We start from the raw sequence: 66,411 nt of genomic DNA, 5'->3' as shown, positions 1-66,411 counted from the left end.
TGGGCAGCTACTCATATCTTGGGGTGCCCACCACCTGACTCATCACCCTTCAGCCACTGGATATAATCACTACCCTGAATCACGCCGCTGCTCTTCATCAATTCACCATCTATTATTTATGACTAAGCAGGGTTTGGTTTAATTCTGTCTCTTCTGGGGGCGCCTGGCTGGCTCAGTCATTAGAGCTGGCGACTCGTGATCTCAGGGTCGTGGGTTCAGGCCTGATGTTGGGCATAGAGCTTATTTAAAAAAAAAAAAGAAAATCAGTCCTGGCTGTTTTGGAATGTAGGTTTTATTATTGTTCAGGTCTGATGAGGCCAGCAGGTTAGGAGACGAAGGGCACTGAAAAGGCTGTTTGAGGCACAATTGACATAGGACATTGTATTACCTAAGATTTAATAGCCGTGAACCCCGAGAAACCATCACCACGCCGTCTGCTCGCATCCGCCGCCACACAACGTTGTCATGGAAAGATAATCTGTTACTCACAGCCCCAGAAGAGAGGGCATGCCACTCTGTGCCACGCAGGGCCACTCGGAGAAGAAACACCAAACACCATGAGGAGAGGGATAAAGGGGGAAATGTAGCCAAATGTTTATTGTGGTTCCATTGGGCGGAAATAGGCGAGGCAGGGATGCAGGCTCGGGACAGGCTAGCTTGAGTGCAGCTACTCTGGGGTGTAGAGGCTACCCCTTCCTGCTTGGTACCCGGCCCTGGGGTGATTAGGGCAGGGGGACAGTGGCCTGAGAGTGAAAGCCCCATAGAGGAGGGGATGGGGAGGTGGACTCTGAATTGGCTGATTTGCATATAAAAGGTGTGCTGTGGGCAAGCTGTTTCCTGTCTCTAGCCATTGGCAGCCTCTGTGGGGCCGTCCCTCCAGGGTCAGTGAGGCCCCAGATGTGACAGCATCAGAATACAAAAAAGGGGGGCCGGTCACGATCTCATGGGTCATCAGTTGGAGCCCTGCATCAGGCTCTGCACTATCAGTGAGGAGCCTGCTCGGGATTCTCTCGCGCGCTCTTTTTCTGTCCCTTCCCCCTTCAAAGTAAACAAAGTTTTAGAAAATATAGAAAGCAAAAAGGCACCAATGATTGGTGAGGATGTGGAGAAATTGGGGGTTCTTGTGCACGGCTGGTGGGAACAAAAACAGTGCAGCCGCTTTGGAAATGTTTGGTGGTGCCTCAAAAAGTTAAACATAGGGCCGCCTGGGTGGCTCAGTCGGTTAAGCGTCCGACTTGGGCTCAGGTCACGATCTCGCGGTCCGTGGGTTCAAGCCCCGCGTCGGGCTCTGTGCTGACTGCTCAGAGCCTGGAGCCTGTTTCAGATTCTGTGTCTCCCTCTCTCTCTGACCCTCCCCCGTTCATGCTCTGTCTCTGTCTCAAAAATAAAATAAAATGTTAAAAAAAAAAATTAAAAAAAAAAAGTTAAACATAAAATGACCATGTGACCCAGGAATTCCACTCATTGGTATATACCCACAGGATCTGGACACCGGTGTTCAAACAGATGCTTGCACATCTGTGTTAATTGCAGTGTAATCCACAAGCTTAAGATCAATGGAGGGACAAATGCAGGGTCTCCCTCCACGCAGGCGCACGTCCACAGATGAACGTGTCCACCGCGCACGCGCACATCCATCAGGTGCATCCACCGCGCACGCGCACGTCCGCAGAGGCCCGTGCCCACCGCGCACGTGCACATCCGCGGAGGAACGTGTCCACCGCGCACGCGCACGTCCCTCAGCCGGAGCGGGAGCGAGGCGCCCACACACGCCTCCCCGCCGCCGGCCCCGAACCCACGTCGCTCAGAGAGGGAACCAGACACGAGAGGCCACACGGGGTGTGAGTCCACGTGTGTGAAACGTCCAGAACAGGCCCATCCACGGACAGGAAGGGGTTTCGTGGGGGCCGGGAAGGGGGCAAAGGTGATGGCTGATGGGAACAGGGCTTCCTTTTGGTGTGATGGAATGTTCTGGAATTGATTGTGGCGATGGTTGTACGCACACCGTGTGAATGTGCTGGAAACTACACGTTGAGTGGGTGGAATACATGATATGTGATTTGTAGCTTAATAAAGCAGTTATTTAAGGAACAAAATGAGTCGGTGGTTCTCTCAGTGCAATGTGGAAGTTTATATCCTAGGATGGTGGGGTGTCGGGCCCCAGATTAGGGCTCAATATTATGTTCTGCCTTCATGCGGTAAAATCGGGCCTTGAATGGCCTGAGCACAAGTCCCCAGCCCCCAACTCTGCTCCCACCGATAAAGGACTCCAAAGCCCCCCTCCGGGGGGCCGACCATGGCTGTCACTAACCCCCCACCCCCACCCCCGCAGCCTCGGAATCAGTCCAACAAGACAATCACGTCCTCCCCCAGGACCAGGAGCACCACCGCCCCGCATCCCTGCAAAGCCTGCCTCCCGCAGCCCCTGTGCCTCACTCTGTCCCTGAGTGTGCCCCCTGAGTGGCCCTGCGTGGCCTGTGGCGTCCTCCCCCAGGCTGTGAGCCATCTGACCGATAAACCTCCTGGGGTCACATCTGCTCAGTGTTGCGTGTCACGTGTTGGTTGTCCCTGTAACCTTGAGGTGGGGGTCCCTCACTCACCAATGGGTCAAAGGGAGATGATTAAAACAGATAGCGTCAGGGCGCCTGGGTGGCGCAGTCAGTTAAGCGTCCGACTTCAGCCAGGTCACGATCTCGCGGTCCGTGAGTTCGAGCCCCGCGTCAGGCTCTGGGCTGATGGCTCGGAGCCTGGAGCCTGTTTCTGATTCTGTGTCTCCCTCTCTCTCTGCCCCTCCCCCGTTCATGCTCTGTCTCTCTCTGTCCCAAAAATAAATAAAAACGTTGAAAAAAAAATAAAAAAAAAAAAACAACAGGTAGTGTCTCGGGGTGTCTAGGTGGCTCAGTCAGTCGAACATCTGACTCTATTTCAACTCAGGTCATGGGCTCAGGGTGTGTGGGATCGAGCCCCAGGTCTGGCTCTGCGCTGACAGGGTGCAGCCTGTTTGGAATTCTCTCTGCCCCTCCCCTCCCTGAAATAAATCAACATTAAAAAAAGAAAAGAAAAAACAGATGGTGTCTCACATGGCGAGGTATGTGATGTCTGTTTATTCCCTTGGACCAGCTGACTCTGTCCACAAGAATGGATGAGACGATTCTTGGTCACCACTGTGCCCTCAGCACAGAGTGGATTCAATGCACGAGAGGGAGAGAAAGTGGAAAACATTGTGGGGCGCCTGGTGGCTCAGCCAGTTAAGTGTATGACTCCAGCTCAGGTCATGATCTTGTGGTTTACAAGTTCCAGCCCCGTGTCAGGCTCTGTGCTGACAGCTCGGAGCCTGGAGCCTGCTTCGGATTCTGTGTCTCCCTCTCTCTCTTTGTCCCTCCCCTGCCTGTGCATTCTCTCTCTCAAAAATAAATAAACAGAAAAAAAACAAACAAACAAACAAACCATGAATCTTGTCTTCCCTGGACGAAGGCCAAATTCTAAGCCATAAAGCATTTCCTAAAGTGACTCAAGATCACCAGAGGTTTGGTGAAGGATTTAACAATAGTTCTTCAAACTCACCAACCTGGTTTCTCAGACTGATATCAACTAGTCCACAAGCGTGCTGGTGAGGGCCAGGCTGCACACAGGATGAGGCAGGCCCACCAGACACTCCCCGAGATGGATTTAAATATTCGAACTCCTAAATTGGGCAAACGTTAGAACACTTGCTGGAAATCTCCAAGAAATCAAAGTAGCTTCTCCTAAGCCTGCTGATGGGAACAAAGCCCAGGCTTGCCCAGAACCTGCTCAAGATTATTACGAGCAACTCCAAATTGTCATCAAAGGGAATTCTGGCCTTTCCGTAGACACCGAGGCCAGCCGGGTAGCGTTCAAATCTATGTTTATTAAGGAGCTCAACTGGTATCTTTTTCTTTAGTTAAAAGGACCTCAGTGGGAAACTGTGTCCACTGCAGATTTAGTTAATCTGCAAACCAGCTTGCTTGCGCCATAGATGAGTCATCTAAGAATGCTAATTTCTTAATTTCCAACTCCAAAACTCTAAACAAAATGAGTTATCTCCTAGTTTCTGCTGTTATCCTAGCATCTCCTATTCTGCTATTGCAAAGAGCCAAAGCCGTTAAAAAAAAAAAAAAAAGGTCACAAATGTAAGCACTCAGCAAACCTGCGTCCTTCCAGCTGGCCTTTCCAGAGTCCTTCCAATTCCCAAGTCCTCTCTGGTAAGCAGCTCAGAGAAACCACTCTCCACCCTGGGAACGAATCTCTCTCTGTCCTTGTGGACCCTGGAACTACACTCATGGTGCCCAGCCCCCTGCTGTAATGCAGCCCCTGCCTGGAAGGACTGAAATAGTTCCAATAGCAGGGGGCCTCTAAAATATCACAACAGGGGGCGCCTGGGTGGCGCAGTCGGTTAAGGGTCCGACTTCAGCCAGGTCACGTTAAGGGTCCGACTTCAGCCAGGTCACGATCTCGCGGTCCATGAGTTCGAGCCCCGCGTCGGGCTCTGGGCTGATGGCTCAGAGCCTGGAGCCTGTTTCCGATTCTGTGTCTCCCTCTCTCTCTGCCCCTCCCCCGTTCATGCTCTGTCTCTCTCTGTCCCAAAAATAAATAAACGTTGAAAAAAAAAATTTAAAATATCACAACAGGTTCCTGTCTGTCAGCCTATTCCTTTTGTCTATGTACTTTGAGAGATACTGTCTTCTCTTTCCTTCCTCCTCCTCTAGTCGCGTATTAGGCTGAGATTTCTTAGAACAGGATCATGACAGATTTCTTTCCTCCAAAAGGGGGACATAATTCTAAAATTTGACAGTAGTGGGGCGCCTGGGTGGCTCAGTCGGTTGAGCGTCCGACCTCGGCTCAGGACATGATCTCACGGTCCATGAGTTCGAGCCCCGTGTCGGGCTCTGTGCTGACAGCTCGGAGCCTGGAGCCTGTTTCCGATTCTGTGTCTGCTTCTGTCTCTGACCCTCCCCCGTTCATGCTCTGTCTCTCTCTGTCTCAAAAATAAATAAACATTAAAAAAAAAATTAAAATTTGACACTAGTAACCAGATTAACCAGGGGCATGAAATGATCCTTGAACATCTTTTATCTACTTCATCTCTGACATACTAGAGTGGCATCTGGGGACACTGATCATTTGTCTCGATGGGATCACCTGCCATCCTCTTTCTGAGCAAAATCCTCAACTGATATTGGCAGAAGCCACAGGGTACCTGCCATGAAGATTCATATAAATCCCTCAGAGCGCTGCCAGGAATTAGTTCCCTTTAAATAAAGAAGCCCTTAAAGGCACCAAGCCCACAGAAGATTACAAACCTGAGGCTGTGATCCCATTACACCCTGCACCCATCCTCTTTTACCCGTGCCCAGATGACGGAGGACTGTCCAGGACACGGTGATCACTGGCACCCGCTGTTCCCAACTCCCACACGCTGACATCCCTTCCCACTGAGAGCAAACTTTCAAGGAAATGAAACTGCACAGTGCATTTTTCGTATCGCAGTTTGTGAGGATGAACGCAGTTATCTCTGCTTTCACTTGAAAGGAACCGAAACAGGCCAGGGCACTCACGCCCAGGGCGGCACAGGCTTTCTTGCTCTTCTTGAATCTCAAAAGCTGGTCTGGATGATGGAAAATTGCTGAAGGCTCTGCTCTCTGATGATATGGAGACGGTTTCGGTCTCTGCCCTCCTTCTCAGACCTCTTCCCAGGAAGCCCGAATCCACCTCTTACACCTTTTGGCCTTGAAAGGACAAAATGATCGATAGGTAGGGCGTCTGATCCGGGAATGAGCATGACACGTGGACCCACGTGAAACCCCTCGTGACTGCTGAGCAGGAACACAGCACCTTCCGACTCCCCGTGCGAAGGGACAGGAAGTGCCTCTCACTGAGTTTCCATGGTTTACTGATGGTTCCTATTTACGCATTGAAAATGGTAGGGGCACCTGGGTGGCTCCGTTGGTTAAGCATCTGAGTTCAGCTCAGGTCAGGATCTCCCAGTTCATGAGTTCGAGCCCCGCCTTGGGTGAGCTCGAGCCCTGCTTCTCTCTCTCTCCCTCTTTCTCTGCCCCTCACTCACTCACTTGCAAGCAAGCAATAGATAGATAGATCGATAGATAGATAAAATGGCTCCCCTGTCCCAAATTTATTAGATGCCGTACTTGAACTGACTGCTCCGGCATCATGAAGGGTCCTGGTTCCAGATTTGACTCCCCGGAAGCCAACAGAAACCACCTCACTGACATTTCTAAAACACACACAAAAAAATGAAACGCAGCTCAAGGAAACCAAGAGGCAAACTTCCGTCATAGTTCAAAGGGATGTTCTCCCAAATAATAACATGGAGAAATTGACCAGCGGTGCCCCCCAAATGGGCCCCAGAAATGCGAAAACATTATTGGAAATCTAATCACTGTGACTTCAATGAAGAGGGAGAACTTGGGACACCTGGCGGGGGGGAGGGGGCTCAGTTGGTTGAGCGTCTGACTCTTCAGGTCACTGATCTCACGGTTCGTGAGTTCGAGCCCCACGTCGGGCTCTGCACTGACAGTATGGAGTCTGCTTGGGATTCTCTCTCCCCCTCTCCCTGCTCCTCCCCTGCTCATGCTCCGTCTCTCAAAATAAATAAATAAACTTAAACATTAAAAAAAAAAAAGGTGGGAGAAGAACTCTGGTTTGGACCAAAAACCAATCTGGCCCTACCAGACATGCAACAATATCCACTACTCACCATTGAACATGCAATAAACCACTGGCCCAAAACAACACGATATGTTCAATAACAAATACTAGTGGGGAAATATTAACAAAGCCACAGAAAGTGCCTGCTCCCTGGTCCTCCCGCCCCACCGTCCAGGTCCAACCCAGGGAATCCTGCTTAGCACGAACGGATTTCACACAGCTCCCTCCCCCATGGACACGAATCCTCTCAGAGCCTGCACGCCCCACAGGAAGGCCAGCAACATCCCCATTTTGCAGATTAGAAACCAGCTCAGAGAGATCTGGCTGTTGGCCGGGCCAGGGTGGCAAATGAACTCACGACTGGGGTTCCGGAACCGCCTCCCCAGAAAACTCCCTCCCCATCTCAGACACCAGCCGGCTGGTGCCCGGGCCTTCGTCCGGCCGGCCTCTGTCTTGACCACGAGGCATGCCCCATGATGTGATGAGGTGGTGCCCACCAGCCGGCATCACCGGGACTGGGGGCTCACCAAGGTTCCAATCAGCAGCTGCCACCTGGCGAGGTCACAGCCGGCTCACTGCTGGGCTGATCGGCCCATGGCCCCTCTGGGAAGCGTGGTTTCTGGAGTCCTGTCTGGACCACTAACACCGATCAGCGGCCATCAGCCGGACACCAGCCTCGGCTCCTTCCCCATCCCAGGGAAGTAGGTTTAATGTGAAAGCCACTCACCCTTGGAAACAGGGCACAGCCTTGGTAATGATTAGACACCACGGCGGAGCAGCGGTGACGAGGCCACGGGCGCGGGAGGGCTCGGTACATTTTCATAATAAGCCGATGCAATTAGTCGGTTTCCACCACCAAAACAAAATACCAGGGGCAGAGCAGCTGAAACAACAGACACGTCCCGTCACGGCTCTGGAGGCCGGGAATCTGAGATCAAGGTGCGGGCAGGCCTGGTTTTCCGGAGGCTTCCCCCGGGGCTTCCAGTCACCCCTCTTGCCGTCTCTTCACGTGGTCCCCGTCTGTGCACGCGTGCCCGAGAGCCACGGCGTACCCTGATCTCTTTTTCTTACGAGGACACTGGCCAGACTGGATTACAGCCTACACCAACAGCCTCGCCTTAACCTTAATCACCTCCTCAGAGACCCTTTCTCCAAATAAGGCCGCTTTCTGAGGTCCCGGGGGTCACAGTTCAGCCAGTAAGTCCTGCAAAGGGGGAAACTATGATTTTGACTCAAGATGGGGGGGGGGGGGTTGCTGGTAGGAGCGGCTGGCACAGCCCAGCAGGGACATGTGAATCCAGGCTGTGCCTCCTGGAGCCTCAGGTGCTGCTGGGTGGGAAACTGGCAGGTAGATTTTCCCCATCTGAGAAATGGGTACGGTCTCGGTCCTTTCTGGCAGCTGTAAGAGAATAAACAACAGACTCCGGGCTTGTAAAACAACAGGCCTATCCCATGGTTCTGGGTGCTGGAAGTCCAAGATCAAGGCCCTGGTGGATTCGGTGTCTGGTGAGGGCCCAGTTCCTCGGTGCCCATCACATTGTGGCAGGAGGTGGGAGGGAGCCTTCCGGGGTCTCTCCTCAAGTGGTAATCCCACTCCTGGGGGCGCCAGCTCCTGACGCCATCACACGGGGGGGTTAAGTTTCAACATAAGGGTGTGGGGAGACACAGACTTTCAGACCCCAGCAGATACTAAGCGTGGATTTAAAAGAATCAAAGCGATAGAGTTCATTTTTTTTTTTTTTTAATTTGAGGAGAAAAGAGAAGGCAATGGGGAAAAACGATGGAGTTTAAAGTTGTGCAAACACTGCACTAAAGGACCAGAGAGTAGAATAAATCTCATCCCAGGGCGCCTGGCGGGGGGCTCAGTCGGTTAAGCGTCCAACTTTGGCTCAGGTCATGATTCCACGGTTCGCGGGTTCGAGTCCTGCATGGGGCTCTGCGCTGACAGCTCGGAGCCTGGAGCCTGCTTCCGATTCTGTGTCTCCCCCTCTCTCTGCCCCTCCCCTGCATGTGTGCTCTCTCTCTCTCAAAAGTAAATATACATACATACATAAATAGAGAAATGAGTTTCTCTGAGTTCTGTGTAAATTAACGGAATGTAAGGAAGAGGCCGTGGCCCCAGCTGGTGTCTGAGGATTGCTTGGGCTTACGGGTGGGGGCCAGTCCCCCGCACACACGTGGGCACTGGGCCCAGGAACCCTCAATGAATGTGGAAATGTGGCCAGACGGGAGAACAAAGGGAAGAAGGGGGAGAACTCCAGCAAAACCAGGAGGCCCCCCCGGCCGCCCTCCCACAGCCGCCCCTGCCCTGCAGCCTCTGTTCCCCGAGACCTTCTCCTATCTCAGGTCTCGGGCCTGTTTGCAGTGAGGACGGTGGCTGCTGCCCAGTCCCTCCACGAGCAGGAGGCTTTGTCCCCCTCCTTCCCCAAAGGCTCACCCTCCCCGTTTCTGCTGCTCTCCTCGGGTGCCCCCCACCCACCCAGCGGCCATCACCTACTTCCTCCCTGGTCTTTGTCACATGCCCTCCTCTGCCTCCCCACCCCCCCCCCACCCTCCCTGACTCCCACCCTCAAACCTGCAACATCCAGGGTCCCAAAGTCCCGGACAGGGAGGACCCAGTGTTCTGTCCTCCAGGCACACCCTCACTGCCCGACCTTGTCACCAACTCCCAGGGGCCCTGCGCCACCCTGGCGTCACCCGCAGGGGTTTCTGCTGCACTGTGTGAAATGTGTCCCCCAAAAAAGATCTGTTTGACTCCTAACCCTCCGGTACCTGAGGCTGTGACCTTACTTGGAAACAGGGTCTCTGCACACTTGACCAGTTAGGATGAGATCATACTGGAGAGTAAGCGGCTGGGGTCCTCTCAGACGGGAAAACTAGAAGGGGACGCACAGAGAGAAACGCCAAGGCCTGAGGCAGCCGGCAGCAGGGGGGAAGGGGGGAAGGGAGGACCCCTAGAGCCTGCAGAGGGAGCACCGCCCTGCCACACCCTGATCTCAGACCCAGATCCGGGACGGGCTCTGTCCCTCTGGTTTGGCACCGTGCGAGCCAGTGGCCCTTGCCCTCGGCCTTCACCCGTGCTCACCCCAGGTGGGTCTCAAACCCAAACCCTCGGCTGCCTCCGTTTCCCCTCCAGCTGTGCCGACCCCTCCTCCTGGCACACACAGACCACGAGCGGCCCTGACCACTTCGGAGCGCCCCCTGGTGCGAGCCCACCCACCCACCCACCCAGCGGCTCCCCCGGGTCCACGCGAGGGAGCGCTGACTTCACTCACGTTAATGAAGCCTTCGGGTCTGGGTGGCGGACACCGCTCGGAGGGGAACCAGGCGGCCCGAAGACTGGAGAACGCACCTGCGAAACCTGTACGCTCATAAAGAACGTGTCCTGAAAATGCACAAAGAATCTTTAAAGCTCAACAATAAAATAAGAGCCCAATTAAAAACGGGCCACGGATCCGAAGAGACTCCTCGCCAAAGGTGCAGAGATGGCAAGGAAGCACGCGGACGGATGCCCCCTTTCGCGTGCGGTCGGGGACGCGAGCTAAAGCTGCACACGCCCGTTGGAACGCCCCCACCCGGGGACCCAGCAGCAGGTGTCGGGGACACAGCAGGAGCGCGCACTCACCCCTGGCGCTATCGCAAACGGGCCATAGCCACACTCGCTCGAGTCCCGGGGCGGCTTCTCACAAAACCGACCATAGGCTCGGAGAGCTTCCAGAACACAAGGACCTGCGCGTGGATGCGTGTGGCAGCTTTATCCCTAATTGCCGAAACCGGGAACAATCAAGATGTCTTTCTGGAGGGAAATGGATTCGCGGAGCGTGGGGCAATCAGACAAGGGGACGTTATCCGGCACCAAAGGGCAAGAAACTATCGCGCCGGGAAAGACATGGAGGAGTCTTTTTTTTTTTTTTTTTTAATTTTTAAAAATGTTTATTTTTGAGAAAGAGACACAGACAGAGCGTGAGCAGGGGAGGGGCAGAGAGAGAGGGAGACACAGAGTCCCAAGCAGGCCCCCAGGTTCTGAGCTGTCGGCCCAGAGCCAGAGGCAGGGCTCCAACCGGGGAAGGTGGGATCATGACCTGAGCCAAAGTCCAATGCTTAACGGATTGAGCCCCCCAGGCGGCCCTTGTTTTATTTTTTTAATGTTTATTTATTTTGAGAGAGAGAAGCCCATGCAGGCTGCACGCTACCGGTGCAGAGCCTGATGCAGGGTTCGATACCACCATCCTGGGATCATGACCTGAGCCGCCATCAAGAATCGAATGCTGAACTGCCTGAGCCACCCAGCCCCACCCCCGGGTAGATTTTATTTCTTTAGAAGTGGTTTTAGATTTATAGAAAATTTGAGCAGAAAGTAGTTTTCCCATATGCCCTACCTGGTCTTTCTTCTATTTATTAACATCTTGCATTCTTGGAACGTTTGTTATAGGGGATGAGCCAGTATTGGTAGACTATTAATTAGAGTCCACAGTTGGCATTAGGGTTGATATTAGTGCTGTATGTACTCCATGGGTCTGGACAGATGTATAATCACATGTATGCGTCCTTGTGTCAGAGTAGTTTCACTGCCCCCCCCAAATCCCTGTCTCCCCCTGTTCGTGCATCCCCTCCTTCCCACGAACCCCCACAACCACCCATCTGTGTACTGTCCACAGCTTTGCCTTTTCCAGAATGTCGTAGAGTTGGAATTATGTAGGACTTGCCTTTTGGGCTGGCTTCTTTCACTGAGGGAGATGCATTTAAGATCCCTCCATGTCTGGGGGCCCCTGGGTCTTTCTGTCTCTCAAAAACAAATAAACTTAAAAAAAAATTTTTTTTAATCTAAAAAAATACCACGAGATATCACTTCACAGCCACTAGGATGGTTAGAATCAAAAAGACAGGCAGGAACAGTATCGGCAATGATGTGGAGAATTCAGAATCCTCATTCACTGTTCGTGGGAGTGTGAAACAGTATAGCTGCTGTGGAAAAGTCTGGTAGTCACTCAAATGATTAAACATAGAGTTTCTGTATGACCCAGCAATTCTACTCCTAGGTATTGTTAACACACACACACACACACACACACACACACACACAATTTATCTGAGTAAATTTTTTTAACGTTTACTTTTATTTATTTTGAGACAGAGAGTAAGCAGGGGAGGGGCAGAGAGAGGGAGACAGAATCCCAAGCAGATGCCACGCTGTCGGCACAGAGCCCGATGTGGAGCTCGAACTCACAAACCATAAGGTCATGACCCAAGCCAAAATCAAGAATCAGACAACTAACCGACTGAGCCACCCAGGTGCCCGTCTGAGTACACTTTAAAGATCTTATTGGCTTGGGGCGCCTGGGTGGCTCAGCTGGTTAAGCATCGACTTCGGCTCAGGTCATGATCCCGCGGTCCATGAGTTCGAGCCCCATGTCCAGCTCTGTGCTGACAGCTCGGAGCCTGGAGCCTGCTTCCGATTCTGTGCCTCCCTCTCTCTCTGCCCTTTCCCCCTCTCAAAAATAAATGAACATTAAAAAAATAAAAAAGGCCACAAATCGTACGATTCTCTTCATACAAAATACCCAAAGAGAGACATGTATAGACAGAAAATACATCAGCGGTTGCTTAGGGCTGGGGTGGGAGATTAGGGAGACAGGGCGGTGGTAAAAAGAAGGGTATGGACTTTTATTCCGTTTGGAGGTGATGAAAATATTCTAAAATTGTGGCAACGGTTGTGCAGCTCGGTGGGTACTAAAGGCCATTGCCTTTTACACTTTCTCTTTCAGTAAAGTGATGCCAAAAAAAAAAAAATGCACACTAAACTCTTTAAATAAAAATACAAGTTTTGGGAACGGCCACATGTAGCTACCACATGGGATAGCACACGCTGAAAGGAAAACCAGCACAGAAATCACAGCTCGTAGGGAACATGGAATTGCAAGAATTAATTCTGAGAAGTGACAGGGGGGGAACCTGCATAAAAGTGACCGAAGAATCAAATATTCTTGACAAAAGGGAGGTCTGTGAAACCTGGCCGGAGAGTCTTGCCACGGAAGGCAGCTTCTAAAAAGACAGAAGCTGGGGCACCGTGGGGGCTCAGCTAGTTGGGCATCGGACTTCGGCTCAGGTCATCACCTCACAGTTCGTGGGTTCAAGCCCTGCGTCGGGCTCTGTGCTGACAGCCTGGAGCTTGCTGCCGATTCTGTGTCTCCCTGTCTCTCTGCTCCCCTGTTCATGCTCTCTCTCTCTCTCGAAAACAAACATTAAAAAAAAACTTTTTAAAATAAACAAACATAAAAAAAAAAAAAAGACAGAAGCCTGGTGAATAATTTGAACAGCCATACAGGTGATGGCTGACTCAACCCTTCAGGTGACCATGAACTTGAGAGTGATGGTGCTTTCAAGTATTGGCCAAACTGGGTAAAAACGGCTCTTCAGGCCCTGCAGGCCGCTCCAAGGACAATTGGGCAGTTTTTATCACAATTTGAAAGGTACACACTAATTGTCTCCTGGGGCTTAAAGAAAACACATTTGTACGGGCAGAGACGGGACGATCCATACAAGCGATTGGAGGTTTCGGGGGCTTTCAAGGGGCTCAACCAAGTGGTTAGGGGATTGGTGTGGAAGGAGACCCACTTTTCAGCGTATAATTTTGGGGGGCCATACTTTGCCCCATTTTCTCAAGGAGAATACGCTCACACAGCTGCAACAAGTCATGGAGGTGTCCCACAGGAACTGAAATTTGCAAACACGGAGCTCCCCAAAAGTGGAGTGGCCACACTGGGCAGTTCCTCTCCTGGACGGCTCCCGCAGCTGCCCGCAGGATTCAGGAGCAAGGAAGGGCGGTGTGTATAAAAGTAAAAACAAAAAACAAAAAAAAAAAAAACAAAAAACAAAAAAACCAGACTAAAACGCCACCAACAAAATAGTTCAATAAGTCCTGTATACACCAGGCAGGTCTAAGGAACTAATTTCAGCTTCGCATACAGCTGGTGCTCGACCAAGTGCGATTTTTGCCCTCCAGGGCGACACTGGCGATGCCTGGAGGCAATGTGGGTGTCAAAAGCAGGTCTATTACTGGCATCTGGTGGGTGGGGGCCAGGGAGGTCCTGAGTTTGAGAAACCTTGATGTATAATCCACACTAAATCTGAAAACTCGCGTTGAAGTTCTAGACGCAAGGCTGACAATGAACGTGCGCAGGACTCCATTATGGCAGCTTTTAAAATCACACACAAAATATTTCCGTGTATTGTCTAAGGGCACAGACACACACGTTGAAAAACAAAACCAAACCCCATATAAACATGGACGACAAGGTTACATGTCAATTAGAAACGGCTCCCTCTGGGGAGAGAGGATAGCTGTACTGTTTTTATTTTTTGTGTACTGTTTTTCTGTACAAATATTTGCAGCAAATACGGGTACCTGTTAAAATTGCGTATTACTTTTGTGCTTTTGTTTAAATTACTTCGTGAAAAAGGAAACATACAAATGGTCTAACTGCTTCGTTGCGATTAAGGGAATAACCTGGATCTGGATAAACCATCTCTCCATGAAAATTCATCAGGCACAAAATAACGTTAACGTTAATAACGATACATGCCTGGTAAATGCCTACTCTATGCCAGGCACTCTTCTCCCATAAGCAGAGCATTTCAAGGCGGCACTATTAAAACACGTGGGGCGAGCAGCATCACCGCCCCCCCCCCAATGCCAGTAACAACCCCCTGTAACCCAGTTGTGACGACCACAGTATCTCCCTACATTGTCAAGTGTCTCCTGGGGATAAACTAGTTCTTAAGGGTGGAAATCACTAGTCTCATTTGACCCTTTATTCGATCCTGGAGTGTTTTTGCCGAAGTCCACGGTCATAACCACTTGCCATTCTGCCACCTGCACGTCAGTGGTCTAAGCCTTTAATATTGAGAATGAGGACCAAGACGATGAGCGCGCGTTAACAATCCACACTTTACATAGCAGTCATTACTTCCCCAAAATGCAGGTCCGGTTATGTACTCTCATTTTACAGATGTGGAAACTGAGGCTCTGAAAGGCTCCGCAAATTGTGTAATATCCCCAGAGAACGGATTAAGGCTATGGGGCCAGGATTGCAGCCCAAGGCCGGCGCCCTGCTGGGCAGAAAGTCTCGGTGCACTGGACGTGAGAGATACTAAAAATCAGCTGAGGAAGTAAGTACTTGCCCTGACATTCATCAGGCCGGGAGGACAGGGGCAAAACTAACAGGAAGCATTTCCTCCCTGCAGCGTCAAGTGTCAAAACAAACCCCTTTTGAGCCATTCCCATTTTCTAACTCGCTGCAAGCTCTGTCCATTCGGTGAAGAAGAAAACATTCCTGTCCTGCCTGGAACATCTGACACTCGAGAATCAGGCTCCATTTCCAGCACCGGCGCGGAGGCTCGGATAAGGGGCTTCCGGACACAACCACCTCCCGCTTCTCCCATCTTTGCGGTTCCCAAGGAAACAGGACCGGGGTCCACCTCGCGTTCCAGGCGCGGCGCTGACCCCTTGCACGCGGCCCTGCTTTGTTCTGACCCCGTGGGAACCAGGCTGCATTTATGTTGCAACCACACCCACCCACCTTGCGTGGGTTCGGCCCGGACCCCAAGGTCCAAAGGGTCGGAAGACACCCCAGTCCAGACCTCGGAAGCCCAGCCCCGTCCCCGCGGCCTCCGCCCGTGCTGGGCCCCGCCCCCTGCCCCAGCCCCGGCACCGCCCCCCCCGCCTCTGCCCCGGCGGGGAGCACACGCAGTGTCCTGCAGTGGACATACAAAAAACCACGCCCAGAAAAGACTAGCATCCCGGGACAGGTATCGCCGCCGCCGCCCACGGCCGAATCATCGCTTCCGCTTCCGGGGCTGCCTGGAGCGGAAAAGGAGGCAAGCCTGGGGCTCGGGATTGGTGGAGCCTCGACGGTGGGAGGGGCTAGCCGCGTCCTCCAATCGGTGAGCAGAGAGGCACTAGTCTCCCCGCCCTTTGGAACGCGATTGGGCCCAGTCTCCGGATCCGCCCTGGGGCGGATCTGAAGTCACATGGTACTGTGGGCGTAGTTGAGACTGGATCCGCCCTGGGGCGTGGCTAGGGGCAGGAAGAGGCCCGGGGTGCGACTGGGGGCGTGGCTGCCGAGCTCTCCCCCTGCGCCCCGTTACGTTAGCAACAAATGCTTATTTCCACAACACTTTCCACCTGCCAAACACTCCTGTGAAAAGATAGTCCCAGATTGGAATGATTCTCCCTGGAATGTCTCTTATTTCTTCCAGAAATGGGGTCCTATTTTGGGCATTTCTCTACATGTGTTTGTTTTTTTTTTTCCTTCCTGATGGGTGTAGTATCCTGTCTTGGCCACTCGATGGCGACCTAGTTCACATTTTCACGTTTGTGACTATTCTGTTTGTTGCAATGGGTGGGCTCAGGAAAAGTGCGTGTGGATTCCTTCCGTACATACTCACTGGGCAACTTTTATATCCCGGACTCTGTTCTCTGCACTGGGGTATACGGCAGTAAATGGACACAAAAATTCTTGCCCTCCTCCTTCTTAGATTGCAGCTGGGAGGGGCAAAAAAATTAACCATGTTAATAAATGATATATATATAATAAATATAATATAGCCCAGTGTAGATGGGGAGTGATGGCGAGCACCCGTCCTTTCTGCTGCGTCCTCCAGGCCCTGCACAGCTGTTTGAGACCCATCACTCTCAGGGAAGCCCCTACCCTGCCCCCCAGGCTCCCCAAATTCCCCACTCCCCCTTCTGGAAACCAGCCCCAGACTTTCCACGTTCTAGGCAGGGCGCTTCTGGGGGGTGGGGAGCTGGCCCAGGGTGCCTGAGAAAGGGCTGGGGCAGGCCTGGGGACTCTGTGAGCAGCTGCTGGCTGTGAGCTGCTATCTCAGGGACCCGGAGAAGCCCAGATGTGCTGGGACAGCTGGCTACAATTTCGTTAAATGAACAGGCTCAGTTTAAGGCAAACTGAAAATTCTTACAGGTTTTCCTTTTCTTTTTTAATGTTTTCTTTATTTTTGAACGAGCACAAGCGGGGGAGAGGCAGAGAGAGGGGAGACAGGGGATCTAAATTAGGCTCTGTGCTGACAGTAGTGAGCCTGATGTGGAGCTGGAACTCACCAACTGCGAGATCATGACTTGAGCCCAAGTCGGCTGCTCAACCCATTGAGCCACCCAGGCGCCCCTCAGGCATTCCTTTTAAGGACATGCCTGTCTATTCAGAATCAATAAGTTCATCATAACATCGTGTGCACAAATCAGTTGTGAGTCAGTGGTGGACCCGAGCGCAGGAGCTGCAACTCTCAACATCTGGAAGAACACAGGAGAACAATCTTCATGATCTTGGGTCAGGCAAAGATTTCTTAGCATGCAAAATGTGAGAAACACAAAGAAAAGGTTAAGTGAGTTGTGAAAAGTTTAAATACTTGCTCTTTGAAAGACTTTTTAAAAATTTTTAACGTTTATTCATTTTTGAGAGAGAGAGAGAGACAGAGCATGAGCGGGGCAGGGGCAGCAAGAGAGGGAGACACAGAATCCGAAGCAGGCTCCAGGCTCTGAGCTGTTAGCACAGAGCCAGATGCGGGGCTTGACCTTCTGGACCACGAGATCATGACCTGAACCGAAGTCAGGTGCTTAACTGACTAAGCCACCCAGGCGCCCCTGAAAGCCACTTTAAAGCAAACCAGGAGGCAAGTGACAAGAGAAAATATTTGCAAAGCATACTGACAAAGTGGTTATTTCTAGAATATATATGGAATTCTTCCAGTGGAGTGGAGTGTGACCACAAGAGTGCCTCTTTCACCCTCAAAACCTCCTCATTCACTGAAGTATTTTGGGAGCAAAGGGGCACAGACCGCAATTCACTCTCAGAGTTAAGAAGAGAAATATACATAATTTGTATATGTGTATACACACACATACATACATGTACACACACGTACACGATACACATACATGTGCACACACGTACACACACATATACACGAAATCTTGGTACTATTCTTGCAACTTTTCCGTAAGTTTGAAATGATATCAAAATGGAAATTTACCCAAAAGTAGTTTCCTATTCTGGACTATCCTGTATATAGAAAGCCAGCTAATGATCAGGGAGTAAAGAGTGAGCGATTTTAATTGTTTGCAACCATTTCCTTTCATTCTTTTGCCTACAGCTCTGGTTTCATTGCTGCATTTGCCGAGAATATAACTGGTCTTATTACTCCTTCCAGAATCGTAGAATAGCTTATGTGCAGTTGAAAACAGTGGGTCCTGGGGCGCCTGGGTGGCGCAGTCGGTTAAGCGTCCGACTTCAGCCAGGTCACGATCTCGCGGTCCGTGAGTTCGAGCCCCGCGTCGGGCTCTGGGCTGATGGCTCGGAGCCTGGAGCCTGTTTCCGATTCTGTGTCTCCCTCTCTCTCTGCCCCTCCCCCGTTCATGCTCTGTCTCTCTCTGTCCCAAAAATAAATAAAAACGTTGAAAAAAAATTAAAAAAAAAAAAAAAGAAATATACAGAGAGACCCCAGTTTACATTTCCTTCGCCTTTGTCTAGTGGCAACATTTTGCAAAACTGGAGTTCAATGGATATTGACATTGATACAGTCCGTTCATCTCAGGCAGACATTCCCTTTCACGTGTGTGTGTGCGCGTGCGCGCGCGTGTGTATCACGTGGGTAGGTTCATGTAGCCACAGCCAAGATACACAACATTTGTGACAGCACGAGGATATCCTGTGTCCTTTTTATACTCATACCCACCTCACTCTCAGGCCACCCTATTCCAGCAGGAAGCTTTTTAATTTATTTTTATTTTTTTAAATTGTTTTTTTCAACGTTTATTTATTTTTGGGACAGAGAGAGACAGAGCATGAACGGGGGAGGGGCAGAGAGAGAGGGAGACACAGAATCGGAAACAGGCTCCAGGCTCTGAGCCATCAGCCCAGAGCCCGACGCGGGGCTCGAACTCACGGACCGCGAGATCGTGACCTGGCTGAAGTCGGACGCTCAACCGACTGCGCCACCCAGGCGCCCCTATTTTTATTTTTTTTAATGTTTATTTATTTTTGAGACAGAGAGAGACAGAGCATGAATGGGGGGAGGGGTCAGAGAGAGAGGGAGACACAGAATCTGAAGCAGGCTCCAGGCTCCGAGCTGTCAGCACAGAGCCCAACGCGGGGCTCGAACTCACCGACCGTGAGATCATGACCAGAACCCAAGTCAGACGCTCAACCAACTGAGCCACCCAGGCGCCCCTAGCAGGAAGCTTTTTAAAAAGAGGCTCAGTCTCCTAGGAGCCCCTAATTTCCACTCCCTCTCCTACTGTGCTTGGGCTCAGAAATCTGCATGTTTGCAAGGATGATCTCAAGTGCTGGGGCAGGAGAGGGGCAGGAGCCTGGGCCATCTAGTTACACCTGAAAGCCAGGAGGCACTCAAAACAAAGATGGGGCGTGTCACCAAAGTACGGAAGCCAGCTTGAAGTCTGGCCAAATCTCAGACCATGGGGCCATCGAAATAATTACAGAGAATAATGAATAGATAAGCCATTTTAAAAATGGGGCTCTGAAATAAACAGATTCACAGGGGGAAAGGAAGGCTCTGGCTTACGGTAGAACACTAAGAGCCCACTGGCAAATGCGGGGAGTGCTCGGGGTACAAGGTGATGGATCCTGGCAGAGCCTGCTCCAGGCAAGAAGCACCCATCGTAAGGGCCTCTGGAATGGTTTCCAATGATCCTCGCCTCCTAGTTTCCAAACTAATATACGGCTGTCCAATGGCGAAAAGCGGTGTGAAACAAAAGAAAACACGGTAAAAGGACTGGGAAGCGCCTTGGGCAGAGGTAGGGTGCGGTTTCATGTAGGTGGGGGTCAGGGAAGGCCTCTCCGAAGAGGTGACCTGGAGCTAAGACCCGGAAGTACTAGAGGGAATGAGTCACAACACAGTCACGGAGAAGACTGTTCCAGGTGGGCAGACAGCCGGTGCAAAAGTCCTGTGGTCGTCTGTGAGGAATGGCAGGAAGGTCTGTGGGGCTGAGTAAAGGGGCTGTGGTCCGGGATTAATCAGAAGGGATTGCAATCCGGTAAAGGCCCTGCAGCACTTTCGGAAGCCACCTGAAGACTTTGGCTTTGCATCGGCGGGAGGGCGGGGGGGGGGGGGGGGGGGGGGAAGAGTTTGAGCAGGGGAGGGACAGGAGTCCACTCAATGTTTGAACCATTTTCCGCCTGCTGGTTAAGAATATATTGTAAGGGGAGGAAGAACAGGATGAAAAAGGCAACTAAATACTAATGTGAACAACTTAAGTGTACGCGAAATAGCGAACGCGGAAACACAATACGTCCATCGCGCGCGCGCACACCCACAGACGACCGTGTCCAGCGCGCACGCGCACGCCCCTCGGGTGCATCCACCGCGCAGGCGCACGTCCACAGAGGACCGTGTCCACCGCGCAGGCGCACGTCCACAGAGGACCGTGTCCACCGCGCACGCGCACGTCCACAGAGGACCGTGTCCACCGCGCACGCGCACGTCCCTCGGCCGGAGCAGGAGCGAGGCACCCACGCCCGCCGCCCCCGCGGACAAACCCCAAACACGCGACGCGCAGGGAGGGAACCAGACGCGAGAGGCCACGCGGGATATGAGGCCACGCGAGTGGAACGTCCACAACAGCCCCATCCACGGACGGGAAGGGGGCTCGTGGGGGCCGGGGGCCGGGGGAGGAGGTGGGGGTGACCGCTGATGGAGACTGGGTTTCTTTTTGGGGTGACAGAATGTTCTACAATTAGTTGTGCTAATGATTGCACAACCCTGTGAACATACGTCAAACGAACACACACGGAATTCTACACTTGAAATAGGTCAGTTGCGTGGCATGGGAATTACAGCTCAAAAAAGTCGTTACCAAATAAACGATGAGCCAGAAAACGAAGAAGGAGCAGGTTGATAACAGGGTCATCCAGAGGGCAGTGACGGCCAAGGAAAATCAGGGGTGAGCTGCGTATGCGGTTGAAATTTTTCTAGCCACGTTTTTTAAAAAGGAAGAAAAAAGAAGTAAAATTACCTCTAACAGTATATTTACCCCAATTTGTCTGAAGTCGTATCCTTTCAAATGTAATCGGTATGAAAAACATTCAGGAGCATCCCACCTTTTTTCCGGTACAGACTCTTCAAATTCCCGAGTGCTTGACACCCTCAGTTCGGCCACGTGGTTGTCACTGCAAATCCTTGACCCCCACTGAGATGTCATAAAATTTGCCGTGAGAAAATTAGATTTGCACACCCAGATCGTCCCCAGTTGTCCCAAACAGAAACACTTTCTCTTATCATCCTGGTTGGACCAGCACCGTCCACTTTCGGTCCCTTACATCCTGCCAGACACACCGGGAGGCTTAGTCACCCCTAATCAAGCATCGTTTTTAAAATCTAAACTTTAATTAATTTAATTTAAAGAAAATTAGGCATCCATTTCCTCGGTTCCATGAGCACATGTTTCCTTTTTTTTTTTTTTTAAACGTTTATGTATTTATTTATTTTGAGAGAGAGAGAGACAGTGAGCAGGGGAGGGGCAGAGACACAGAAGGGAGAGAATCCCAAGCAGGCTCTGAGCTGTCAGCGCAGAGCCCCACGCAGGGCTTGAACTCACGAACCACCGTGAGGTCATGACCTGAACGGAAATCAGTCAGTCGGGTTCCTTCACTGGCTGAACCCCCCAGTTGCCCCCAACCACTAGCCCGTTTCTGTCGCCACGTGTACCAAAGAGGTCAGAAGACAGCAGCACTTACCATCACAGTAACAGCGAGGCCCCTAGTCGATCTAACTGAACTTGACGGTGGGGAAGGGAAGCAGATGGGGAGACAGGGCTGGGTGCGACGGGCTAAGCCCTGCGTCGTCACATGGAGCCACCACGTCCAGCACTGCAAAAGCCATGGAGAGTTTCGGTTCCCAGCAGGGCTCCGCGCCAGCTGTAACGAGGTCCCTTGGGAGCTTAAACTACAGACCCTCAGACCCCCACCCACAGATCTCCTGCATTGGAAACTGAGGCTGGGGTGCAGTGATCTGTGTTTCCACGACCCCTCCCCCGCAGATGCTCGTGCCCAGCAGCTTGAGAACCACCGACTTAAAGATATGTAGGCAAACACCCGAGGAAAAGGGTAAAAGTAACATGTGGCTGATGCCTGGGAATCCCACCGAGGACCCAGCAGGTGATGATAATTCTTCATTTGAAACCTTTGAGGTCTGTTTTGTGTTTAGAAGCAATGCACCAGTGTAGTTCTTTGGTGGGACACTTTTATTTTACTTTATTTTAGAGGTTATTTTATTTATTTTGAGAGAGAGAGAGAGGGCGCACTCATGGGAGGGGCAGAGAGAGGGAGAGAGAGGATCTCAAGCAGGCTCCACGCTGTCAGCGCAGAGCCCGAACCCAAGAACCGCGAGATCATGACCTGAGCCAAAGCCAAGAGTCAGACGCTTCAACCAACCGAGCTACTCGGGCGCCCCCAGTGGGACATTTTTTAAAAGCATCCATAGGCAGTAAATAATAGAAAGATGGATAAACAGAGACAAACTGAAGGCACAGGTCCTCACCCACAAGGACCCACCGTGCGTGGGCATCCCAGACCCACCTGACTCTGAGTCTGGCGTCCAATCTCAGAGGATGGGGGCAGAAATGGAGCTCACGATCAGGCCCGCAGCCAGATGAGGGCAAGCTGGGCCTGGCCGCCAGGAGACCCTTCTGAGAAGGAAGAAGTCCCTGGTCCGGGAATCCCCTAATTGAAAAGTTTCCCCACTGTGAGAATGGGGAGCCTCTGGGGCCTCACACACAGCTGGTGGAAATGCAGAATGGTGCAGCCACTTTGGGAAGAAAGCCTCTGGAAGCTTCCAGAAAAGTTAAAGAGACACATTATCATATACCTACCGATTCAACTCAGAGGATCCACCCGAGAGAGATGAAATCAAATCCCAACACAGACATACACGGATGTTCGTAGTAGCCGGATTCGTGATCACCCAAACTGGAAACCACCATCAAGGGCGCGTGGGTAAACACAATGGGGTCCGTCCACGCAGCGGAATGCTCGTGGGCAACGACAAGGCACACGACGTGCTGATCCACGCGGAAACGTAGATGAACCTCAAAAAACTTACCTCCAGTGAAGGGAGCCAGATACAAAAGACACACATTTATAAGCCCATTTATATGACATTTCTAGGAAAGGAGATACCCCTGGAGGACAGAAAGCTAGGGAATGGGGGGGGGGGTTAAAATGGACCAGAAAGACCCTTCTGAGGTGACGGAAACGTGCTAAGGTTCGGTTGTGGTGATGGTTGTGCGCCGGGACAAATTTACTAAATTTACGTGCGCGGCTGCAAGCTGGCGGCCTCACGGTGCAGAAACGCTGCGGCAACAGCGCTGTAATAAAATATCTCGCCAGCAGAGGGAGCCAGAGACCACAAGTTCAACTATGAATGACCTTATAGGGCCTAGTAGGATCCACCTTCCCCTGTCCCCACCTCCTAAAGGCAAGGAACTGGCCCCTCCGGAAGGCGAATGCAGCCTCTCCCTGCCTTGGGGGGGGGTCTCTCCGGGACATGGCTGCTGCCTTCACTGGGAGGACGTCACTGGTATTCACAACTGGCCACGTGCGGATCTGCTGGGAAGCCCTCAGCAGCCCAGCGCTCAATTAACCAGCCTGGGTTACACTTCATCTTAAATCTCCCAAGAGCTGGCTGGATGCGCGAGTCTCTGCCCTACGTCACAGGAAGCGGTGATATGGGGGCCTCATTCGGGTCACATCTCCTCCCCAAGTCCTCTGACAGCCTCAGCACGAGCCCCAATGGGGGAGCATGTCCAGGGCGGGGGAGGTGAAGTCACCTTGGACCCCACAACTGAGACACCGACATCCGAGGGAGAAGAACACGAAAAAGGTATGTGGACGGATGCAGGTGTTATCCACTCAGTCACCCTTAGGGCCGCCCATGAACAGGACAAAGAAGAATTAACTTAACAACAAAGCACTGGGTCGGGAGTAGGATTAGGGACGCAGGAAAGTGATGGGGCCTCACTGAGATTTTCAAATGACTTCTGGATGGCAGACCATGTTCACTGGGGAGGGGGGCAGGGAAGCTGGAACAGCTATTTTTTTTTTTAATGTTTTTATTTATTTTTGAGACAGAGACAGAGCGTGAGCAGGGGAGGGGCAGAGAGAGAGGGAGACACAGAATCCAAAGCAGGCTCCAGGCTCCGAGCCGTCAGCACAGAGCCCGACGCGGGGCTCGAACTCACAGACTGCGTGATCGTGACCTGAGCTGAAGTTGGACGCCTAACCGACTGAGCCACCCAGGCGCCCTGGAACAGCTATGTATCAGCCACCCAATGATGACCCAGCAAAGCCACCTCCAGATTCCTGACTACCGGAGCCTGTGTGAGACGATACATGTTTATTGTTTAAGCCACTAACTTTGGGGACAGTTTGTTATGCAGCAGTAGCTAACACATCTGTATTTCATTGGAAGTGAGAGCCAGGTCCAGGTGATCCCAAATCCACTCCTAGAATGGACACACCTTCCTCCATGTCCGGGTCCAGTTCAATGACAGGAACCTACCTTAGACCTGAGCATAATGGTGTCAGGGTTACAAGGATACTTCTCACAGCAAGGTGACCCGGGTTCAAATCCTGGATTAGTCATTTAATAACTGTGTGACCCTGGGGAGGTCAGTTAACCTCTCTGGATTCACGGAGGATTGAATGGGTTGATTTATCCACTTAATTTCTCTTTGAGCTCAGAGAGAATATAACTGTGCCCTTCAAACAGTTGCTTTCACATCCTCATCTCTCGTCTCTGGGAATGCGACCTTATCTGGAAACAGAATGACTTCGGGTGTAACTATTTAAGATGAGGTCCTACTGGAGCAGAGTGGCCCTAAATCCAATGACCGGTGTCCTTATAAGAGGGGGATTTGGACACAGACACACACAGGGAGGACATGTGGAACGGGAGGCCGGACAAGTGAGGACAGACACAAAGATTGGAGAGATGTGTCTACACGCCAAGGGACACCAAGGCACAGTGGCCACGCTAGAAACAGGAAGGGCAGGAAGCATCCTCCCCGAGGGCCGCTGCAGGGAGCACAGCACTGCTGACACGTTGATTTTGGACTTCTGGCCTCCAGAACGTGATAGAGTAGATTTCTGTTGTGTCAGGCCCCTGGGCATGTGGGGACTGTTAGAGCAGCCCCGGAAATGAATACAAGGCTCTCTCCACCGGATGGCAGGAGGCAAACTTCAATCAATTCTGGGTAATTCAATCAATTCGCTTTTCCTGGGGCCAGGTCTAAGTTCAAGGGTGTTCCTTGTGGCCTTGGAGAGGGGCAGCTGAGGGGCCTCCTACCCTCGAGTGTCACTGGGCCCCGCCACTGTCTTGGGAGGGTCCCTGTCCGCCTGTCATTCATCTGCTGGCCGGACACCGAGGTCCTTCTACCCGCTGGCTTTCTACACCTGCTCCTTCACCTGTGTCACTTGCCTTTTGTCTCTTGCCCACGACGGCCATTGAGATGTCCTGGGGATGGGGGAGAAAACGGAGGCCCAAGGCTGAAACCTGTCACCACCTCCCTGCTGTCACCTCCCCGTAGTCACTCCACAGCCCCCTCTGCACCCCGGGCTTTCTCTTGAGCCTCCTGCCTGGCCTGTCCCCAACGCAAGTAACCCTGGGCCTCGGGGGGCTTGAGGTCATCTCCAAAGCTTTGGAAATGGAAACCCCTTTTCTGTCAAACTTTCATCCAGACCCTGGGGCTTCCCGGGCGACCACAACTCAAAAGCCAAGAAGGAAGTCTTTGCTTCCTCCCTGCCCCCGCCTCCTCTGTGCCCTGAGCCCTTCCAAAGGGCTCAAGGAAGCCTGCGTCCCTGCTAGCCAGACCAGGGCAAGCGGGGGACAGCGAAAGGAAGGACAGGGTGAGCACAGGCCAGCCCAAGTCCCAGCCATCAGCCCACCGGCATGCGGGGCGTCCATGGCGCGAGAGGAGAATGGATGCCGTGGACGGCTCCTGAAGTCTGTGCGGACCTAGGGATTTTTCTTTTTTAAGGACCTCAGATCTGCACTGTCCACTGGAACTTTCTGCCAGGATGGGAATGTTCTAGACCTGCACTGTCCAGTGTGGACGGTCGTCCCCAGCCGCGGGTGACTGTGCAGAAATTGACACGCGGACAGTGAGCCTGAGGAACGGAGTTTTAAATTCTGTTTAATTTTAATATGTTTGAATTTAAATAGCCACAGGTACCCAGCGGATACCGTATGAGACCGACTGCCTTGGATAAACTGGTGTGCCCAGCAACCACAGAGAGGAGAGCCAAGCGCACAGGGGGAGGCAATTAGCAGACTGGCCCATAAATAAAATACGCTTCAATTAAGGGCCAGTTGAGGGATCGTGGGTGAAAAACCTTTTCTGTGGCTCCTACGCGGCAGCCCCCGCTTTCTCCTCCATAGACCAGCCACAAAAGCCAAGTTGTGTGTTTACATTAGGACCTCTGGGGATGGTGCATCCCAGGATCTGAACTCCCAAGGTGCCCACCTCCCCCAGCCCCAGGCAAAGCGCAGATGATGGGCAAGCGGACTGTTCACTCACTCACTCACTCATTCCTTTGGATCCCAAGCCGGCACACCTACCCAGGTGCCCTGGGGCCCCTGCAAGAATGTCTGAGAATCCTATCAGCGTTGTGCGTTATGTGAATTTTGAACACAGCATGACCTATAGCCACTGAGATTGCAAGATTAGTGCCAATTCAAACCGCATTTGGAGAAAAATTAAATAAGAAAGGGAGAATGGGGGTGGTGGTGGTGTTGGAAGTTCATTTTTTAAAGGGAATGTGAGGGGAGGCCTCCCGGAGGTCTGGTGACCTCTGAGTGGCTGTCAGGGGGAGACTATTCCTGGCAGAGGAGAGAATGGTTAGTGCAAAGGTCCTGGGGTAGGCAAGACCACGCACACCTCCAGTAGGCATTTGCAAACCAGGCCAAAACAGAAATCTAGAATCCCTGGCCTCCTACAACCCAAACTCCTGAATTTTCCCAACTCCCCCCCCCCCCACGCTTATCTTTTTACCATCCCAAGCCTGGAATACCCACGACCCATTCCTACCCTGGCCTTGAAAAATTGTGCCAGAGTCAAGGCCTCTGCAGTTCCCGCTTTCGATGCTCAGACGCCGGGCTGGCGGGGGGCGGGGCGCGGGGGAGGGCAGTTGGGAAAATTCACTGACAAAAATACAGAGCCCAGGGCTTGGTGCTGGGTGAAAGAGACCTGTTATGTTTTCCCCATTAAGGGGGCTTGAAGCGTCCTTCGTCTGCACTGCACGTTATTAATATTGAGGGAAAAACGTTATCAGCCCCCGTGTGAGGACTGGAATGAGTGCGAAAGATCCGGCCCCCAGCCCCAGCCCCAGCCCCTCCCGGGCAAGGCTAAAGACGATCCTCTCTAAACAATGCAACTACACGCCGCCCAGCTCCCTCCCAGGTTGCACCCTCTGACCCCAAGCCCCAGACCCTTCTAAACATCCTCGCCCCTGTCTGGACCCCAAACTGCCCGCGGCTCTGCCCGCTGCCCTCCCCCCCCACAGCGGTACCGCGAGGGTTAAGCGACGGCGCCGGGCGCGCTGATTGACAGCCCGGCCGGCGGCTGGGGCGAGCCGGCCAATCAGCGATAGCGGCCGTGGGCCACGTGGGCAAGCGGCCTCGCGATTGGCCAGAGCCTGCGGCGGCCGCCCGCGGAGTCCGAGCCCACGTGCAGCTGCTGCTCGTTCATTGATCGTCCTCGTGGTGCAGGTGGCGCCCGGCGGGGCGGGGCCGGGGCGGGCCGGGGCGGGGCCCGAGGGGTCAAAGGGCTCCGGGATGAGGGGAGAACTGGAGGGGCGCTCATTCTCAGCCTGAACTTGGTTGCCCCCCCTCCCCCCCCCCCCACGTAGCTTCCTTCTTGCTGTTCTGGGCCTCCGTCCTAAGGGAGGTGAGTGGGCAGGCGAGTCTCCTGGAGGAGCCCAGAGTCCGCGGGTTTGGGGAGGAGGCTGGAAGGCTGGTGAGGGGCAGAAGCCAAGTAAAAAAGGGGGCTTGGTGCCACAGGGGTGACTGGGGTGGAGAGCGGTCCCTTTCCTCGCGTCTGAGACGTCCTAATTTCCCTCTTACTCATCCTTCAAAACCCCTTCCCAGTGACGTTCACCCGTACTCAAATTTGTCTCACACTGTCTCAAAACTGAGGTTGAAGTTTCGCGTCTTTCTCGGGGGGGGGGGGGTCCCCCAGCCCTGGCAGCAGCTGGTGGGGGGGGTGTAAGTGTTTGACACCATCTCCCTCCCAGCCCATGGGATGAGGCCCCTGGATGCCGCCCAGCATCCGTTGGGGCAGCTGGAGGCCCCGGCGTTTGATAACTGCACACAGGATATAGGTCATGCAGTGCTCAGGTCAGGGAGGTGATGGGGATCCAGGCCTGGGTCCTGGAGGGGAGACTGGGTGGGGGGTGGGTGGGTGCTGGTTCTCTCCCTGGCTGCTTGGCCTTCTGCCCTCGGGACCTGCCATCACTTTGTCGCTTTTAGAGTCTCCTGGCTAAAGTCCTTGTGGCTACTGCCTGAAGATGACCTCTTGGGACCATCTCCGCCCCCAGGAGCACCCTCCAGGGATGAGGAGGCCCCCAGGAACTTTGGTGAGGAGGGCCTGGTGAGGCATTTACCCCTGTGGGTGCTTATTCCTGGAAGCTGGGCTCAAACCTGGCTGTCCTGCTCCTGCTGGAGGGTCACGGGCAAGTGGCCAGGCCTTCAGGCCGGGGGCGCTAACCGGTCACACCTCCCGACAGGTGCCAAGGCCCTTTGTAAATTACACTTGCTTCTTATCCCCCAGGTGACCAACACATGACTGCAGCATCTCTGGTTAATATTTTACAAGTAGAAGCCCCTTGCTCCAGAAACGACCCCTTTCCAACAGTGTGGGCAAACTTTCTCGCAAGGACTTTGCAGAGAGTCCGTGTTTGAGACTTTAGGCCAAGCTGCAAAATGGGAGACACTCCCGGGGTGAGGGGGCTGGGTGGGGACTCACGTGACCGGGGAAAGCGAGTTCCCCTGGAGGTTTCAGGAGGCCCCAGCCCACCCCCTGGGGGGCGGGGAGGGAGGCGCGGATGGGAGCTGTGGCCTGAGGGCGGCGGGAGGCCGCGGTGCATCTACCTCCTCTCCCCTTCCCCAGGCTTCTCCAGAACTGAACTCCCCGGACGTCCTGGATCAGCTCCGGCGGCAGTTTCCCAGGTGACGGCCGCGCTCAGGGGCTGGAGGTCCCGCTGTGGCCCCCGGAGGGAGAGAGCGTCCCGTCCGCGCTCTCGGTGGCCCCGGAGCCCCTCGCCCCAAAGACAGAACGAGTAATGGCAGGCGGGGCGCCGCCTTGGAGCCCGAAGCAAACGGAAAACCGGCAAAACCAATCCGGGCCCCCGCGTACATTTTCCAGTTGTGTTGTTTAGCACGAATGTACTTGCCTCGATTGTCTGTTTCAAGACCTATAATCGCGTCTCCTGACGCCGCCTCCAGGGCCTCCCCGGGCGGGGGCGGGGCTGGCTGGGGGGCGGGGCTTGAAGGCGCGTCTCACCGGAGGTTTTCTTCCGCTCAGGCTCCCCCCTCACCTGACGGCGCAGGTGGAGAGCACGTACCACGCGGTGAGCCCCACCGGGCGGCCTGGCGAGCCGGGTTTGGGGACCCCCTCTCCTGCGCCTACTCCTGCTTCCTTTGGGCCAGTTTCTTCAAGGGGGTTCTTCGTGCATACTGGCCTCGCTGCAAAAGTTAGAAATTCCACGCGTTTCTTTGGCTGACAGTTCATCCTTGAAGGATAGGTAACAGGAGCCCCTGCTCCTGGGGAGGGTATGCGCTAGTATGGTGCCGTCTTCTAGAACTTTCTGCAATGAGGAGAATGTTCTATATCAAAGGTGCCCAATATGGCACCCCGCCGGCCACATGCGGCCCATGGAGAACTTGGGAGGAACTGAATCTTTAACTTGACTAAGTGTACACTCTTGACTCGTGGCGAGCTCCTTGGACACAGGGCACCTCTAGGCGGGGGGGAGAGAGAGAAGTGAACGGAGAAACCGGATTCATAAGCCGTAACCGCTATAAAGAAGCCGGAAGATGATGGGGGTGGACGGGAGTAAAGATTTTGAGCTGAGATAGTCAGGAAGGGCTTCCTGGAGGAAGTGATGTTCCCTGTGAGGTAGGGAGGATAAGGAGCTTTTCAATCCAGAGAGAGCAGGGAAGGGCATTCCAGGCTGAGGGTGTAGCCTGTGCAAAGGCCCTGGGGCTAGGAATGGGCCTGGAGGAGGAAAAGCCAGGAGGCCCCTGTGGCTGGAGCAGGGAGAGAGGGAGGGAGGCAGGGAGGGGACAGGGGCAGGTGTGTAGGGCCTTGTGGTTCTGGGGAGTCTTTGAACGTCACCATAAGAATGAAATCCAAGGGTGTCCCTAATTAGCTCCCACTGTGTGGTGGGTGGTGTCCCATTTGATAGGTGTAGTGACCAGAGAGGTAGAGCACCTTATCCAGGATCACATAGTTGGGGAGAAGCACGCACAGCGTTCGATTCCTACTCTTGTCCGCTTCCATTGGCCACCCCACCCCTCCCCCACCTCGGTGCAATCCCTGCCGTTCCCTTGCAGCTCCAGAAGATCCGGCAGGGTCTCCAGGAACATCACAAGCAGGTGAGTGATTGATGACCAGGAGAGCTGGGGTGCGGCTGCCCCTCCTTGAAAGACAGGAAAAATGGGGGGAGAGACAGAGGCTATGACAGGGGCAGGTTGTGGGGGCCCTTGTGGGGCCCGTGGGGAGGACGTGGGCTTTCACCCCGAAGGAGGTGGGAGCCCTGGAGTGCTGTGGGCAGAGGAGGGCAGCCTGACCCGGAGCCCCCACGCACACGCACATCGGAGCCCGTCCCCCATCCTCTTGAGGCTCCTCCCCGGCCTGCTCCCAGGTCCCTGCGTGGCTCAGAGGAGGCCAGGGACCTTTTCAGTCAGCACTCTGCAGGTCTGTCACTTCTGCCCCAAAGGGCCTGTCATGTGCCAGGCACACCCGGATTGTGGCCTTCCGTGCGCCTGAGGGTTCTCAGGGCCTGGATCGCACATGAGCTTGGGGGTGGGGGGGGTAGGTCTGCACGGGGGCCCGGGCTCCCAGCACAGGGCTCCGTGCCCGAGCCGAAGCCTGTCTTCCACTCCTGCCTGTCCTTCCGCCACCTGGCCCCTCTCTCCTGGGTGCTGGCAGGACTTTCTGCCTGTGCCAGATGTGACTGGCGGAAGGCCAGGTCCGTGTCTGCAACTTAGCAGGGCCTGGGGTGGGCAGTGCACAGAACAGGGAGAGACTGATGGGGGGGTGGCGGGGGGGGGGGGGCAGGAAGCAGCCAGAACACGGTTATTCATTCAACAGCTCCTTATCCATCACCTTCTTGCCAAGTGTGGTTGCAGGCGCCAGGGAAATAGCAGAGAAGGACACAGACGAACCTGTGCCCTTGGGGTGATGAGGGCTTGGTAAACAAGAGTGTCGGATGGTGAAGGCTGGGCAAGGCGCGGGGATGGGACCGAGCCGCCCAGGGGGCCGTGAGGGCAGGGGCGGGAGTGAGAAGGCCTGCTGGGAAGGTGACCAGAGAGGGAGTGCAGATGTCCAGGATGGGAGGAGCGGAATGGGCAGAGGACACAGCCAGGACAAAGGTCCTGGGGCAAGGCCATGCCCGTGTAAGTGGCTGGAGCCTAGTGATGAGGGGAGGTGGTGCAGGGCTGTGGGGGCCTCGGGGAGGACTGGGCTTTTCCCACAGGGTGGCGCAGGCCTTGGAGGGCTGCAGGCAGGGAAGGGCAGACCTGACTTGGGCGCTCCTGGGCGCCCTTTGGAGGATGGACTGTGGGGGCAGGGCAGTGGAACGGGACCATCTGGGTGGGGTGGTCACTTAATGCTTTGCTGGTGAGAACCAATCAGACTGTGGATTTGGGGGGATCCCCACAGCACTTGCTGAGTATCAGGATGTAGGGGACAAGGCCCCCCGAGAGTTGCTGTTCAAGCCGGGAGCCCCCCTCACACCCACTCGGGGGAAGATCCCTAGAGCCCTTGCTGGCCGCGTAGTCCCGCAGAGACTCCTCTGTCCTCTGTCCTCGGTCTCCGGCTCCGTGTTTTCCCAGCCTCCTTGCTGCACATTTAAAACCCGGAGCAGCAGGCTGGCCCAGCCAGCTCCTCTCCCCAGGGAGGGCCAGCTAGCAAGCAGGAGGGAGCAGCTCTTCCCATGCTGAGTGCACTCAAGTGCCAGTAAATTGCGGATTAACGAGCCAGGGCGAGTTGGGGAAGGCTCCCCTGGGCGCGTGCTGCTGGGAGGCCCAGCTGGGGAACCCACCCCCGGCTGCCCCAGGAGGCCGCCCCAGCCCGCGGCCACGGAGAGGGGGTCCCGCTGCCCGCCCCCTCCCCCACCATTCTGCCTGCCTGACCGGGCTCCAGATGGAAGCAGGTAAGCCCCGTCCTGACTTTGAGAAGTTGCCTCTGCTTCTCTGGGCCTCTGTTTTCTCATCTGCAAAATGGGAATGCCAGTGGCTCCCGTTAACTAGGACAGACCACGGTTGGCACCCACACCGCACGCACTGCTTTATCGGCTCTCTCTCTTCATGGATCAGAGCGTTTTCCCAGGATTTTGGAGGTTGCCCTGGGCCAGACAACTCTGGGCGGCTTCTCCGTGCCCACCACGGAGGGGTGCGCGTTGACAAGGCAGGGACGCTGCTGGCACAGCCACAGACCCAAGACCAGCTCCACGCCGTCTTCTCCGGGAGGCCACGGTTGCTGGGTTGACATTAAACACGTGGCACCGGCCACATTTCAAGTGCCCGGTAGCCACTCGAAGCTAGCAGCCACTGCATTAGACGGGCAGGTCTGGAACATTCCCGCTGTATTTAGTCTGGCAGTGGACTAAATGTAGCTGAACTTTGTTCCCATCGAGGGCCTTATCTCACCACGAGGCGGGGGCTCCCCGTCACGGATTCTTGGGAATAGTGGCCAAGAGGGTTGGTCTGCCCGCAGCCCGGACGCAGGCATGTTCTCGGGACCCCTGCTTCTGGGGTCTGTGCTGTCCTGCTTGGCTGTTGAGCACCTGCCTGAGACTGGAGGAATTGCATTTTTTTTTTAATTTTTATTTTTTAACGTTTATTTATTTTTGAGACCGAGAGAGACAGAGCATGAACGGGGGAGGGGCAGAGAGAGAGGGAGACACAGAGTCCAGGCTCGGAGCTGTCAGCACAGAGCCCGACGCGGGGCTCGAACTCATGAACCGTGAGATCGTGACCTGAGCTGAAGTCGGACGCTTAACCGACTGAGCCCCCCGGGCGCCCCAGGAATTGCATTTTTAAGTTTGTTTATTTTGAGACAGGGAGAGGGAGGGGCAGAGGAAGGGGGAGAGAGAGAGTCCCAAGCAGGCTCTTCCCTGTTAGCAGAGCTCTGACGTGGGGCTCCAACCCATGAACCGTGAGATCATGACCTGCCTGGAAATCAAGAGTCGGACGCTCAACCGACTGAGCCACCCAGGCGTCCCCCTCGTCGATTTCTTAATACGCTTCCAACACTTAAGTAAACGCACGTGTCCCCATGCAGAGGGGCATATGTCCTGGGGTGAGGACCAGATCGGATCCTACCTTCTACCATTTTATGAAAATGACTGGCCTTTAGGGTTAGGCTTTACCACCTGCTGCTGAGTTCTGGGTACAAAGAACTCTCTTCACACTCAGCCCGGTGCCTGCCGAGGGCTCTGTGTTACCACCAATCAATCCGCCCAGAACCATTCAAGGCAGGCAGTGTGTCCCTGCCTCGCACACTGAGGGACCCTTGCAGGAGGAGGTCTGCGCCCCGGGGCTGTCCAGCTGCAGAGGCTTAGCTGGGACACTTCTGCCCCTCCAGGCAGAAAACTTCCTGCGGACCATGGAGACCTGGAGTCGACCCCGGGGCTTCCAGCCGGGGGAGGTGGGTGCCCGGCCCTCGAGGTGGGGAAGGGGACGGGCTCGGGGCCAAGGGCACCCCCTCCCACCCCTCCCAACCGTGTGCTTGTAGGAGCCCTCGAGCCAGGTCTCGGGTGGGCTGGCTGACCGGCACTCCTGGGGGCCCCCCAGCCCCAAGACTTCCCCGCGCCCGGCGCTCCCGACCCCGCCGCGCTCCAGTCTCCGGGGGCCGCACTTCGAGGATGTCGTGGCCGCGAGGTCCTCAGACTGGCTCACGCAGCGCTCGGGGGTGGACGACGCCCCAGCCCACCAGCTGGACACGCCGGCGTCCTGGGACTCGGAGCCCCAGCTCTGGCAGGACGTCCTGACCGAGCAGCTCTGGCAGATCTTCGCCGGGACCCACAATAAGGGGGAGCGGCTGCAGCACACACGTGAGCCTCCCGCGGGCGAGGGGCTGGGGGGTGGGGAGGGAGGGGGCTGTCCAGGGGCAGCACAGTTGAACCTTGTCCTCCTGTTCACTCCCCCCACCCCCCTTCGTCCTAGTGACAGAGCAGGCGCCAGGCCTGGTGAGTGACTGGTACCTGGAGGGCTGGGCTTCTGGCTGGCGGCGATCTGGACTGGGCCCTCGGGCTGGGTGCTGGGGTCCTGGGATCCGTTGGGTCCTTAGCCGCGCACGCCCTCGGGGGACTCAGGACTGTGTCCCAGGACTGTAGCCCCACCCAGGACGGGACTTGGGGCTGTTGGCGAGTGCTGTCTATACCACCTGGGCCTCCCTGAGGTTTCCAGGGTCTAAGACTGACCCTGGGCTGGTCTTCTGGTCTGATCGCCCCAATTCCCACGGGCAGGAGAGTCAGGACCTGGGACCGCGCTACTCAGGACCGGAACCACGTATGGAAGACACTTTGGGTAATCCCAGTGCGGGGAGGGGGGGCAGCCTGCCCCGAGGACCCCCACCCGTCACTCATCTGCTCTTGTCTTTGCCCAGTTCTCAGCCCACCTGTGCCCTCCCTCAGCTCCCCTGAGGGCTCCCACGAAGGGAGCACAGAGCCAGGCGCCGAGGCGGACGGGATGCTCTCCCGAGTGGCCCAGGTGAGGCCCAGGTGAAGGCTGGGAGGGCTGGGGCAGAAGCTGCTGAGCGTGACCGTGACCGTGGTCCCGCCCACAGGAGCCTGCTGGGAGAGCCCGCCCTTTCCTGAAGCCCATGTGAGCATCTGTCACTCTCCTACCTGCACCTCTGTCCCTGGCGGGTAGAGGGGACCAGGGATGTGGGTGTGTCCTCCCCTTCCCCACTGTATTACTGTCCTCAGTAACCAGAGCTGAGGGATCTGGGTGGAAAGGGGCGGCTCCGAGACCGTCAGGCCAGCATCACTGTCCCTCCCCACGTGACTAGCTCTGGCTTTGCACAAAGGACTCCCATGGAAAGAGGGTGTTAGAGCTGGGTGCAGACAGTCCTGACCTTGCGGTCTGAGGCTGGGGGAGCCCAGCTGGGGACGAGGAGGCTACCTGGAGGGAAGGGGCGTAACGGTCAGGGTCTTGATGGATGAGCAGGAGTTTGCTAGGACGGGGCAAAGCATTCCAGGCGGAAGGGGGTGACGTTTGGTTCTAGGAGAGGGAGAATACTTGAGTGGGCATGGGTAGCGCCGTGGGGGAAGCGAGGCCTGAGAACCCCAACGTCTGCAGAAGAATGAAGCTCCTCGGGTTTGAGGGGTGGTCCCCTCCGGGCAGAGAGGCTCACCAGTAGGCTGGTGCCCCGGGGCTTCCCCTCCCAAGATGCTGGGACCCTGAGGACTTTGAGGACACGTGGAAGAGACCGGACGCCTTGCCCTGGCAATCCAAGAAGCGGGCCATCCCACACAGAATGGAGAAGGTGCGGACGCTGGAACACGGGGAGCCCGTGCTGGCCACGGCTGTCAGCAGCTTCGTGCGACACGCCTTCACCTGTGGCAGGGGTGGTGTCAAAGTGTGGAGCCTGGCCAGCCAGGTGGTGGAGGACAGGTATCCCGAGAGCCACCTGTGTGTACAGGTGAGGGAGGGGCTGGCTCTGGGGGCGGGGCCTGCGGGAGCCAGAAGAGCCGCGGAGGACGAGGACGGTCCCCTGCATCTCTGCCCACCGCAGACCCGCCGGGCCTACCTGCGCACCTGCCTGCTGTCCTCGGACAGCACGACCCTGCTCGCGGGTGGCCACAACCTGGCCGGCGTGAGCGTGTGGGACCTGACCGCGCCTTCCCTGTACGTGAGCGGTGAGCTGCCCTGCGCGGGCCTCACCTGCCAGGCCCTGGCCTCCAAGCCTGAGGACAGCCTGGCCTTGGCTGGTTTCACGGAGGGCACAGTCAGGATCTGGGACCTACGGGACCAGAGTGTCATCAGGTGAGGCCTGGGCGGGGGAGGGGCGCGGAGTCGTGCTGAAAGCCTCAGTAGGGATCCAGCAGCCCCAAAGCAGAGAAACCCCTGGACCACTTACGTTTGTATCTGAGAGCATTGAAGGCCTGAGTTCAGACTTTGGCTGGGTTTCTTCACTCGGTTTCCCCATCTGTCGCCCGGGTGTGGTTCGGTGGGGGAAGGGAATTCCTGGGGCTTAAGGCTCAGAGTCTCAGCCCTGACCCTCTCCCAATACCCCTTCTGGCCAGGGACCTGCCGGGCCACCCGAATGGGGCCAAGAGCATTGCTGTCAAAGACCAGAACGTCTGGACAGGGGGTCTGGACACCTGTCTGCGGTGCTGGGACCTGAGGGCTGCCAGAGAGCCTCAGGAGTACCAGTTTGAGTCTCAGGTGTGCAGGCTGGGAAGGGTCTGGTCGGCCAGGTAGTAGTAGCTGGGTCTCAGAACAGAGAAGGAGGTGGATGGGGGCTGGGGAAGGGGGCTGGATGGGACCCCACGTCTCAGTGGTGCTGGCGGGAATAGGGTCGTTAGAGATGTTCTCCCCCCTCCAGCCCCAAGAGCATCAGACACTTTCATATTGTTTAGGTGCTCCTAGCCCCCTTTAGTCTCCGCAGTCAGCCCTTAAGGTAGAGGGAACCGACCTGCTTTACAGATGAGCAGACTGAGGCCCACAGTGTGAAGTTGCTCATTAGGCCCTCGAAGCCGGGAGGCTGGCGGGAGGTCAGCCCCCAAGGTGGGCCCCTGTGCCCCTGTCCGCCTCTTGGGCCAGGCTGGGACCTGACTAGCTTCTTCCCTGCCGCCTGCCCCCCAGATAATGAGCCTGTCCCCTAGTCCCCAGGAGGACTGGGTGCTGGTGGGCACAGCCAATGGCCAGCAGTGGCTGCAGCCCACCCGAGGGGGCCAGAAGCACATGGTGGGGTGTAAGGACGGCACCATCCTGGGTCTGAAGTTCTCCCCCCTCGGTGAGTGGCCAGGAAGGGGCAGGCAAGTCCCCTGTGGTCCCCAGACTCCCACAGGATCCTAGCCCGCCTTCCTGACCCCTCCTGACCCCCCAACACCCTTCATCAGCAGGAACCACTCAGTGATGCCTTCCACAGAGGCAAGAGGGAGGTGGGGGGCCACCTCTGCGTCCCAGACCCCCAGGGGCCCTGCCCCCAGATGCCGATTTCCCCCACAAACTGGTCCCTTCCGCCTCCTCCCAGGCCAGTGGTGGGTGAGCGTCGGGACGGACGACCTGGTTGGCGTCTATAGCATGCCCGCGGGGGCCGTGGAGCTCCAGGTACCCCGGGTGTGGGGGGGGGGGGGGCAGCGTTCAGGTCTGGGAGCTGAACGCAGGGGTCCTGATGCAGGGGCCCCCAGAGGGACCAGGCTTGAACTGCCAGCAGAGGTGAGGGGCGGGGTGGGTGAGCCCCCTCAGCTCATGCTGCCTTTTGCCTTCCAAGGTACCCGAGACCTCCTCCATCCTGTGCTGTGATGTGTCCCCCAACAACCGCCTGATTGTCACGGGGTCCAGGGACCACGCCTCTGTGTACCAGGTCACCTACTGAGGGGCTTGGTACCAGCTGTCCTGACTCGGGATCCTTTTTTTTCTTTTTTTTGTCCTTTTCCCCCAGCAAGGTGGAGGGGTGTGGTGGGCGAGCCGGGTCTCTTCCGCATTGCGCAATGGGGCCGGCGATGTTTGTCACATGTAATAAAGCAATTGGAAATAGCAGAGGGTTCTGTGCGTCCCTCCCCCCCGCCCCCGCCCGTCTTGCATAGGTTTGGAAGGACCCAGCCTTAAGTCCACGTTCACTGAGAATCTCCTCAAAGCCACTGACCGCCCTGTTGGGAGTGGGGGTGGTCGTGGACCGCTTCTTCCTGTCCCCTCATCTCCCGGAGACGGGTCTCCCAGCCATTTGTGCCATCGAGGGGTGGGGTTCTCCGCCCTTCCCAAGATGCTCTATCGCTTTAGATGGGTGCATCTCACCTGGGGGTGAACTTCACCCCCGGTGGGGCACATGGCAAATCTGGACATTTCTGGTCGTCGTGACTGGGGGTGGGGGCCGGGGATGCTGCTCAGCCCCACGGTGCCCAGGATGCCCTCCTGAGAGTGATCGGGTCCCTCCCCCACCCACCCCCACCCCGCACCCCCCAGAACACAGTAGTTCACAGCAAAACAGCAATGAGTCTCTGGCAGGCTTGTTCTCCCCCCATGGGGACTCTGGCCCCACCTGCTCGCCCTGTCCCCTCCAGCATAAGCACCCCCAATCGTGCCAAGAGGTCTGCTTTCCTTAGAGAATTGTCCTCTCCCCCAAAAGGCACCTCCAAAACTCCACCCGGGGACCCTGCCATCTCCCTCCAGAAGGTTCCCAGGGGCGTCTGGGCCTCCCACCCAGCCACCCACTCACCGTCCTCCATAGCAGCCCCTAGGAGTTTCAGGAACACAGACGTGTTATGTCCCTGTCCCCGCTGGCCCACATTTCTAGGGGCTCTCTCTGCTTAAGCCTGGGCTGGAGACCTCACTCCCCCTGTAGCCAAGGAGGAGCAGATTTCCCTCCATTTCCACCTGGCCAAGCGCCTTACCTCTGAGCCTTCACACATGCTGTTCCCTGTGTACCCACAGTCTTGCATGACCCTCCCAGCTGGTGGTTTCTCCTGTTAGCTCCCGGCTTACCATCACCTCCCCTGGGGTTCTGGTGTTTGCTTGGCAGCTTGTGCCAGGCCAGGTGTCATCGTGCACCAGGCTCTCAGGAATTATCAGTGGGTGGGCCTCAAAGGAAAACTGCACCCCAAAGAGCTCCGTTCTCCTCTATACTCCCCACCCTTTGTGCACGGGCAGTGTCTTGGGATGATTCCGTCCGAAGGGCTGGCAGTGAAAGAGAGAAACTTTGGGGCCAGGGCACTGAAAAGCCACGTGTGGGGCACCTGGGCGGCTCAGTCGGTTAAGCGTCTGCTCAGGTCATGATCTCGCGGTTCGGGAGTCTGAGCCCCGGTTCGGGAGTCTGAGCCCCACGTCGGGCTCTGTGCCGACAGCTCGGAGCCTGGAGCTGCTTCCGATTCTGTGTCCCTCTCTCTCTGCCCCTCCTTCGCTCACGCTCTGTCTCTCAAAAGTGCACGTTAAAACAAAAATGCAAAGACATAACTAAATAAAAGCCACGTGTGACTTCCTCTCCCCTGCCACGCTGGATCCTGAAGCTACACGTGACGGCAGAAACGGCCCCGAGTGACTCCTCGCCGTCGAGCCCCGCAAACCACGTGGACACGAGCGGGAGAGAAACGTCCGCCGCGTTCAACCACTGAGGTCTGGTGGCTCCTTGTCACCCGGCACCACGTAAGCCCTGCTGCTCGACAGCACTCCGACTCTCCCGGCCGCCCCTGCACAATGCAGTCCTCCGGGGTCCAGAGGAGGAAAGGGAGGCGGAGGGACGGGATGCCACTCGCCCTCGGCCGCACAGCCTTCCGCGGTAACAGCGCCCGAGAAAAGCAACAGCCCTGGTTCCCCAGCCCGGGACAGAAAGGTAGTTGCGATAAGCACATTTATTTCCCCGAAGTCCACCTGCCCGTCCAGCGCCGTGTCCAGCAGGGGAAGATGGCAGGGAGCCAGCCAGAGGGCAGACGAGGCTTGGCGCTCACGGGTATGAACGGAGACGGGGTCCCGGGCTCTCTGTCCTGGATGCCCCTCCCCCAGGAGCCAGGCCAGGGGCGCAGGAAGATGGGGGGGGGGGTGCTCAGTAAACCACCTCGTACACCGTGGCCTTCTTGTCCCCCGAGCCCGTCACAATGTACTTGTTATTTCCGGAGATGTCACAGCTCAGCACGGAGGATGACTCCTTGGACTATGGGCAGGGGTGGGGGAGGGAGAGAAGGGGAGGTGAGGCGTGGCCGATACTAGCACCGTCTGGTGTCCGGTCCGTGCCCCGACCGCCCTGCACGACGTTCAGAGGGAAGAGGCAGGGCCAGTGGGATTGGGTGGACAGGTGACAGATCCTGGGAAGGGCGGGTCCCCTGTTCTCCTGACACCAAGAGAGCCGCAACTGAAGCCCCGCCCTTTCCTAGGAGGCTCAGAGAGGGTGTGGACCGGGCATGAGGCCACACAGCACAGCAGAGGGGCAGCCGAGGCTTACAGCGCAATGACCCTACACCAGCAAACGTTTCCTGTAAAGGACCCGGCAGTAAGTTTTCAGGCTTTGCCAAAGGTCCAAATGAGTCTCTAGCCAACAAGTCCGGGGGCCAAATAAATCTACGTCACATTATCGTCCTTTCGTTTTACACCCCCTTAACGATGTAAAACTCCCTGCACGCCCACTACAATGGCTGTAACAAAAAAAGACACAATAACAGGTTGTTGAGGACGCGGAGAGTTTTGAACCCGCGAACACTGCTGATGGGATGGAAAAGTTGGAGGACAGTCCAGAGGTTAAACAGCTCCCAGCAATCCCACCCCAAGACCTCTCTGCCCACGAGCAATGAAAACACGTCCACGGCAGCGCGACTCACAGCAGCCAGAACGCGGAAACAAAGCCGGTGTCCATCAAGTGGTGGATGGATAAGCAAGACGCAATCCATCCAGACTACAGGCTGTGACCCCACCCCAGGAAGGAAGGACAGCCTGCTGCCTGCCACCACGTGGGCGGACCCGGAGGACACTGAGCAGTGACAGAAGCCAGACACAGAAGGACACGTCCCGCGTGACCCCATCACAGGGGGTCCCCAGGGGAGTCCCGTCCAGAGAGACAGAGGGCAGACGGTGGGAGCCAGGGGATGGGGCAGGGGGCGGGGAGTCCGTGCTTCCTGGGGACAGAGCCTCAGTTTGGGGAGATGGAAAGCTCTGGAGACGGATGGCAGGAGTGGATACGCAACAGTGTGAGTGTGTGTGCGCTTAGAAATGGTCACGATGGCAAGTCTTAATGTATTAAAAAAAAGGAAACACGCACAAAGAACCCAGGCTGCACGCGGATGTGGCCCGCAGCCTGCAGTTTGCAGGCCCTGCTTTAGTAGCTTGCTGGCTGGCGGGGAAAGGGGGGACCTCGCAGGACCCAGGGGGAAGTTCCGCGGCTTAACCACCAGCTCAGCCACCCCGGGGCCCCTGTGCGCAGCACGTCCTGGCCTGCAGGGCGGTGGCTGCACGCAGCTGGGTACCTGGAAAATGCTGGCTCCGTATGGTGTCCTCCAGGCATTCAGTAAGTTGTCTTTCCCGGTGCTCACAAACCAGCGCCCTGGGGGAGGGAGAGCAGGGGGTTCCAGCAGGAGAGACCAGAGAGCCCCCCCCCACCCCCCCCCCGGCCTCCTCCCCGGCTGTGGGCCGCAGGCAGACAGGGTCCAGCAGGCCTGGTCTCTCCCTTTCTTTCTGGCACCTCCACTCTCACAAAGGGAACAGTGGGCCCCTCCTTCCCCCCCATTTTCCAGATGGTGAAGTCAAGGCCCCCCGGGGGCGGGGGCCCATCTGGCCTTCAAGAAGGGGGAGCCCCCAGGAGAGCGTGGCCAGATAAAACATAAGATGCCCAGGTACCTTTGAATCTCAGATAAATCACAAACCATTTTAATACAGATGTGCCCCAAGGATTTCATTATTTATTTTCTTTTAATGCATGCGTGTCCCATGCGGTACTTGGGGCACACTTATGCTGAAAATCATTTGGCTGCTTTTTTTTTTTTTTTTTTTTTTTTTAGTGTCAGTGTGTCTCGGGCGATATTGGGGATGTATTTGTATTACCAAATCAGTTGCTTTTAAGCGTAAGCATGTCCTGGGTCGCACTTGGGAAAAACTTCCGCTAACCAATGATTCGTTAAGATTCAAAATTCCACCGAGGGGGTGCTTGGGTGCCTCCAGTCGATTAAGCGTCCGACTTGGGCTCAGGTCACAATCTCCAGGCTCGGGGGTTCGAGCCCCGCAGCAGGCTCTGTGCCCACAGCTCGGAGCGTGGAGCCCGCTTCAGGTTCTGTGTCTCCCTCTCTCCCTGCCCCTCCCCTACTTGCGCTCTGTCTCTCTCTCTCAAAAATAAATACTAAACAGAAAGATTCCAATTCCGCTGGGCGTCCTGTGTTTTGCTGTGGGGGCTGTCCGGTGGGTGTGGGGTTTCGGTCGCCCCGCCCCGCGCCCTCCAGGCACACACACCGCAGGAGGCGAACTTGAGGGCCAGCACACAGCTCTCGTGAAGGTGCAGCTGGTACTTCTCGGGCTTGCGCACGTGCAGGACCTCCACGTTACTACTCTCCATGCCCACGGCCAGCCAGTCCTGGTTGGGGCAATGGCCCAGGGAGAAGATCTGGGGGTGCAGAGGAAAGAGGGGACATCGAACCCCCCCTGCAGAGGTTGGAGGAGGCCCAGAGGGGCAGGGGAGGGGCCCACCGCTCTCCCGCGGCAGCCCTGCGTGGAGAGGCAGCTGGCCCAGGGCCTGGAACGCAGCAGGCAACTGCATGTCGGATCATTAATATTAATCAGAATTACACGGAACCCTGGGGCCTCACATCCATTATCTGCTCAGAACGCACAACAGCTCTGGGAGGGAGGGAAGGAGGGAGAGGGAGAAGCCGGGCGAGGACAGTCGCCCCCCTTGAGCAGATGGCAGAAGGGAAGCTCGAGGCCAGGGCTCGCTCAAGGTCAGAGATCCGTGAAAGCCGAGGCCTTCGGACTCCCAGCTCGGAACTTTTCCCCGCTTGCCAACACCTCCTTTTGCTTGGATGTGAAAGGACTCAGTGGCCTCATCGTTCCGTGCCCCACCCCAAGCGAGGCAGAGAGAGGCTTAACGCCCTGTTCTATCCTAACCCTGTCGAAGTCCTACGGACAGGACGCGTGTGGAAAGAACCACAAATGGACAGCAGAGAGAGGACTGGAAGTTTTCACGTGTGCTCTCCTGCCCGTACAGAGTTCCTGCACAAAGACGGGGGCCCGGTGGGATGAGAGATACTCACCATGGGGTCCCCAGAGAACAACCCATCTAAGTCTCAGGGCCAGGGGATGGACAGCCATATCCACCTGCACCCTTGAGTTCCTTATCAAAGAAACTTTTAAGCTAAAGAGAAGAGAAGGTAGAACAGAAAGAGTTTGGGCGTTAGCTACTATCTCCAGGCTTCACGGAAGGGGGCAAAAATGGAGATGGGTTTTGAAGGATGAATAGGAGTTCACCAATTGGAGAAGAGGGAAGGAAAAGCATGTCAGCTAGAGGGAACAGTAAGAGGAGAGGTCTAGATGCATCTGAGGGCATGGTGTGTGTGAGAGAGACTAGAGCACAGAGGCCTTAAATGTCAGGCCAAGGAGCTCACGTCCTGCCCCCAAGGCAGTGGGAGAGAGGATCTGGGTGACTCTGTTCAGCCGTGAGGAGTCTCCAGAGCCTGTCCAGCTCCTTCACTTCATCCTTTAGCCTGGATTCTCACAGAGCCCTCAACGGAGACCTCTCTGCCCGACTCCTATGTCAACCTCTCCCTGCCAACCTACATCAGTGGCTCCCCAGTGGGTCCTGGGGGGTGGTCAGGAGCTCTCAGTCGGGTCAAGAGATTGAAGGCCGGGAAGAGAATTGGGCTACCAGAGAAGAGGAAGGAATGAACGGGGGCGTGACTTAGCAAAAGCATCTGGGAAAGTGATCTGAGGGTCTTAGTAGACCCACAGCTTACTCTGAATCAGTGCCTTTGTGTTTCCACGGGGTTGGGGGCGGGGTAAGGCCTATGGATTTGTGAGAAGGACAAAAAAGATGGACACGGGTCACAGGTATCTGGTCCCCACTCAGTTTCCGGAAGTGAGTGCCTTGTGGGGAGGGGAGGGGATTCCTGAAGCTTCTATCGCCCTCCCGGCAGACCCACTGCGGCACCTGAGAGCAGAAATCGTGCTGCTGCAGCTGGCGGCCCTCCCGCAGGTCCCAGCAGCGCACCGTGTTGTCCAGACCCCCGGTCCAGAGCCGAGTGCCGTAGTCGGAGATGTCGATGCAGCTGGCACCATCGGTGTGGCCCTGGAACTGCCTGGAGGGAGAAGGGCCCAGGCGTCAGGCGTCCGTCGTGGGGGCTGGTTCTGCTCCAGCGCCGAAGCGAGGGGCGCGGGGGCCACCCACCTGACCATGGTCTGGTTCTGCAGGTCCCAGACCACGATGTTGCCGTCGCTGCAGCAGGAAAAGCAGACCTTGGCGTCGGGGCTGACGGCCAGGGCGTAGCAGGCCGGGGCCGAGGAGGTCAGCTCGGCCTTGATGCGCGGGGTGGGCGCCGCCAGGTCCCAGATGGACAGGGTGCTGGCCTCCCCTCCCACGATCAGACTGCGGCCGTCCGGCAGCAGCTTGCAGGAACGGATGTAGTTGTCCCGGTTCTGGGACGGGAGAGAAGCGACGGTGTGGGGCCGGCCCTCCCCGACGGGGCCTCCCCCCCCCCCCAGAGCGCCCCCAAGCGCGCGGCGCCCCCCCAGCCCGCCCCCGCTCTCCCCGAGCCTTGAGCCCCGCCCCCGGCGGCCCGGAAATCCCGCCCCTGCGGACAAGCCCCGCCCCCGCCGGCGGGCCCCGCCCTCACCAGGCAGTCGAGCTGCGCCACCGGCGTCTTGGCGCCCGGCTGCCCCACGTCCCACACTTTGACGCAGCCCTTGCCGCCGGTGTACACGTGCTGCGTGGAGCCGCTGATGGTGACGGCGCAGACCACCTCGCCGTGCGCCAGCGTGTGCAGCTGCCGCGCGTGCCGCGGGATGCCCGCGCCCACCAGCGCGTCCGAGGGGAAGGGCACCGGCTGCATCTGCCCGTCGGCAGACACGTGGAAGGAGTAGGCCCTGCACGGGAGGAGGGGCCGTGACGCGCGGGGAGGGGGCCGCCCTGGGGGTGGCGGCCCGGCCTGGTGCCCGGGGAGTAGGGGGCCGGGGGGGGGCGGGGTGGGGAACCCTGGATCCCAGGTGACGGACGGGACAGTCAGCGTGGCGTAGCCCGTGGCCCGCAGCCTGGCAAGCAGGCACTTGGTAAATGCGTGTTGAGTAGCGAGGATCCAGGGAGACGCCTCGAGAGCTCCAGAGACTGGGACCCATGGGGAGCCCCCAGCCCCGGGTGGCCAGTTAGACTGAAATCAGTTTACAACTTCAGTTTCTCCGTGGCGAAAGCCACAGGTGGCCAATGGCAGTCAGGTTGGACAGCTGTAGGTATAGAACATTCCCATCATGGCGGAGAGTTCCTGGGTACTTGGGGCTGCGGCCCCCTGGGGTTGGGGGGGGGGGCATTCTGCGCACTGTAGGATGTACAACTGTATCCCAGGCCCCATAGAGGCGGGATGTGGGCCTGACCACCAAAAATGTCAAAGACATGCCGAATGTCTCCGGGGTGGGGGTGGGGAAGGCAAGAGTACCCCCCACCCCCGTTTCTGCATTTTTCTTGTTACCTACCTCTCTCTCCAGAGACTTTCTGGAAAGACAGCAGGGAACCCCAGCCCCCACCCCACAATGCAAGCACCCCACAGGAGGCAGGGATCCCTGAGCCAATACTCACGGCTTCCCCCCAGGGATAGTGGGCAGGGAAGAGGAGATAGATGACCCTCGGAGATGTGGATGAGACTCAAATGCCATCTGCCAAAATGCCAAAGAGGAAGGGTCCTAGGGCAGGTGACTCAAACCCACCTCTGCCTTCCCCCATGCTCACCTGCCATATTTCTCTGTTTATCAGAGGATCCCCAATCTGATCCCCAGTCAGCCCCTCCCTAAGAAGGCAGAGATGCCCTCTCCTCCCGCTGCACTACAGACAGGACAGCAGAGGCTTGCGCTTGAAGGAACCCCAAAGCCTCTGCCCCGGGAATCCTAGAATCCCAGACTTGGAAGGACCCCGAAGAGTCTGACCGGCTCTACAGCCAAGAGTTGGCAAACTGGCCCCCTGTTCGTTTTTGTAAATAAAGTTTTATCGGTACAAAGCCACGGCCGTTCATTTCCATGTTGTCTATGGTGGCTCTGAGCTATGAAGGACAAGTGAGTGGTTTTGACCCAGACCAACTGGTCGGCAAAGCCAAAACCATTGAATGTCTGGCCTCTTGCAGAAAACGCTTGCTGACCGCTTTTGCACAACATCCCTTGGGTCTGGGATGTCCCCCGTGACAGCACTTTCTTCCCTCTGGAGGCCCCCTTGTCTCCTCCTGTGTAACTGGTTTCTCCCCCCGGCCCCCAGCCCCTGTGCCCTCCGATACCTCCCGGTGCCCCCACACTGAGGACTCACCACGGGGGACCGTCCATACACCACAGAGCCGCTGACCTGGGGGGGCAGGTGGAGGCTAACGTAGGAGCTGGGCACAGAGAGGTCCCCATTGAGGGCGCTGTGGGAGCTCAGGCTGAAGGACGTGGTGAAGGGACTGGACAGGGTCAGGGGGCTCCTCAGGGCTGAGTGAGAAGAGACAAAGATAGGTCTTCAGACACCTTGGACCCAGATCCGGCCTTCCACTGCCTTGGCTGGTCTTTCGGGGCTGCTGCGTTCCGGTCCAGCATCCACCACACCCTGTCATATGTCCAGATGTTTGAGCATACCGTTCCCTCTGGCTCATATGCTGTTCCCTTTCCTTCCTCGGTTGCTGAACTCCTACTCACCCTTTGACACCTAGTGGACCCAAAGTCCAGCAACATCTCAGGAACATCACTGAGCCTGCTCGCCCCACCCCTAGCCCGTTCTGGCCCACTGTCTCCATCCCCGCCACGATCACACGGGGCTGGAAGCTTAGGGGTCTGCGTCTCCGTCCCCACTATCTGGGAACTCCTCGAGGGTGCGTTCCAGGGCTGATTTCTTTCTGGGAACCCAGAACCAGCGCGGGGCCTGGCCGTATGACAGCAGAGCCCACGTTAACGAGGGGGGACCCGAGGCTCAGAAAGTTTGAGTCGCTTGCCCAAGGTCATGCGGCTGACGAGTAGTTATCCAAGGCCGGCCTCAAACCCCAGGCTGTCTGACGCCAAAGCTTGTGTTGTCCGTGCAGAAGGCTAAACCTCTTTGAGTAGATCGCCTCCCCTCTGGGCCTCTGTTTCCCCAGCCGTCCAGCCAAGACAGGAAACCGAGGCCCGGGGTGAGGCGGCACTGGGCTCAGAGTCCTGGAAGGGGTCAAGGCCATCCCAGAGCTGAATCCAACCCCCCAGAAGAGACCTGCTCGGGCCCCAGTGGACACTCACCGACACTGTCCGTGCCAGGCGTTGGCTTCGTAGCAAGCTGGCGGAGGTGACTGGCTGAGCTGGGCCCTGGGGTGGGCGCGTCCTGAGGCGGGGAGGAGTCGCAGGACTTGGGGGCGGGAGTGCCGGCGGGAAGATCATTCTGGGGAGAAAGGTCGGGACTGAACGCCCCACCCCCACCCTGGCACCAGCACCTGGCCCCTTGCTGCCCACAATCTGGTGAGAAATTGGCACGGGAGGAGGGAGCTAGGCAGGGGCTCACAGGAGGTGTCTGCACGCCGAGCACGTGGGGTTCAAGGGCATGGGCCCCACCGCTGATGCCCTGAGCACAGGGACACGCGGGATCCACAGGCCGGGAGCGCCAGGCGGGCAGCAGAGTCGGAATGGGCACGCACTGCCCGCAGGGCTGCACACGGCGTGGGGAGGGGGACCGGCACCCGCTGCCAGAGCCCAGCGGGCACAGGATCAGGTATGAGGAGTGCGGGTGTAGACAGGCCTCAAGCAAGGGCACACGGGGCAGGGAGCGGGCATTGCGGAGGAAGGCGACAGTCGGAGGACTCAGGAGGGGGGCAGCACAGGCCTGCACTCAGGCGAGGGACCGGCAGCCAGCACTGGGGTGCCCCTGGCTGCTCTCAGGGGGCGGGGTGCCCCTGCAGCTGTCTCTCCCTGCGGGGACACCTGAGGAGAGGGGGAGGGGATCTCCAAGGAGGAGCACACGCGCTGTCGTCTCTCTGCTGTCACCTCCTTTGCCTTTCAAGAAACTTCACGTCCCCGTCCCGTCTTTCCACTACACAATCACGTGTTTCCTGCCAACCCCACTCCACGAGGGGGAGTGGGTGGGGACACGTGGGACAAGGGAGGCCTTCTGGGGGCTTCTCCCGGAGAGCAGAGCTGCCCCTCCCCCTCTGGCCTCCCGGAGTGGAGGAGGTCACAGGAGATGCAACCGTCAGCCCCAGCCTCGGCGGTTGCCATAGCAACCTGCTGGGAGGGGAGGCCTAGAAACCGACGCACTCTCTGGGTAAGCGCAGGGCAGGGGTCTGGGGAAGATTTGGTGAGGGCAGGGGTGGGACCAAACGGAGCCCGGCTGGGAATGCCTAAGGGGCGTGCTCTGAGGGGTTCCTACACCTGGCACTGGGAAAGTTGTTCCCATAGTAATGCTCTTGCCTTTCGGGAAGGGGGGGAAGCGGGGGACAACCTCTCAGGTGGGGCTGCTGTATCTCCCGCTTCTCCAAGGCCTTAACACTTGCCAGGCTGGAGTCAGTCCCAGAGCAGCCATTCTGCAGCTGAGTGTGTTTATTTCCAAGGGATTTCCTATTTATTGCAAGAGATGCTTCCCTTTCTCCCTAAGAGGGTGAGTGGTCTTTTGATAATGTATTTAGGTTCAACAGAGCACGTGGACTTGGGGAAAATACCTGGATGAAGTCGAGGCAGATTTTAGGAAGGTGGCAAATAATCATGAAGGAAATGCCGGACAACCCGCTGGAAAGACCCCAGCCGGGCTGGTGTCTCCTTGCTCGACATCTAATCGGGTGGCATCTGTTTCCAGGTCCCCAGGGTGCGGAAAGTGAGTTTCAAGGCCTCCCCTACTCCTTACCAGGACAAGCTCCTTGGCTCTGGGGAGCGGGGAGCCGAGGCTGGAGGCCAAAGAGGCCGGACTGTCCACGAGGTCCCGACGGGCGGGGACGCATATGGGCGCCTTTCCACATGGGGTGATAGCTGGGCTGGGGGGCTCCGAGGGTTGGTCCTGGGTTTGAGGAGGTGACATTGAGTGGAGGTGAACTGGGCAAAGAAGGAGAGCCCCTCTCTATATACCCCTCCCCAACCCCACCCGCACTCCAGCCTGGGTCCCTCCTACGATCCACCTTGGGAGGATTATGAACCCCCCCCCCGCCCCCGTGCCTTACTTTACGCATCTGTAAAATGGGGTTGATAGTACCTACTCCATAAACCCACATAGAAACGACTGTGTAAGGGCTTGGCTCTGTTGTCCCCCATTAAACAGATGGGGAAAAGTGAGGCGAGGGACGGGGGCGTACTGTCCCAGTCACACAGTGAGCCAGGGCCGGATCCTACTTCTGCTGCCCCATTGCCAGGGTTCTCTGGGCCTCAGTTTCCCCACCTGTGCTATGGAGAGGGGGTCAGCCTGGGGTGTCCCTCTATCCCCTACTGCCCCTACCCCCACATCACCCTCAACACAGCCATCCACAGAGGGGGCCAGGACGCCCCCCTCTTCCCTCTGGGTCCCCCAACACTCGGGAAAGCCTGCCACCCTCTGTGCCCAGACCCCGACTCACCTCGTCCACCACCAGGTTGTAATCGCTCTTGTCTTCATCACTCTCCTGGGGGGACACGGGGGAAAGAGCTTGCCCTGGCCATGCCGCTACCTCCGTGCCCCCTTACTGATCTCAGGAGACCGCCAGCCGCGGTCTGACCGGGATTCTGGGGCTTCAGAGGCCCATGTGCTTAGTTCAGAAAGAAGGCTGCCGTTTGCTCAGGTGCAAGGGGTTGGGGGCGGGTCTCTCATGGAGAAAAATGAGGGGATGGAACTTAGGGCCCAAGACTTGCTGTGGGGCCCCGAGCGCCTCCCGGCCCTCCCTGGGTCCCAGTCTCCTCCTCGGTGACGGGATGGGACGGCCGGGGACCAGGACTCATCCATAAACTCCCAACTGGCTCTCTCTCCACGGAGCCAGTCAACCTCTCGGGATCGTCTGCCCACCACCATCCCCATGGCCTAGCACAGACCTCATCCCCTCCTTAGGCTCCTGGCCTTCAGCCTCGCTCCCTCCAGGTAGCCTTCCAAGCTTGCCCCAGAGGACTTTCTTTACACCTGTCCCCACATCTGTACTACGTCCTTCTATGGCTCCCCACTGCCCTTGGGAGAAACCCTGGCGTGTGGGGCTGCTGGAAAAGCAAGGGAAGACCAAGGCTGCAGCCTGAAGGCCACATCTCCCAGCGGGGGGGGGGGGGGGGGGGGACTGACTGCCCCCTGCCCTCCACCCCCCACCCCATCCCCAGTTTTCTTCTTTAAAATACCCGCTGCTGACGGGTATAGAACAGGCTGCTATGTTTTTTAAAGATCAAAGGCATCTCTGAGAAACAGCAGGACTGGCCAACACCGGGCCTGCCAGCAGGCAGCTGGGAGGAGAAGGCTGTCCCCGTAGATGGGACGCGTGCTTTCCAGCCAGCCAGTCCCAGCCCCAACCTGCAGCCTGGCCCCGAAACTGCAGGTGCAGTGAGGGGCTGGGGTGGTCCTGACCCAGGAGGAGGGCCCCGGAGAGAGTATTCTGTGCCTCGTGGCGGGGCGGGGGGGGGGGGGGGATGCCAGAGCGCTGAAGAGCCGGAGCCAAAGCCAGGAGGTGGGCAAACAGATATGTGCCCCAGAGGCCACGGAGACAGAGCAACTAGAGTTGGGCCTGGCCCCACAGCTCCTCTCGTCGTTCAGTGCTCCGTGCCCAGTGGGGAGCTATGGAAGGCCCCAGAGTGAGAGCGTCACGGCCAGAGCTGGGCTCTGGGAGGCCCTGAGGGGCGGGGCTGGGGGGCCCACCCATCTCCCGCTTGCCCCCCACTTACATAAGGTCCCGACAGATCCTTGTCCTCAGCTCGCGGCTTCCCACTGCCCCCTGGGCCACCGGGTCGCACCTCTTCCACCAGGCTCTCAGGGGGGGAGGGGGACGCGCTCTGCAGAGACACAAGGGCCCGAGAAAGGGTCAGGGCCCTGGGGCCCCAGACTCCGTCCTGGCCCAGCCCAGACCGAGGGTCCCCAAACACAGTTATTAGGATCTGTGCCTCAAGCTTCCCATCTGGGAAATGGGACCTTCCAAGGGCAGGCTCGATGCTAAGGTCTTGACCCCACAGCAAGTTCTTTGGGGAAGTGACGATTAATCCCATTGCACAGACACGGAAACTGAGCCTGAGGAAGACAGGGCTGCACAGCGAATTAGGGGCCGAGGCAGGATGCCAAGCCAGCCCACCAGATGTCGACAACCAACCTTCTAAGGTCAAGGGCTGGGTGTGCCAGCACAGAGACACAACATCAACCTGCCTGTGTGCCCTCGGACAGTTTTCTCCTTCCCTGGGACTCAGTCTCTCCAGCTGTACACAGGGGATGCCCCACACAGTGATTTCTCAAGCACTGCAGTTCTGGATGGAACCATTTCTTCAAATGAGATCTTATCTTGAAGCCTGATTTCATGGGCAGATAAGACGTTGGGCCCTGAGAGCTGGGTGGCTCTGTGCAAACCACACACAGGATTCAAAGCCACGTTCAGCAAGACGGGCCACTAGGAAATAAAGCAGGCCACAGATGCAAAAGCGTGCAGCCTCTTAAAAAAGAAAGCAGAGGGGCGTCTGGGTGGCTCAGTCGGTTGAGCCTCCGACTTCGGCCCGGGTCATGATGTCACAGCTCCTGAGTTCGAACCCCGCGTCGGGCTCTGTGCCGACAGCTCGGAGCCTGGAGCCTGCTTGGGATTCTGTCTCCCTCTCTCTCTGCCCCTCCCCCACTTGCTTTCTGTCTCTCTCTCAAAAATAAACAAAGATTAAAAAATTTTTAATAAAAAAATAGTAAAATAAAATCTCTTGTTAAAGATAGTTTTAAAAAGTGTTTTTATTTTTTTTTTGAGAGAGAGAGAGTGAGGGGGAGGGGCAGACAGACAGGGAGACGGCGGATCCCAAGCAGGCTCTGCCCCGACAGCAGAGAGCCCAATGTGGGGCTCGAACACGCGAACCGCGAGATCATGACCTGAGCTGAAGCTGGCCGCTTAACCAACTGGGCCACCCAGGCGCCCCAAAAATAACATCTTAAAAAAGAAAAAAAACAAGCAGAGACGTCAGAGATGTGACAGCACGGAAACATGGCCTCAATGTATCACTGAGGCGGAAATCGGCCGGCAGAGAGGCGACTGGCTGGGCGCAAATCCCAGCTCGGCTTCCCATTGGCTCTGAGACCTCGGGCAGGTTACGCAACCTGTCGCACGCTCAACCCGTGTCCCGTGTCCCGTGTGAAACGGGGATCATCGCAACAGTGCCCGCCTCCTAGGGTTGTGGGGAAGATACAGCGAGCTGCGGACGCTTAGCCGGACGCGGGGCCCGGCGCGCGGTGAGCCCACGTTCGTGCAGGGAAATGCAGAAACGCACAGCATGTCCCTGAGTTTCCCCCCACTCGGCACTGTGGGGGCTGAGCAGCGACCCTGGCCCCGCCCACTCGATGCCAGGCGTACCCCTAGTCGTGAGAGCCACAGACGTCCCCAGACACGGGCTGGTGTCCCCTGGGGGCGGGATCTCTTGTGCGACAACGGCCACTTCCTCATACCCCTTCCCTCTCTGGCAATTATGTTCCCACCACGGAGCCTCTGCTGCCTCGAACTTGTGTCTGTGTGTGTGTGACACGTGTTACACTGGAAGGAGGCGCTGCAAAACGACTGGGGTCGTTGAGGAGACTTGGATGGGAGGGGGCTCGGGGCAAGGGTCAGGGGGTCACGGTCCCTTTACGGGGTTGAAAAGTCACGTGCCCACCCAGAACCTCACTAGGAGACCTTATCTGAAAGTAGGGTTTTTGCAGAAGTGATTAATTGCGATGAGGGCATAGTGGGTTGGGATAGGCCCTAATGCAATGGGACTACGGTCCTGTTTTTTCAGTTTTTTTAATGTTTGTTTATTTTTGAGAGAGACAGGGGGCAAGCGGGGGAGGGGCAGAGAGAGAGGGAGACACAGAATCCGAAGCAGCTCCAGGCTCTGAGCCATCAGCACAGAGCCTGACGCGGGGCTCGAACTCACGGACCACGAGATCGTGACCTGAGCTGAAGTCGGACGCTTCACCGACTGAGCCACCCAGGAGCCCCACAATTGTCTTACGTTAAACAAACAAGGCAAGTTGGCAACTGGCAGCATTTATCGCAAACTTAACCTCCGCCTGGGCAAAGGCATTTACAGCTGAGTATTCTCTGGGCATTCTCTTCTCCGACCCAAAGGTGAGAAAGGGCCACACTGTGTTAAACAGACAGGGCCCAGGGCGGGGACGTAAACTGGTACCACTGTCACCTGTACTTAAACATACACGAACATACGTGTCACACATAACAGAGACACGGGGATCGAGAGGCCCATCTCTAGGCCCAGCGAAGACTGAGGGTCCCCGCCGCTGTTCTCAAGATCTGTGCCTCAAGCTTCGCATCTGGGAAATGGGACCTTCTAAGGGCAGAAGCCATGTGGTCGTGACAACCACAGATGTCCCCAGACACTGCCCAGTGTCCCCGGCGGCAGGGGGTGGGAGTGGGGGCCTGGTGCAAGCTGAGATGAGCTCTAAGAGCGAAACGCATTTGGATCGTGGAGATTTAGCACAATAAAAAGGACATAAAACATACCATTAGTAGTTTTCATGTCGATTATACGTTGAAATATTCTGGATACATGACGTTAAGTAAAATATACTATCGGAATTCATCTCATCTGTTTAACTTTTTTTTTTTTTAAATTTTTTTTTTTTTTTTTTTTTTTTTTTTTTCAACGTTTATTTATTTTTGGGACAGAGAGAGACAGAGTATGAACGGGGGAGGGGCAGAGAGAGAGGGAGACACAGAATCGGAAACAGGCTCCAGGCTCTGAGCCATCAGCCCAGAGCCCGACGCGGGGCTCGAACTCACGGACCGCGAGATCGTGACCTGGCTGAAGTCGGACGCTTAACCGACTGCGCCACCCAGGCGCCCCTCATCTGTTTAACTTTTTAAACGTGGCTACGAGAGGGGCGCCTGGGTGGCTTAGTCGGTTAAGATGCGACTTCGGCTCAGGTCACGATCTCGAGGCTCGTGGGTTCGAGCGCCGCGTGGGGCTCTGTGCTGACAGCTCAGAGCCCGGAGCCTGCCTCGGATTCTGCGTCTCCCTCTCTCTCTGCCCCTCCCCTGCTGACATGCGCGTGTGCTCTCTCTCTCAAAAATACACGCTAAAAATTTTTTTTTAATTTAAAAATATAAATAAATGTGGCTACTAGAAAGTGTGCAATCACAGAGTAGATTGTGATGCTGCGAACAAAGGCAAAAAAACCACACGGAACCCCCCCCCCCCAACACACACACACCAAGCTCACAGCACAAGAATGGATGCTGAGGAGACTGTGGGCTGCACCTGTGTGCGGTTTCCTGCATCCTGTACTGTGTTTTATCCGACACATTACGGTTGGGGGAGGCTGGGTAAAGGGTACACGGGGCTTCCCTGCACTTTTCTTTGCAATGCCCGATGCATTGGTAACTGTTTCCAAATTAAGCAGTTTTTTAAAAAATTACACACAGGGCTCACCTCTATTTCCATTGGGCACCGCTCTGATAGATGGTGGTATCGAGTGGATGATGGATAAGTTCATGAGCGGAAGGTGCCACGTGCATGCATTTATTCAATTGCAAAAAACCAAACAAAACCCCCAAAAGCCAGCTCACGATTGAAAACCTTCCATAAAGAAAACTCTAGCGGTAGGGGCATCCCCGATACCAAAACGCTCCAGACGACCCAGCTGCAACACTGGGCGGGCGTCCTGCTGGGAGGACCTTAGCAGCTCAGAGCCACTGGCTTCAGCCACATTCGAATGCAAGGCCAATATCACACAAGTTCCCGGATGCCTTTCGACTTACCCTGCTCCGAGCTCTCTCCGCTGGCCGGTTGGAGGTGAGGCAGAGAGAGAGAGAAGGAGACGAGGTGAGGGTTTCACAGCCCAAGGTGCCAGAGGGCACACCCCTCCAGCGTTGATAGAGCCCTCTTCCAGGCTCAGGATCTCCCTTCTCCAACACCCTTGCAAAGGGGTGGATCGTTCCTTTCCTGAACCATTCAGGTAGATGCCCAGAGAGGGGCAGTAACTCGCCCCAGGACACACAGCCAGTGGGGAGTGAAGTTGACCCCGACGGCCCTGCAGGCCCTCTCCTTCACTCCCTCACCCTTAAGTCCCCGTGCCACCCTCACCCCTCCCCCACCCCCTTCTCCGGCCAAGGCCGCCCCGTGCTGCCCCGCTCACCTCTGGGTCCCTCGGCCTCCACGCCCGCCCGGTCTTCCTTGGCAACGGCAGCCAGCTGAGCCTGGGCGGCCAGGGCTCCGGACAGGGCCAGCAGCCCCGTGGCACTGCCACCCACCAGGCCAGTGGGGCGAGGGGTGAGGGGCACGGGGGGAGCATGGTGAGACAGCGGCTGGAGCTGCTGCTGCTGGAGAGAGGAGAGGTGGGCCAGGGCAGGGCCACACGGGCGCCCAGCAGGGCCCCTGGGCCGGGGGGGGGGGGGGTTGGGGGGGTCCCCCAGAGTCTCCAAGGAGGCCGGAGCCCAGGCCAGCTGCCCGCCCGGCACCCTCCGGCTTTAGCACCTACTGGGTGCCGGGGACCCAGGGGTGGGGTCTCCCCAGGGCAGGGCAGGGGCTGGGCGGACTCACCCCGATGAGGCTGTTCAGCTCCCCCACGGTCACCTGCTTGGCCCGCTCCACGGCCTGGAGCACCTGTTGTTGATGCTGGGAGGTGGGGAGCCGGGAAGGGGGTGCTCAGGCTCCCCGTCTGCTGGGAGCCCCCACCCAGCCAGGCAGTGCCCTCTGAGGCCCCCCGCCTCCCTCCACCCCATCCTTGTTCCCAGAGCTTTGTTATTTCTCTTCTGTCTCTCTCCCTTTCCATTTTTTGTTTTAATTTTTTTTAATGTTTATGTTTATTTTTGAGAGAGAGAGAGAGAGAGAATGAGCGGGGGAGCGGGGGAATGAGAGAGAGAGGGAGACACAGAATATTTGAAAAAGACACACACACACACACACACACACACACACACACACACACACACACACCGGGGGAGGGGCAGAGAGAGAGGGAGACACAGAATCCGAAGCAGCTCCAGGCTCTGAGCTGTCAGCATACAGCCTGACAGGGGGCTCGAACCCACCAACCCTGAGATCATGACCTGAGCCAAAGTTGAACTCTTAACTGACTGAGCCACCCAGGTGCCCCTAAAACTTTTTTTAAGATTTATTTTTGAGAGAGAGAGAAAGAAACAGAGTGAGAGTGGAGGAGGTGTAGAGAGAGAGGGAGACAGAAACTGAAGCAGACTCCAGGCTCTGAGCGTCAGCACAGAGCCCGACGCGGGGCTCGAACCCATGAACCGTGAGATCATGGCCTGAGCTGAAGCCGGACGCTTAACTGAGCCACCCAGGCGCCCCTCTCCCTTTCCATTTTAAACCGTGAAACAAACACAAAGCCAAAGAAACAGGCACACAAGCGCAGTGAACACCAGTAATTATAAATCGGGCTTTCCTGGGGCACCTGGGTAGCTCAGTGGGTTGTGTCCGACTGCAGCTCGGGTCACGATCTCACGGTTTGTAGGTTCGAGCCCCGCGTCGGGCTCCGTGCTGACAGCTCGGAGCCTGGAGCCTGCTTCGGATTCTGTCTCCCTCTCTCTCTGCCCCTCCTCTGCTCATCCTCTCTCTCTCAGAAACAAATGGGTTTAGAAAAAAAAAAGAAATACAATTTAATGTGTATTTAAATGGCCACATGTGGCTGGTGGCTCCTGTATAAGGCTGTTTATCCACACTCCTGAGGTCGGGGGTTTGAGCTGCTCCCCGAGGACATGTGAGACACAGGAAGCTCCCGTGTGTGGCACACCTGTGTGTCAGCGTGTCTAAGCCAAGGGTTGGTAAACTTTTTTGGCAAAGGGTCACAGAGAATATTTTCCGCTTTGCAGGTCAGAAGTTCTTAACTTCTCTGCCATTTTATCAGGAAAGCTGTCACAGAGATCATGCACGTGAGTGGGCATGACCCTGTGCCAATAAAACTTTATTAACGAAACAGGCAGAGGGCACGCCTGGGTTGAGCACAGGACTTCGGCTCAGGTCAGGATATCGTGGTTCGTGGGTTCGAGCCCCGCGTCAGGGTCTGTGCTGACAACTCAGAGCCTGGAACCTGCTTGGGATTCTGTGTCTCCCTCTCTCTCCGCCCCTCCCCTGCTCACGGTCTTGTCTCTCTCTCTCTCAAAAATAAACATTGGGGCGCCTGGGTGGCGCAGTCGGTTAAGCGTCCGACTTCAGCCAGGTCACGATCTCTCAGTCCATGAGTTCGAGCCCCGCGTCAGGCTCTGGGCTGATGGCTCAGAGCCTGGAGCCTGTTTCCGATTCTGTGTCTCCCTCTCTCTCTGCCCCTCCCCCGTTCATGCTCTGTCTCTCTCTGTCCCAAAAATAAATAAACGTTGAAAAAAAAAATTTTTTTTTAAATAAAGAAACATTAAAAACATTTTTTAAAAAACCAAAACAGGCAGAGGGGGGGATTTGGCCCTTGGACTGCAGTTTGCTGAGTCTCGATCTAGAGGAAGGGAGTCGCTGTGGCACATATGTGTGTCTTTATTCACTTCTTAGTTTTTTTTAATCTTCATTTCTGCCGTTTTCTCCCTACTCACTAAGCCACCTTGTCCCCACCCCCAGCTTCAGACACCATGTCTACAATCTCAGCCCAGCCAGGACATCCCTCCATCCCAAGCTTCCAGAAAATCTCAGGTTCAGTGGGGTCCAAAATTTTTGTTCCCCATCACAGTGAGGCTGCCCTACCCATCCACCCCGCAGTGGAACCTGCCCTCATGTCTCTTGCGGACGGAATGCTCCGGATGGAAGCGGGGGCAGCTGATGCAAAGGTCCTGAGGCTGGCACGCACTCAGAGCATTCTTAAAAGGGCTGATTTTTTTTTTTTTTAAAGTTTCAGTGAGCTGTTCACACTGCTTATTATGTCACCTTCCCTGATTCCAGCTTTTTAAAATTATTATCGTGGTTACAAACACATAAGCATTATCCTCTTAACCATTTCTAAGTGCACAGCTCAGCAGCAGCAAGCACATCCACGTTGTTGTGCAACCATCCGTCTCCAGAACTTTCCATCTCCCCGAACGGAGACTCTGTCCCCATGAAACACTGGTTCCCCGCCCCCTGCCCCACCCCTGGCTCCCACCATCTACTCTCTGTCTCTGTGGACAGGACGGGACTCCTCTAGGGACCTCCTGTGAGTGGGATTGGACAGCATTTGTCCTTCGGTGACTGGCTTATTTCACTGGACATATGTAAGGGCTAACTTTTATTGGGTGCTTCCTTAGCACCCGGTATCACCCTTGCACGGATCAGCTTGTCTGATCACCACAACGACACAGACAAGGCAAGCCTCCAAGGGCACAAGGCCAGGATTCGGACCCAGGCAGCCTGGTTGCACCCGCTCGTCACCGTCAGCGATCACCTCCCTCCGTCCCTGAAGCCCCTGCCCCAGCCCCGTACCCTCCAGGCCACCCGGCAGAACCAGTGCCTGTGGCACCGGCATCGGCATCGAGCCAGCCCCCCGCCCCCCGTCTTCCAGCTCCGCTCCGTCCCAGCAGCCCACTCACCTCCTGGGTCAGGAAGGGGATAATCTGAGCACAGATACCACTGAGGCGCTTCACAATCTCGGCCTGGCAGGAAACAATGAGGAGGAAGCTTGGAGGGGGCGGGGGCTGTCACCAGCAGGTGCAAACGGAGGCACTGAAGCCAGAGTGGCACACAGGCTCGGGGGCAGACGGAGGGGCTGCTGAGGAAGTGATCTGCTGAGCTGATGCCCAGGGCGGCCTTGAGCCGGAAGGCAAGGACAGATACACCAGCCGCGAGACACCATCGACAGATTCCCAGGAAGCAGCCACGCAGACGCCCAACTCAGATGGGGTACTTAGAAGCCGTGGGGTCATCACGAACAAAGGAGTGGCCCTCACCGGGCCCGCGTCTCTGGGTCTGGGTCTCGTCTGCAAGCTGAGGCCACTGCCAGGCAGAGACCCCCATGCACCACACTCAGCAGGAGGGCTTTGTAGTGTTGGGATAAAAAACCTGTTTACTTTGCTCTGTCCCCAGTTCCTGGCACAGAGGCTCTAAAACTCTTGGAATTTCTCAGTGATGGGTAATGGCAAGGGGTGGGGGGGCATTTTTCTGTCCTCAACAAGCCCCTTTCGATCATACCTGAGTTTACTAGAGGGATGAAGGCTGAGCTAATCACCGATGGTCAGTGATTTAATCAGCGAGGCCTGTCCAGTGACAGAAACCTCCACAAATATCTGTAACTGGGTTGGTGGAGAGCTTTGGGGGGGTGACCGCATGGAGGTTCTGGGAGTGTGGTGCGCCCCCGCCCCCTCTGCACCTCTCTTGCCCCTGGCTGTGCCCGAGTTAGATCCTACATAACAAACGGGTGATCCAGGAAAGTGAACCGCTTTCCTGAGTTCTGTGGACTGTTCTGGCAAATTATTGAACCCGAGAAGGGGATTATTTATGGGAACCCTTGACATGTGTATATATAGCTGGTGGGTCAGGAGTTTGGGCCAGAGACCCAGACTTTTTGATCGGCATGTCCGACGGAGGCAGTCCGGTGGGGCTGAGCCCTGAACTTGGTGGTGGTGGGGGGGAGGGGGTCCGCACTATCTCCAGGCAGAGAGTGTCAGAACTGAGCCAAATCGCAGGACATCTGCTGGTGCCAGGGTGCGAACTGGTTGGGGTGCAGAAAACCCCCATATTTGGTGTCAAAGTATAGGGGGTGCAGTAGAGGGAAATCCAGGGAGTGGAGTAGAGACAGTCTGGTCTTACTTGCAGGTTTCATCGGGGGCAGGGCCTGGGCCAGGGGTGCCCTGCGGGGGCTGAGCACAGCGAGGGCTGTGTGGGTGGGGATGGGGGGGGGGCAGCTAGGGCACATCCAGGTGTGTGCCCGGCCAGTCCGTGCTTTGCTTCTTTGCTTCTGCCTGGGTTAGAGGGGTGCTGGGTGCTGGGTGCTGGGTCTGGGCAGAGTTTGAGTTCCCAGCAGGAGGACAGAGACTGGATCCTAGCACATGCCCCTCACCCTGCAAGAGAGTCTATTTCACACACCCAAGGGACCACACCATGCTCCGGGCGGACGAGCCCCCTCCGGCGCCCACCGGGCCCACCGGATCCCGTAGAGCCCGCACATCCCAGAACGGCACACCAGGGCAGGCGCCCCCAGGCCACCCCACCCTCTCAGCCCACCCCCCTCCTCTTCCCACCCAGTAGGCTCCGCCCACTGCCCTGATAGTCGCAGGGACCAAATCTAAGATTCCATCAACCTCAGAATCTTTCAGGGCCCCTCTTATCTATCAGAGAGCCTTGAGTTCAGCCTCAGGTTGGAGGGGTCAATCTTGAACAACTGGAGTCAATTTCGGAACCTTTTGGTCTAACTTAGAACCTTGAATCAGACTTAGAAGCTTAGGAGAGTCTCAGAACATCGCGGTCAACCTCAGAACCTTCAAAGCAGCAACAGAAGCTTGAGGTCCATCGCAGACCATCAGGTTCCACCTCCAAACATCAGACCCCGTGGGCTGAATGGGACCTCCTCCAAGACCGTGTGGCCGGCCCCCACCCTGGGACAGATGTCTCCCCTACCTCCTCCCCGACCTGGCTGCCAGCCTCTGCCACCTGGCCCCTGCCGTCCCTGCCCGCTTCTTGCCTCTGCTGAACCGTATCTCTAGAAGTTCAGAAGTGTTTTCCTTTCCTTCGTGAGGCTGAAATCGGGTAAGACCCCTGTTCCCTGGGTCTGCTTTGCCCCAGACTGCCAGATCGCTGGGTCTCTCCTCAAGCTCCAGACCCTCACCCTTCTCACTGAGCACCCCCCTCCCCGACCCCCCACCACAGTTACCTGCTTATGCATTTCAATGTTGAGCCCGTAGGACATCTCATAGTACTACAAAGGAAAAAACTCAATTGGGATGTATGCTGGGCCAGTGGGTGCCCAGCCCTGCTCAGGGTGAAGCTGGGTTTTGCAGGGGCTCCCAGGCTGGGGGATCACCGCAGGGAGCAGAGCCTCCCAGCCTCCTGGGAGCCCAGAGGGCAAGACCAGAGGAAGAAGCAGGGAGGGGGGGCAGGTAGGATGTGCCCCGAGACCCTGGCCCCTCAGAGATGCCAGTGGGGAGAGGGGACATCCTTGTCCCATTGTTTGTAAGAGTTGGGGGGCTCCCAACTTACAGACAGGGAAAATGAGGCCCAGAGTGGCAGGGTGAGTGGGGATTCACACCCCAGGCGCTTTTACTCACAGGGAGCCCTCCCGCTGCCCCATCCTGGCGCGAAAACCCCCTCACCATGACATAATGTCGCTGCATTTCCGTCTTTTCACTGGCCAGCTTCTCACATTCCAGCTTGAGGCTGGAAAGGAGACGGGGCATGGGGGTCCTGCTCCCCCCCCCCCGGCCTCTACCCCCACCCCGCCCCCACCCCGCGAAAGACCCAGGGACACCCCATCTGGGCCAGTTTCCAAAGCGATGGGTTTGGCTCTTAGCCCCCTCCCCACTTCCTCATTATCGGCCCACCTCCAGGTCCCGGTCCCTTCCCGCCCCTTCTCAGGCTCCAAGTGTCCCAGCACTGACGGTCCCCAGCCACCTCAGCTGCGCTTCCACCTGGAAGCCCTCCCTCGCCCCTGGGGGAGGGGGGTCTCCCTCGGCCCCGCACCCTGGAGGCCCCGCCCCCGCCTGGCTGCGCACCACCCCCCCCCCCCCGGGCCCCCCAGCGGCCCGGCCGCTCCCCCCGGGGGCGCCCAGGTGGGCTCCCAGGTGGGCTCCCGGGTGAGCTCCCGGGTCCCCCGGGGCGGGGCGCCCCCGCCCCCCCTCACCTGTGGTACTGAGCCTGAAGGAACTGGAATTCTTCTTTGATGCGGTCGCAGATCTCCAAGATCGAGAACTTGAAGGGCTGGCCGGACTGAAGCGGGGTCTGGGGGGGACGGCGGCGTCTGAGCTCCCGGACGCCCGCGCCCCCCACCCCGCGCAGCCCGGGCCCCCACTCACCGGGTGCCTTCCCTGGGGGTACATCCTGCCGGTCCGGAAGCCCCCCACCCACGCCGCCGCCGGAGCCCGACGATCCGGGGGCGCGAGGCGGCGGCGGGGTGGGGGGCGAGGCCGGGGGGGGGGCCGCCCGGAGAAAGGAGGAGGGGGCGCGGCGGCGCGGGGCAGGCCCCCCCTCCCCGGGCGCGCGCGGGGGACGGGGACGCGGAGGGGCGCGGGCCGGGCGGGGGGCGCGCGGGGCGGCGCGGAAGGTCGCGCGAGCCGCGGCCGGTGTCGGCGGAGGCGCGGGCGGCGGGCCCCGCGCGGAGCCGCCTCCCTCCGGCGGGGCTCGGCCGGGAGCCGCGGGCAGAGCCGCCTTAAGGTGGCGCCGCCGCCCCCGGCCCGCCCACCCGGCCCGCCCGCCGCGCCCCTGCCACCTCCGGGCTGCGGGCACCCCCCTCCCCCGGGAGCCCACCCCTTCCCCCACCCCGGGCCGGCGACCCGTGGGGAAACTGAGGCTCGCGCCCAGTGCCCCTCCCCCTCCCGGAACGTCATCCCCCCCCCCCCCACCTCCCCGAGGGCCCAAGCGAGAGAGAGAGAGAGAGAGAGAGAGAGAGAGAGAGAGAGAGAGAGAGAGAGAGAGAGACACACGCAAGGAAACCAAGAAATACCTGGGGGCCCACAGTGGGGAGCAGCGTGGCGGGCAGGGGACAGTTGGGGTCAGAAATGGCCTTTCTGAGGGAGTGGGCTAAGACTTAGGAGGCGGCCTGGCCCGGTGCTGGCGGGGACACCTGCGTCTCTCCGGGCCCCTCTCTGGGCCTCAGTGTTCCCACCTGTAAAATGGCAGACACAAGGGCTGCTTTTGCCGAGGCGGTACACGAACAGCCCTCAGCCTGGCCTGGCACAGAGTAAAAACCCCCACAGGTGGGATTTGGTGTTTCCACTGCTACCTCCAGCAGACTGGGCTGTCTCCTCCCTCAGACTCAGCTCCCAGGAGAAAGGCAGTTGAATCCCTGCCATCAGACTCAGGTGTCTGAGGGCAGGGGCTGCACCTCCCACCACAGACCACAGACACCTGACACTCACCTGGGAGGGGGGGGGACATTCTTATTCCCATCCTGCTTATGGAAAACCTCATGGTCTTTTGTTAAGTCGATCAACAAACGCGTATCGGACCACCTGTTGTGGACGGCACACTGCGCCGGGCACTGGGCACAGCAGAGAGCAAAACAGAGAGAAACCCTTGCTTTGTATCAATCCCTGCATCTGTGTCTGCAGGGGAGTGAGCAAATAGTGCCCCAAACCCTGTTAAACTTAAGAGCATTGCCTTCCAGCCAACAGGTGTTTCTGGAACATCTATGAGCCGCCAGGCACCCTTCCAGGTACCGGGAATATAAGGGACAGCGGAGGAATACAGATTCCCGCCTTCTGTGAGCTCCGGGAACAAGACAAGACCACAGCTTGGTAATTATGGAATGATTTGTGTGTACAAAGAAGAGTTTGGGGAGCAGGTATGGAAATGAATGAGAGGGAACCTGCTTATCCGGGGTGTCTGGGAGAGGCGTCTTTGAAGAGGTTTATGTTGGAGATGAGATCTGGAGGATGCGAGGGTGGGGAGAGGAACAGAGATCCTGAGGATAAGGATTTGAGTGTGTGTGTGTGTGTGTGTGTGTGTGTGTGTGTGTGTGTGTGTGTATGTTGGAGTATTCAATGGCTCCCTATTGTCCTCACAATAACACCCAAACTCCTCCCTCTTCCCAGGGACAGAGGGACGTTCAGGCCCTTCGCTGTTTTCCCAGCTGACCAGACTGGGGCCTGCCTCGGGGCTTTCGCACTTACCGTTCCCTCTGCCTGGAATGCTTCCCACCATTTAAGTCTCAGCTCACATGTCACCTCCTAAGAAGACCCCCTTCCAGCTGCCCATTCAAGTGGTGTTCACAAAGGGCGTTCACGCCTCCCGTCTTGTGATCCTCCAACACTGTGCCCTGTTCTGGATCCTTCTGGGCCCCAGCACGGTTTGTTATGTTCTGTTTTGACAGGATCACGATGAGGCTGTGTGGGGACAGAGCCTATCCCTTGCAGAGCCAGGCACACAGTAAGTGCTCAATAAATGAATAGAACAGGCCGGGCAGTGCATCCAGAAACAGAAACAGAGCATCCAGCTAAAGCCAGAGATCTGCTGGCCACACTCCTGCTGGGAACTTGTAACAAACAAGAGTTCCGCCATCCTGCAGTGCCAGGAACTTCAGGTTCTGGGGGGTCTGTGAAGTCCTGTGTCCAAAACCTTTCCAGGAAGTGTCGTGCCTCCCCTGGATGTCCCCCCCCGGGGCGCTAGATGTAGCATCCCCCCTCCCCCCCCCCCCCCCCCCCGCCCGCCGTGCCTCACCCTGCCAGGCCCCACAGTCCATCCTGCTCCTCCAACACAGAGCTTCAACCCAGCCCCGTCTCTCCCCTCCGCCTACCACTCAATCCTATTCCCTCTCCCCACGGCACCCCCCTCCGGCCTCCTCACCCCTCCCATCTGCCCTCAAGCCACCTACCTCCCCCATGCGAGTGGATTTCACCCTTGTCACCTTTTGTGAGTCTGGCCCTCCCTCACTTCAGACCTCATGGCTCCCCATTGCCCTCCGGACAAATCCCCAGGTCCTCAGGCTAGCATCAGATGCCCTGCACACATTCCCCCCCCCCCCCCGCCCCCCATCCAGGTTTCACCTCCTGTCCACCGGTTCACACACTCTCTCTGCTCCAGCCACACCAGTCCCAGTACCTACTCTGTGTTCTCTCCCACCTCTGGGCTTTTGCTTGTGTTGTTACCTCTTCCTGGAATTCACTCCTGCTCCTTTTCTGCCTGGAGCAAATCCACGTCTTCCAGGCCCAGCCCCAAAGCATCTCCTGCAGGCAACCCCTCCATTACACACACTGAACTCACGCTGTTCAGGGAGGGATTTGTTCTAGAACCCATCCTCCTAAGGGAAGATGCTGGGGTCCTAGGGAGGGCCCGGGGGGCAGGGGGTGGGGGGCAGAGTCAGGCACTCACTCCTGGGCCCACCTAGTTAGTGTCATGACAGAGGGAGCAGCATCTGGAGGGACCAGGGCCTCTGCCTGGTGAGTCCAGAGGAGGCTTCCTGGAGGAGGGGACCTTTACCCACCAGGCTTTAGATGTTTCTACCAGGCACACGCCACAAGGGAGGGTAAATACAGATTTGTGGATTGCCTGAGAAGCCACAAGACCACACACACACACACACACACACACACACACACACACACACACGCTATGGTGTATATGATCTGCCAGGAAGGAAGAGACATTCTGCTCTGAGCAGCAGCTGTGAGAATTTGGGAAGACTTAGCTGAGAGCAACCTGTGAGATGGGAGACCCCCAGGCAGCTCATGACTCCATAACTCGCTGAAATGTCACATCCAGCCAGAGCAGGAGGCAGGGAAAGGACTCGCCAGGGGTGAGTTACAGTCTGGGCAGTCTAGCACAACCTTCCCGCCACACCGAGAAGGCTGCGCCCAGCTAACTCTTGGGCCTTACAGGGCTTCTAGCCCCACCTCCCGAGGTCTCAGTTTCCCCATCTGCAGAATCCAGGGAGAAGCTGCAAAATGGGGGAAGGGACTTAGCTTTCGATCTCTCTCCTTCCACTTAGGAAAGCTCAGCCCCGGTTCCTGGCTGGGTTTTTATGATGTGGATTTTTTTTTTTTTTTTTTTTTTAAAGGAAAAAGCTGAGAAGCAGCGCTGGGACCCGGGATTGCTCAGACCACCTTAAATCAGCCTCGCCGCCTCAGCTACTGTGGAAATTCCTTTCTCCGCGGTGGTTGGCTGGGTGTGCCAGCCAATCCTCCCGCGGCGCTCCCACATGGGTCCATGACATCACAATGGGCACTGGCCAATGGAAATCAAGAAACCCGCGACCAATGGCAGGAGGCTCTAGGATCGGCTGGGCCAATCGGAAGGCTGCCAGCGGGGTATGGAGAGTGCGGGTCGCCCCCTCCCTTGGAGACGCTGAGAGCCTCGTGGACACCAGAGCGCACCAGGAGTGGGGGTTGGGGGGGATCCGGTCCGTTTAGTATCCGAAAATACGGAGACGCCAGCCACCCCCTGGGCCTGGCGAGTCTCTCCTTAAAAGCAGGAGCCCCTCGTCCAACAAAGTGCCTTGAAAAAGCCCGGCCAGCTGGCGGGGCCCACTAGGCGCCTTCCGCCCTATTTCACAGATGGGTAAACCGAGGCAGACTTCAGCTCAAGCTGGACACCTCCCACCTCCAATCCCCGGGAAGAGCGGAGACTCTCAGCCGGGACTGGAGGCCCCTGGCACGACTCAGCTTTTGTTTCCAGGCCCCGCGGGGGGAGGATAAGCCTACGTGTAGGCGGAGGGGAGGGACGTGCGCGTTTCCGTGCCTCAGTTTCCCTGAGCGCAAACGGGAGAGGAGGCGGCAGCGGGGTTCTCGGAAAGACTACGATCCCCAGAAGCTCCCGCGCGGCGCCCGCCCGGGCTGTCAATCAAAGTAACGTGGGTCCCTCTCCCGGCCCGCGCTCCCCCGCCCGCCGCCTCTCTCCTGCCAGCTCCAGCTCCCTCCCCGCCGGCTCCGGGCCCGGCGC

At 57.0% G+C, this 66,411-nt stretch overlaps 2 protein-coding genes across 3 annotated transcripts; one reads left to right on the top strand and one right to left on the bottom strand.

Annotated features, from left to right (window-relative positions):
• Window positions 1-27,599: 27,599 nt before the first annotated feature.
• Window positions 27,600-37,707, top strand: TLE6 (TLE family member 6, subcortical maternal complex member). The gene is made up of 16 exons (XM_086699564.1): window positions 27,600-27,658; window positions 28,240-28,346; window positions 28,880-28,938; window positions 29,294-29,339; window positions 30,325-30,366; window positions 33,581-33,643; window positions 33,731-34,061; window positions 34,453-34,524; window positions 34,604-34,707; window positions 34,784-34,821; window positions 35,389-35,641; window positions 35,735-35,985; window positions 36,246-36,387; window positions 36,808-36,958; window positions 37,199-37,275; window positions 37,439-37,707. Exons 2-16 carry the CDS (start codon window positions 28,278-28,280, stop codon window positions 37,541-37,543), a joined length of 1,803 nt encoding a protein of 600 aa, XP_086555690.1. The 5' UTR covers window positions 27,600-27,658; window positions 28,240-28,277; the 3' UTR covers window positions 37,544-37,707.
• A 1,787-nt stretch (window positions 37,708-39,494) lies between these two features.
• On the bottom strand, window positions 39,495-61,973 carry TLE2 (TLE family member 2, transcriptional corepressor). Of its 2 annotated transcripts, none has more exons than XM_086699562.1 (20): window positions 61,833-61,973; window positions 61,661-61,758; window positions 61,134-61,197; window positions 60,695-60,739; window positions 58,419-58,481; window positions 55,459-55,533; window positions 55,055-55,238; window positions 54,678-54,697; window positions 50,632-50,739; window positions 49,356-49,400; window positions 48,656-48,805; window positions 47,065-47,203; window positions 46,130-46,290; window positions 45,416-45,492; window positions 44,463-44,712; window positions 44,018-44,265; window positions 43,781-43,928; window positions 42,091-42,241; window positions 41,115-41,191; window positions 39,495-39,811 (listed from the first exon to the last, which is right to left on the bottom strand). In XM_086699562.1, exons 1-20 carry the CDS (start codon window positions 61,854-61,856, stop codon window positions 39,704-39,706), a joined length of 2,235 nt encoding a protein of 744 aa, XP_086555688.1. In that variant the 5' UTR covers window positions 61,857-61,973; the 3' UTR covers window positions 39,495-39,703. The 2 variants fall into 2 exon arrangements, with proteins under 2 accessions (XP_086555688.1, XP_086555687.1); XM_086699561.1 differs by having other exon boundaries at window positions 55,055-55,235; window positions 61,833-61,971.
• Window positions 61,974-66,411: the final 4,438 nt, after the last annotated feature.

The sequence above is a fragment of the Puma concolor genome, chromosome A2, assembly GCF_028749965.1.
Source record: "Puma concolor isolate L17-30 chromosome A2, mPumCon1.1.hap2, whole genome shotgun sequence".
NCBI lineage: Eukaryota > Metazoa > Chordata > Mammalia > Carnivora > Felidae > Puma > Puma concolor.
The sequence above is the reverse complement of the archived record's forward strand: the minus strand, read 5'-3'. Positions and strand labels throughout refer to the sequence as shown.

Bases quoted from the DNA above. Each gene is read 5' to 3' on its own strand.
- TLE2 (XM_086699562.1), bottom strand. From the start codon at position 61,856: ATGTACCCCCAGGGAAGGCACCCG. The intron at 47,204-48,655 runs GTAAGGAGTAGG...CTTTCTCCCCAG, and splicing joins GAGCCAAGGAGCTTGTCCTG to AATGATCTTCCCGCCGGCAC. The intron at 44,266-44,462 runs GTGAGGGCGGGG...CTCCCGTCCCAG, and splicing joins TGGCGCAGCTCGACTGCCTG to AACCGGGACAACTACATCCG.
- TLE6 (XM_086699564.1), top strand. From the start codon at position 28,278: ATGACCTCTTGGGACCATCTCCGCCCCCAGGAGCACCCTCCAGGGATG. The intron at 34,525-34,603 runs GTAATCCCAGTG...GTCTTTGCCCAG, and splicing joins ACGTATGGAAGACACTTTGG to TTCTCAGCCCACCTGTGCCC. The intron at 35,642-35,734 runs GTGAGGGAGGGG...TGCCCACCGCAG, and splicing joins AGAGCCACCTGTGTGTACAG to ACCCGCCGGGCCTACCTGCG.